Below are 72,089 nucleotides of genomic sequence, written 5' to 3' on the forward strand. Positions count from 1 at the left end.
AGATCAGGCGTGGAACAAAGATTGCAAGATTACATTCGAGTCATTACTACTAAATTCATAAGATTATTTATATAGGCCTCTACTATGAATTGATTGCCACATTCGAAAAATCGGGAAATATTATACTTGAAAACTAATAACCTAGTTTTGCAACACTCCTACTATCAGTACTAGTAACATCAATGCGAATCAATTGCAGTAACAATAACATTGATCAAAACGGAACACACTGAAAAGAAACACAGGATGCACTATCACTCTAACGAACATTTCGTGCGAATATAGCTTAACACATGTTTTACCTAAAAAGATACTGTTGTCGTCATTCGATTTCGATTGGTATAGTCCTCACCTTCCCGATTAAACGGCTACGAAAGGACCCTTCACCTAACCCACTGAACATAGAAACCCTCATCTCTCATAAACAAAAATCCGACACGGACCTCCGGGTCATCTCTCGCTGCGAAACCCCAAAACACTCACCAGAGGAGTATTATACCTTCTGAAACCTTTCCACAAGTAATTCCAGAAGACCCTTCGGGAATGTCACGCATGCAACAGATAAGGTTCAAGCACAGAAGCTTGGGACGAATACGGTTAGTCTATCACTACTAAGTGTATACGCGAGGATAATATATAATTAAGATTCTACGGACATTGGATGTGTGTTTCTGTCACACCCCAAAACCGGAACGGCGGAAACGTTCGGGGGTGGAGGACGTCATGTACTGTATCACAACAATGCAAAGTAGTAAACAAGCAAAAACATCATCCATTGCATTAATAATATAATGTCATACAAGTGTGTTCTGTCAAGTTAACTAGACACCAAAAATATACATCAAAATAAAAGATGAGTCTTGAACGAGCTCCATCTTCTCAAAACCTGTCACCGGTACCTGTCTACTGGTGACCTGAGAATACAAGTTATTTTGAAAGAGTTTATCAGCTTTAAAGCTGGTGAGATCATAAGTATATTAGTGTCTGTATTTGTATGAAAGTGTTTGTAAGTCTGTAATTGTATAAGTTTGTAAAATTTTGTAATTGTTTTGAACTCTCCTAGAAAACCCTATGTTTCCTACTAAAAGTAGCCTTCTACCAAGGCATCTAGTATCTGTGTGTGAGTCTCTTGTAAGAGTGTGCATTTTCCCAAATCTGACTATCATTAACCAAAAATATAGTTTTTACATTATTGTTTATTGTGTGAAGATCACAAAGTAAATGTAATGGGATAATGAAATAGTATTGTAGTGTTGTATTAAGTAACTACTGCTGTACTAACTACTTTAAACTAGTTGTTATTTAAAGTACCATGTGATCGGCCTGTATCCTGCTACCGACTCTAGAAAAACGACGATGTAAGACGTCGTAAGAAATGACGTTTGGCACCCGTAGACTTTCAAGTCCCACTGTAGCGAGCAGCAGGGTGTAGGATAGTCAATCAAGTATAGATCTATACACAAACTCATACGCTCCCCAATTAAGGAGATTTTGGATACAAAACGGTCATGGCAGGTGGTTCCATGCCTCGTTACGTGGCTCACATAACTGTAATAATGTATATGTAGTGTATGTGCTAGCTGTATTGTGTGTTCTTCCTCTGTCTAGCCTGTATGTATGTTCTCTCTGTATGGTATTGTTTGTTTCTCTTCACTATGTATTATGTTTGTTTCTCATCACTATAAGTTATGTTTGTTTCTCATCACTATAAGCTATGTTTGTTTCTCATCACTATAAGTTATGACACATGTATGAACTGACTCATTGTATGTTTCATTGGTCTAGTAATAGATTTGTAACTTCCTAAACTATACCTATTATAGTTTACTAGTAATGTTGTTTGTACGTATGAACATGTTTGTATACCCTTGCTACCCAAAGGTATTGAACTGGAAAGAAATAACCTTTTATATCTATATACATATACATAATATATAACTAGGATTCAAACGACCTTCGGACAAATAACCCTGATACCCTAAGTCCACAACCAAACAAGGAACAGGAAGTAAGGTGAGTTATCAGTCCTAAGTCCTTTCAATCCTACTTATATAACTATATCTATATAGATACACTTTTAACAGAATATAAGTTTAAAAGAGTTTAAGTAACAATATTTGACATGTAAAAGGGTTTGACAAAAGCATTTGGTATGAAAAAGAGTTTGTAAAACAGTTTGAAGTAAAACAGTTTGCTAACACAGTTTGAAAAGTAAGAAATCCACTTGTTTGGTAGTTATTAATCACATGTGATTGATATAATAACTATAATTGTTCAACTTTTATCCCCCCCATAAAAGCATTTAAAACATTTAAAAGGTTAATTAAGGGGTATGAACTCACCTGTAGTGAGTACCTCGAATGAAAGATCGATATAAGATTGTTGGGTGTCAATTGGAGTCTTGAGCACAAACGAATCCTATTTAACATATAAATACACATATATGAATATATTCAATGTATATAACCACCCAAAAGTGATAGGAACACACCTTAGGGACATAAAAACACTTAGAATTAAGTGTTACCAACACCTATGGTTGTATATAAGGGGTATATGGCTATACAAGGAAGTGTATGGTCAAAATGCACAACATTTGAGTGTGTGCAGCCACGGTGTGCGGCCAGGGTGTGTGTGCGGCCGCACACTCCCTATGGAATGTGCCAAAACGTATTTTAAGGCTTTAGGACTCATCTAGGAAGGTTTCTTACTTCATGCTTTAGCCTTATAAGAAGTTTATTGCCTTTTTTAGACCTAAAAAGGGTGTGTACGGCCATCATGATGTGTGCGGCCGCACACCCTTTATAAAGATGATAAAATCGTGTTTTTCTAGTATATCATCAAGTGTTCTTAGCATATAACAAGTTATGATAAGTGTATACACGTTATAGAGGCTTGAAAGGGTGATTAAGGTCCAAAACTAGTGTGTGTTCTTGGTGTTCTTGACTAAAAATGGATGTTTTCATGGATCAAACCAAAGGGTTTTGCTAGTTAGGGTCGTGCATCAACAAATGAAAAGGAAGGATTACTACCTTTTTTTTGAAGATCAAGATGAAGATTTGGATGATACTTGAGAGGATTTCGAGTTCTAGCTTTGAAGAAGTGGAAAAGTGTTCAAAAATGACTAAGTCTTGAATATATAGGGGAGAGTGTGTGGCTGGGATGGGTGTGCGGTCGGCTGTGTGCGGCTGGCTGGCCGCACACTCGGGTGTGCGGCCGCACACACCTTATGTTGGTGTGTTTGGCTCATTTGCAAGGTGTTACACTCACAAAACTCATCCCACGACTCCTACCCTGATTATACTATATTTTAAACACTCTAATTGACTCTAAACAGTGCTAGAAAATAGCAAAAATGAGTCTAACCTTCATTGATTTGAATAAGTGTATAAGATAAAAATTTCGGATTGTCACAGTTTCCGCCCTATTTCCTGTTCCTTGTCTGGTTGTGGACTTGGGGCAGAGTCACCCATCCAACTGTCTTACCAACCTTAATTACATACGCCCTATATGCGCAAGTTAATGATAGATGGACCAGGTACGAGTCCTACCATGAACTTCGGGACAAGGCTACCCAGGAGTGCGAGTGAACGTTCTACCATCCGAATAAGTCTTATCTCCTATATAAAAACACAGGGTTTTTACTAGTAAATCTATGATGGCTAGTGTAAACTTTATGGTCATATATCATTAAGATTCTATGGACTTAGAATGTGTAATTCCGCCTTATTTCCTGTTCCTTGTTTGGTTGTGGGCTTAAGGCGGGGTTACTCATCCGAATGCCCTTGAAATCTTAATGATATACGACTAGTTTACACCAAGCGATTATAAAAGATCTGGTAGGACTTATATTGCAAATTTCATCACAAATTGTTGAAGCACTCGTAATATTAGTACTCGCTAATTACATTATAAAATATTCGGAGTAGTAATACCAAGAATAAAGCGGAGAGCATAAAGGCATATACATAGAATACACCACCATTCCAAAATAATCACAGGTGGTTTTAAATCGACTTAACACCGGTTACAATAAGATGTCCAAACGTCGTCAATTAACATAAGATGGCTTGGTCCTTACCATATCAATTCCATGTGCTACGAAAAGTACCCACATCTTTTCCCCAAACTCTCGTAGTCCCAGTCAAAACGCTAATTTCGGGACGAAATTCCTTCTAACGGGGGGATGATGTGACAACCGTCAATTTCCGGTCAAGTCAAAGTCAAATAAAGTCACCAAGTCAAACCGGTCAACTCTGTTAACCCTTGTATATTAGGGTTTCCGTTATGTTTCCTATTGTACAACTCGCGATCTTAATACAAAGTATCACTTAGATTTTTCACGTGTTCGGAAATTCAAAAACCTAATCAGGGTAAGTGATGAAACTACTCGACAAAACATTATTCCATACCCCTCGAAGGCGTATAACATTCATAACGAGGCTTAACGGGATTTACGAACCTTGCGTTACGAAGCCAAACACTCAAAAAGGTCGCAAAAGAAATCTCTCTCAATCTCTTTCACTTTATCTCTCTCTATCAAAAATCTCTCCCAAATCTCTCTCAAAACTTCTTTCAACTTTTTATAATCATTCGGGTCATCCCGACACTTAACTTGGTGAAAAACCGCTCGAAACGGGAAGATACCTTGAAAAATAGCCATATATTGTTGAAGCCTCTCTAGAACCGAAACTCTCTATTAGGGCCGAAGCCTCTCTATAGGGGCCGAACCCGAAGCTGCTGAACCGAACCTGCCATGTACCGAACCCGAACCTCGGAGGACCGAACCCAAAGGTCCCTTCAGACCGAACCTCCTTTTGCTTCCTTTCACCTTCGGTCCATGACAGCAGGGACCGAACCTCCGGCCCACATCCGAGAAGCTTCGCTGTAAGCCCCATTTCACCCGGTTTTCGACCACGACTTCGTTTTAGGCCTGTTTTTCATGATTTTAACGTGGGATTTTCACCCAAAACTATATTTCAACATATAAGACCCCATATTTCATAATTTAATCACGTTTTGAGTGCAATCTTTATCCAAAATTAGTAGGTGAGATATTTAGGTGGAGTGTTGACTTATCCTTTGGGCAAGGACACAAGTTACCTCCCATACCCACTCCATGACCAACCTTAGTCACTATTCCACCTTACCTGGTCATTCCATCGTCCTTTTCCCACTCTTTTCCAGCCATAATCTTGATCAAAGGCTGGAGAAATCCTTATCTCTCCTCCCATTTCACTCACTCTCCACCAAGAAGCAAAACTCCATTCTCTCTCATTTTCCCTCTCTAATCTCGAAAATTCAAAGGCTGATCACAAGTTCTTCATCTACCTTTGGTAAGTAATACTATCCCACACATGATTATTCCACTTCTTTCTACTCAAATCATAGGTTTCTTACACAAACATCCTCATATTTGTGTTAGATCTTCGAATCTTCAAGCACCTCCTAAGTGTTCTTGAGTTGAACACTTTCTTTCTTCATCCTCCATCCACTGGAATCACACAAGGTGAGTTCATACCCCCACATTTTCATGTTTTCTTCAAGTTTTAGGGGGGGGGGGAATACAAGTTAAAATACCAAAACTTAACTAATCTCAAACATCAGCTTCCAACAGGAAAGTTTAGTTCCATTCACGGACTGTTTTGACCATCTTAAACTTAATATCTTTCAAAACTGTTTAATATGCAAATAGTTCAGGTTCATACCTTTAAAATGACTAGTTGAACATCTCCATACAATTTTTCTACGATTTATGGTGATTTTTACAAAACTGCCTATCATTTTAGAAACGAATTCGGACCAGTCTGTGAATATGAACGTTTTCACACAAGTTAAAGACTTCTAAAAATTATAATAAAAATTATGAATAAACTAGACACATTTTATGAACTCTCAGTTTACGGATTTAGTTTTCAACTTCGTATGATTTTTCTATGATTTTTCTAAAAGAGTGCAGAAAGGTTAAAAACTAGTTAACAGCTTACAACTTTCATAACACTTTGTAAGATGTTGAGCAAAGTGCATAACAATAAGTTTCTAAATTTTGAATGTATTTCTTGTTAGTTTATTATCATAAATAGAAATTAGCCATTCATGATAAGTGTAACATCGTAAATTCCAAAACAATTTTTCACTTTTAAAAATATAATTTCATTCATAAATATTATCAATCTCCATGTATCACCTATCAAATCCATAAAATTCATTCCAAGATCACAATACATAAAAACTCCACAAGTGTGTACTGATCATGCTGGCGCCTTCCCGCGATCCTCACTGGTATCTGAAACACATAACACAAAACACTGTAAGCATAAATGTTTAGTGAGTTCCCCAAAATACCACATATAACACATGTTAGCCACTCGAGGCTATAACTCTGTGGGCCCACTGGCCCTAACTCTGTGGACCCTCTGGTCCTAACTCTGTGGACCTTCCGGTCCTAACTCTGTAAACTCTGGAATACACACAGCATAAATCACATAGAAATAATGCAGTGCAACACATCACATACATATCATACAAGATAATCTGTCACATAACCCTACTTACCACTCAAGGTAAAGTATAGTGAGAAGACTCACCTCGGATAGCTCGGTAAACCTCGAACTCGGAAATACTGATCTAGCCTTCGCCTAATCACATAAAATAATTACTCTAATTAATATGATTTTCAAAGACTAGGCTAATCCCTCTCTAAGTTCTCTAAGAAGGGTAAAAGACCATTCTACCCCTCCAATGGCTCACAAGTCCAAACATTGACTCAACCCTAAAAGTCATCGAAGTCAACTCTAGTCAACGGTCAAACTTTGACCAGACTCGTCGAGTTCATCCGGGCGACTCGGCGAGTCCACGCGGGTCCTCTGAATCCTTCTAAGCCTCACTTGGCATGTCGAGTCCCTCCTCCACTCGCCGGGTTTCTCTGCAACGAATCGCGGGGCAACCCCGAATCGACTCGTCGAGTCCACTTATGAACTCAGCGAGTTGCTCCCATGACAACCCTCAAATGACCTTCTGAGGTCAGATCTGCTTCTCTAAACTATAGATCTGACCTTCCCACAACCAATAACCACGTAAAGGTCGAATCTTGACTCACATCCAACGCACCCAAGGCTTCTTTTGGTGAAATAACTACTAAAATGGCCACCTAGGCTCATAACTTCAAAGGAATGGCATAAAGTAGAGTGATAGGGGCTCTCTGGACCTCTTAAGGTCCAGATCTAAGAATCATTTCACCTTGGGACCTCACACACTCCATATTCAAGGTAAAATAATGCATAAAGAAACCCTAGATTCAACTAAATCATCAAAAATACAAGAATAAGCACAGATTGATACCTCCAACAGCTTCCTCTGATCAAATGGAAGTAGATCCAAGCTCCCCAACTCGCCTAGCTTGTCCTTCCTCCTTCCTTCTTGCTAAAACACACAAGAAATGGTGAACAATGGCCTCCTTTCTCACTCACAAGACTCACAGATGCTCTGGTACTCTCAAGGACGAAGGTAGCCGCAAATAAGGGCCATAAGGTCCTTTAAATAGGGCGCAGGCCCGGGGATTTAGGGTTTCCACTTACAGCGCCTACTCGGTGAGTCTACTCTTGGACTCGTCGAGTAGTTCATTAAACTCACGTGGCTACCCCGCTTCTACTCGACGAGTTATAGCACCAACTCATCGAGTAGACCAATGATCCTCAAAATAAATAATTCAAAATAATATACCCGAAAATCCGGATGTTACAATAAGGTTTTTCATTCGTTTCGAACACATATAATAAACTACGATAAGTATAGTTTATGGATTTTACGATAAAAACACACTACATGAAAAAGGTCTTACTCTCAAAACAAATGGGTTTTTCATATACTACATGATAAACTATAATAGTAATAGTTTATGGATTTCATATCACTAATTTATTTCATAAAAGGTGATTTCACTTCCACCACGGAAGGGGTTTAATACTCAAACTATATGTAAACTAGTTGACGTAAATTGTGAGACACGTCTTCATTGTACTCTTTGAGTACTGGTTAAAAATCCTGAATTAGTTATAACCAGAGTCCCTTGTAGGGAGAGCGTGATAATTGTGTATAGATCTATATTGGGTCTGACAAACCCACACCTTAGCTGCATGCAACAGCTAGACCGACAGGTCTGGGGTGACAAATGTCATTAACATTCCGACGTCTGAAGAACGTCGCAGCAGGTCATCCGGTCGTAGTATGGTTATAACGACTCACATAGGGAGTTAACAATCCTTCAAGTTTACAGGGAACATTCTACTTTAAAAGGGGTTTTATCTATTTAAAACTACAAACACGTTATAAGTATAAAACACACTCATACTCTCGGTCCTGGGATTTAGGACTACATGACTTTTATAAGGAAAATATTGGATTTTCTTTGGAATCACATTTCTATTAACACTACATTTCATCTAGAATTGTTAGACTTCAGCTATAATTTCTAAGTGTATATGCTAGAGTTATATAAGAATCTAGTCACAATCGACTTAGAATTGGTGGGCCCGCCTTACTTCATGTTCCTTGTTTGGTTGTGGACCTAGGACAGACCCATTATATTCGACGGTTTATTTAACTTGAATTTTATATAACTTATATACACTGGGTGATTATAGAAGGAATCTACGGGTCTTTCTAGGGTACATTATTGCATAACATAGGAGCTTTCATTTCACACGTAATAAAGAAAATATTGGATTTTCTGGAATCATACTCTATCGCTTTTACAAGGAAAACGACTTCTTTCTCAAAGAAAACTCTTATGAACTCACCAACTTAATTTTTGACACTTTTTCAAAACTACTTGTATTCTCAGGAAATCAGTGAAACAGGAAATCAACAACATCTTGAGGATGGGACGTTAAATCGACAAACAGTTCATTTTGTCATCATAATGTAATTGATTTTGAAACATGTAAACATATACTATGGTGTAACCTTTTCAATTATATTTATGATGATTGTATTTACTTTGAGCACTATTATACTCGTTGTTGTGATACTATACATGAAGTCCTCCACCCAGGACGTTTCCGCCATCCTTGGTTTGGGGGTGTGACAATTGAGGATATGGAAATCGACGGATTGGATTTCGGATTTACCCAAAAGGATTAGATCAGATTGAGCCAGTGATACGATTGTAGGAGTGCCACTACAGTTATGGGATCAGGGAAGCAATGGATCGTATAAGATTGCTTGTGATATAGGGCTACCATCGGTTAGGTGGCAATCACTTTTAACCTTGGATTTGATGATGACAGGATTCGACGCGTGGAACCGATCGGTTAGATCAGAAAGTTTTTAGAGTCACGGTGGCATGATAACTAGTTGCTACTAATTCCAGAGAAGGATTTCGTTCAGAAGTCGTGTGAGGCGACTAAGTGGGAGTCCTTTGGCTCCGCAGCCGGGCCGGAACCCGGTAAATTCAGATAAACGACGGATGAATTGAGACCAGGAAGGTCTCGATAGATTTTGGAAAGCAGCCATGTGGCAACATACTGCTTCAGGTAGTTCAGTGTTCGGGCAGTCAGCGTCTGGGCAGTATTAGGATTTGTGTTTTGGGTTGCAAGTTCGGACGGATTAACAGATTGTTTGGGTTATACTAAGTCAATCACAACGGGATTATCCGAGCTTTAGCCGAGTATAAGTGACCTGCAGAGATAATTGGGTCTGTGATTTCCGTTTTCTAGTGGGTGCCTCAGGTTATCAGTAGTTGAGTAGTCAGTTGAGGGATAAACAGACTGGATTCAACGATAATGATTCAGTATGAGTGGTATGTTAGTGATGGGTTTTAGGTAAAACAAATAAACTAGAAAACAATTCCTAAGTTCACATGCAACCTACTTTGGATCTATGTTTTAACTATTGAACATACAACTTTGAATTGCAAAACAAGAACCCTAGAGGAGAGAGGCTAATTTCGAAATTAACAAACTAGGGTTTAGAGTTTACATACCTTTCAATTGTTATAGCAAACAATTGATGTTTCCTTGATCTTGATCTTGATCTTCTTGGAAGCTTTAGCACCACAAGTGTAATGTCTCTAATGAAATCACACCCAATGACTAGCAAGAAGGAAAGTAGAAGAAGAGAGGGGAGAGGGAGTATGCAAATTCGGCCAAGGTATTCTTCCAAAGAATCAGTACACAAAATGTGAGCCAGGAGGCTCCTTAAATAGTTGAGGGAACTAGGGTTTAGGGAAAACCCTAGTTATCCTTTGCTTAGGGTTTAAGGAGCCTCCTGGCTCACATTTTGTGTACTGATTCTTTGGAAGAATACCTTGGCCGAATTTGCATACTCCCTCTCCCCTCTCTTCTTCTACTTTCCTTCTTGCTAGTCATTGGGTGTGATTTCATTAGAGGCATTACACTTGTGGTGCTAAAGCTTCCAAGAAGATCAAGATCAAGATCAAGGAAACATCAATTGTTTGCTATAACAATTGAAAGGTATGTAAACTCTAAACCCTAGTTTGTTAATTTCGAAATTAGCCTCTCTCCTCTAGGGTTCTTGTTTTGCAATTCAAAGTTGTATGTTCAATAGTTAAAACATAGATCCAAAGTAGGTTGCATGTGAACTTAGGAATTGTTTTCTAGTTTATTTGTTTTACCTAAAACCCATCAGTGGTATCAGAGACATTGTTGTTTTAAATTGAATTGCTACAATTGTTGAATTGCAAATTAGGGTTTATAGCTATTAAACCCTAAAGGCCAATTTTTCGATTTCTAGGGTTTTGGATCAAAGGGTTTTTTCGAAAACCCTAGCCTCAAAAGAACCCTAATCGAAATTAGGGTTAGGGTTTTGAAAACCCTAGCCTCCTCCCTTGTAAATTTCGAAATTTGCTTAGAAGTTTTAGGGTTTCTTGTTTTGGATAATTGTTACTTAATTAGATTAATTGGATAATTATCCTTACCCTATTTTTCGAAATTTAGAGGGATAAGGATTAGGATTAAATTAATGGATTAATTTAATTAGATAATCCTTATAAGATTTAATAATTTGATTAATAGTTAATTAAAAGATAAATATTAAATCTAGTTAATTGGTTTATTTAAATTTAAATTTAATAGCTTAAATTTCGAAATTTATAAACCCTTGAAGTTTTAAAATGTTTTAAAACACACCTTATATATATATTATAATTAAAAGTTTAATATTATATATGTATAAGAATATGGTCAGTCAAATCGCTAGTATGCCTCATTCACGAAGCTAATCTATAAGGGGGTATAAGGAAACTGCCTATAAAATGGTAGTTGAATGGGTGTCCACTCTCACCCACCGCTTCCTTGATTAGTGGAGGGTCGTTAGCAGAACGGATTTGATAGGACGACTACTTCTCATTAAAAGTATAATGATATTAAAGAAAGTACTAGAACATTATTTTCAAAATCCCAACTCTAGTTACTTTAGGAAAAATGTGAAAAGTATGCTAATCCATGAAATTGCACATTATGCTTTATTGGTCGTTAGTGGAGCGTGTGTGGTTAACCAGCACACTAAAAGGCACTAATAAAGAGTAGTAATCGGTATCTCATAATTGTCATTTTGATGGAGCGTGTGTGGTTTACCAGCACATCAATAGTTAATGATAAAGACAATGAGGTTACCAAGCACATTTGCATGGTTATTCACATCTTGTTTGTGATCCTCGGCATCCCAGTCACAAATAGAAGAGCATAATCTGAGATTAAAACATGCCATTGAATAGTTTCAATGTATCTCAAAAGAATTAGGAATTTCACTTCGTTTGTTTCGTCTAATGGTGGAATTGGTGAATCGTCATTCACCTACCTTTATGAAATTTGCACTTGGATCTCGGCATCCCATTTCTGAGTTGTGAATCTTCATAGTTGGATCCTAACCTTGATATTATATCTTTGGGTTATTTTATTAAGGTATCTTGAAATCCAACAGTTAGGGATTCAGATCATCTCGAGACAGCAGACTTCAGACGGAGTAGACGAGATCTTGTTGCAAGGAATTCGTTCACCTGTGGATTTTAGGGCTTTACGAGGATTGGTCATGGCTACCCTGGGGAGGCTAGGGTGTGCCCAGGTTGGTGACCATGCTACTAGAGTGGTTGGGCGAGCAAGGAATGGTAAGAAATGATTTCGAGGACGAATTCTAATTTAAGTGGGGGAGAGTTGTAACACCCTGTTTATTTATTAAATAAATAAACAAATTAATGAACGAATAGTAGCCCTAAAATAAATAATTATATATCAAAAGATGGTCTCGAAGGGCTAATTGTCATAATTATAGAAGTTGGGGGTTAAAATGTAATTTTCGGATTAAATTGTATAGAAGTTTGAAGGTTGAGGTCCGTTTGGTAATTATTAGGACGTAATATGTAAGGGATTTAGAAGTTAGGGACTTAATGGTAAATATTGGATTAAAATGGTAACTTATGGACTGATTGTGAAAGAATTTGTGATGCTGGGGGGATGCTTTGTAAATTATGGCCTAATATTGAAAGGAAATCGGATGGGAGGGACGTATCCTGCCATTATGAAAATATGTTTGTGTGTGTCGGGTATATATATGCGCTATGAAACCCTAGGCCTAACCCATAGTGCAGCCGCCATCGTCGGGGCTCTTCAGCCTTCACCCTCTCATTGACACCTCCAGCCACCGCCTTCGGGAGTTTATCGCCACCTGGTTGCTGCTACTTCGCCGCCGAAGCCCCCACAACCACAATCACCACCGACGACGATGAAGTCGGAGGAGCTGAACTTCGCTGCTTCCGTTCACTGCTTCTACGCCGCCAAGGACCACCAAACCTCCTCCGTCCTTCTCCTTCCTTCTCTCTCGACGTCGTCTTCTGCCACTGCTGCCGACGTGAACTGAAGCCGACGAGCCAAACGTCATGGCAGCGAGAAGTCGGAGGAGCGTCTGCGGACGTCGTTGCTGCTGTTCCGGTGGGTGTCGCCACCTCTTTCCTCCTCCGCCCTGTCGTCCATACACCCCATCAGTACCGCCAAGCATGTGCGCCACCACTGATGTGGGTTGCTGCCAAGCGCGATGACCACCAGTGGTGCCACCGCTGTTGTCGTGGTTTTGTACTTCCGCCGTCGCCAACCACCACCAGGAGGGTGGCCGGATTCTCTTACAAGAAGTTATCGTGGGTGTGTGCATTTCTGTTGCGTATGAGTGGTGTGTGTGTAGCTTGGTTGGAAAACGAGAACATCCACCGCCACCACCGTGAGGTGGTGGCTGCCACCATGCAAGCATGCACCACCGTGTTTATGTGTGTGTGTTAGTAGGTGTGTGTGTTTATTTGAGATTTAGCATTGTAAAATGTAAATTACAGCTTGGAATAATAAAAGAAATTGAAAACCACCACCTTAGGGTGGTGGCTGCCGCCACCGGCCGCCGTGTCGGGTGGCGGTGTGCCTTGTTTGGATTGTGACTCGTTTGGAGTGTTTGGACAAAGGGACTAAAACCCTAATGGGCCTGATAAACCCTAATGGGCCCAATAAAGCCCTAAATGACCTAAAAGCCCAAACATGTAACTAATGGGCTTAATGGACCCTAATGGATCTAAGGACTTAGCTAATGGGCCTATTGGGCTAAGATGGGTTGGAACCCTAATTAGGGTTTGGAAAACCCTAATGCCATGAAACCCTAATTTGGGGAATTAACCGGGACACACGGGAATTATTTAATAACTTTAGATATTAAATAATAATCATTGGCAAAGATTAACCTAAGCAATATTGGACTTAATGGATTAAGTCCTTAGTGGATTAAGTCCTTAATGGGTTAAGTAGGAAACTTAACCCTAATCATCATGTTATGTGAAACCCTAAGTTGGGCCATGTGTTGGGTTATTAATGGGCCATCCAAGAACAAGCAAATGGGCTAAAATAATTTAATGGGCCTAGGGTAAGGCCCATGTAAGGGGCTTGGGCCCAATTTGGAAAATTAGGCCATAGATGGGCCATAGTTTGGGCCTTAATGATTATATGATGTTGGGCCTTAGAATAAGACCATGTATAGGCCTGGGCCCAATTTGGAAAATTGGGCCATGTGTTGGGCTTTGATTCCTAATTGACTTTGGGCCTATGGATTGGGCCTTGGGCTTGAATAAGCCAAACTTGGGGTAATGTAGTAATTATCCAAAGAATGTACTTATGGTTATGTAGTGGAACCTAATTATTAATTGGGTGTTATTTTTGTGATTGACAGTTCGGGAATCTGTCATCCAACAGCTAGGGTTGAGTCTGCGGGACTACAGCAGTGTGGGATTGTGTCTACGGGACTTCAGCAGTGTGAGGTGAGTTACCTTCCAGTAGGAGTGGGTCTACGGCCACAATGCCGGCCCACTAGTAGGAATCGTTTGTTAGATGATTGTCTTTGTGATAATTATCTGGTGTGTTGTTATCTGATATGCTTTATGTGCTAGGATGCTATGACATATGTGTTAGTAGTGGTAGGGGTGATATAGCCCCTAGTTACCAATTGAAAGATACAGAAGGGGTAGATAGTACCCATGCATGCCTAGCAGTATGATCATGATATGGTATTATGTGGTAGTAGTAGGGGTGAAATAGTCCCCGGGTACCGGTTGAAAGATACCGAAGGGGTTGGTCGGGCACCCAGATATGCCTGACAATATATTCATGTATGTTATACTATGTTATTATGTGATAGTGGTAGGGGTGAAATAGTCCCCGGTTACCGGTTGAAAGATACCGAAGGGGAGGCCAGCACCCAGATATGCTAGGCAGTTACCGGTTGAAAGATACCGAAGGGGAGGCTAGCACCCAGATATGCTAGGCAGCTACCGGTTGAAAGATACCGAAGGGGAGGCCAGCACCCAAATATGCTAGGCAGTTACTGGTTGAAAGATACCGAAGGGGAGGCCAGCACCCAGATATGCTAGGCAGTTACCGGTTGAAAGATACCGAAGGGGAGGCCAACACCCAGATATGCTAGGCATTATGTGTTTATATGGTATGTGGTATGATGGGGGAACTCACTAAGCTTCGTGCTTACGGTTTACAGTTTTGGTTTCAGGTACTCGTTTTCAAAGGAAAGGAGCCGGCTTGATCGCAGCGCATCACACTATGGTTTTTCGCACATGAGATCTTTGGGATTACACTCTGATATTGTTTTATGATAACATGTTCTGATTATTTCTACTTTGGTTTTTGACACGACATGATGTTATGGATGTTTTATTATACTGTTGGTTTATAATAACTTATCTAAAAATGAAATTTTTTGGTCTTGAATTTTGGGATGTTACATTCGCTCTTAAGCCTCACCGTCATCGGCCATGAGAGTGACGATGTGCCGGTTGACAGATCGCATCGGCGACAAAGCATTGGTGGCTAACGGCAGTCGACGGCGTCCCCGAGTTGATCGGAAAAAACGAGTGATACGAATGGTGGCGGCTGGAGGTTGAAGGTGGAGAGGGTGGCGGCTGATATATCCCTCCTAGGGTTAGGGTTTCTAATGCAATATATATGGGGGCTGCATGAGGGGGAGTGATGGGCGTCACCCGTGTTTCACCAATCTTATACCCATTTTTATCAATATTGGCCCCTCCCCACTAGATCTTTTCCAATTTAAACTCAAATCTTACCTTTTAGCCCCTGCCTTCATAAAATCTTCTCAACTTTAATCCAATACTTACCATTCAGCCCTTAACTTCCAACATCTCTTCAAATTAAGTCTGAATAATACCAAACACCCCTGGCCTTTAAAATCCTTTGCAAAACAAGTCTTGAAATTACACTTTAACCCCCGAATAATCCAAATTATAACATTCAGCTCTCCAAAACCAACACTCCACTAAATAATATAGATTTAGGGCGATTATTCGTTCATCAATTTTATCTATTTATTTATTTAATAAACAGGATGTTACACAAAGCAATTAGGGTTGCATGATCACATAGGATTGTAGTTATGCTCAAAACCCATCAATACTATCATACAGTTCCTGAAAGAATCCTTAACTTATCCACTAGCATGCATTTCTAACAATTCTCATATCCGCAAGTTCAAGTTCAACATATATAACAAGTATGGGTATTTTGGGAATCACTTTCCTGTTCGGGTTCTGGCTGACTGTACACATCGCATCTTTTGTAAAACCAATATTAATTCAGAGGTCCACGTTCCCAATCCCAAGCCAACAATCAAACAAGTACATGACAAGAGACCGAGCTGATGACCCTAACCAAACCGTTTTGTTAAAAATTTCTTTTTCAAAAACGTTTTGTGAAAATTCTCGGATCCTATTTTGAGTCTGGATTCACACAAGTGTTCCTCCAAATCTCTCAAACCATAGATCTGATACCAACTTGTAAAATCTCATTTTCACAACCAAAATTTTCATTTTTAATTAAGGTAAAGCTTCACGTATAAAGAATCCAAGTTAAGAAAACCAGGTGTTCCAAAGTACATTGTTTAAAAATGAGAGTGATATAGAAAACATGGAATCTCCGTTGCTGCTAATGAATGTGTACAATCATGCCTTCGCCTTCCCACGATCACCAATGGTACCTGAAAAATTATAAATAACTGGATAAGCACGAAGCTTAGTGGTTTTCCCCAAAATACCACACGCCACAAAAAACATACAATGTATGTACATTGGGCCCACACTCACAAAGACTGGATTGCCCCGTGCCTACAACTACAAAGATTAGATTTCCTTGGGTATGTTGGCATGCTGCCTCAACACAACCACTCCCCTGAGCCTCAAACCCATAATTGGCTTCCCCTCATGCTACAGCTTACGGCTGGCTTGAACCTGATATCTTAGCCTACATCACAAAGCATGACCGCCTCAACCTGACCCACCACAATACGTCGACATATATATAATCAAACAAGCAATCAAGTAACACATAAACACATACAACTATCTACATAAGTCTACCTATCTAACAACTCACTATCACATTCTAGGCCTCTTCCAATACACTATGCCACTACCGAAAAATCTCCAAGGAATGTGTAACTATATGTAACCAGAGGTGAGATAGACATCCAAATAGATGATCCTACTTTAGAGCCACAACCAAACGAGGGACATGAAAGAAAGCCTAGATCAAGAGTTCTCAGGCTATCCTACGCGACTACATACAACCCCTAGGGCACTCCACTAGACGATAACCAACCTACTGGTACTCTAACCAGCATACCACTACTCCTACATCCTAACACACAAGGATATATATACTGTAACACGCACGGATACATAATAAAATCTAGTGGGCCGACATTAGTGCCTTCAACCCACGAGTATAGTGAGGAAACTGACCTGAATCGAAAACCCGTAACGACACAACAACGCTTCAACTCCTCTCGTTGATCCAACTTGCGAACCGACTAGCACCAGGAAAAGATGGAACCTCAGTCAACAACTTAATTCCTCCAAGTTTGACCAAAAGTCAAACTGGTCAAAAGTCAGCGGTCAGCAAAAGTTAATGGTTAACAAAACACTCTTGCCACGACGTGGAGCTCTTTCTGCCATGTCGTGGGATTCTTGGGACAAAATAGTCGACTCACAGATCCTTGCCACACCGTAGCCATCCCTTGGCCACGTCGTGGACACACCGGGACAAAATAGTCACGACTCAGACAAACGCCACGTCATAGAAATCCCTTTGCCAGGTTGTGGGAACCATCAGAAGGCCAAAAACTTCATTAAGTGCTTAATCCTTATAGATCTGAACCCAAAATCTCATATCTACTTCTTTTCAATGACTTAATGGATAAAGTTTCCAACTTTATCCATTAGGACTCCATTCGAAGGCTAAATCTACAATTTAAAGTCCATTAAGTCCTTAATGAGGCCATAAATTTGGCATGAACACAAAATACACCAAACATGGTCCTTTTTCTCAATCAACAGAAGTCTAAAAACCTAAGAAAGCCACCACAATTTCTTGAGTTCCTCAAACTCCAAAAACACTCAAGGAGGGGACCAAAACCACCCAAATATGACCTAAAACTTGAATCCAAAAGAAGAGATGTCAAGGTATGAACTTTATATCTCCAATAGTTCAGAAAACTAAAGAGAATATTGGATCCAAACTTGCTCCTTTCTTCTTGTAATCTTCCTTCTTCTCAAACTCAATCAAAAATCCAAGAACAAAGCTCCAAATCAAGGAAATTGAGTCTCAATCATTCATGGATGCTAGGGTTTCATATGGAAGTGTTGGAGGCTGAAGAGAATGCCCTAAACCTAAAGTTCAGGGGCATAAATATGGGAGAAACCCTAAAAGATCATAGGAGCCATTGAAAAGTGCGTTGACTGAGCTGGAAAAGCTCAAAATTGTGATGGAAAGCACCAAAAAGGCTATAGTCCTTGATTGAAGGAATCCATGGGAAAAAAAAACTGATGCTTGTTTTTCTGTTCTGTTTTTAGTGTATAGATTTCAATGCTTCTGTTGCTAATCAACATCTATCTAAATTCTAACATTTTAATCTATCTCTCGTTTCCATTTCTTTCCTATTGCTTTTGGTTTGCTGGCGAATTAGACGGAATTGGAAAATGAGATTCCATTCAATTCCGTTGGAATCCTTTTGTTAACTAAAAAAAATGTTTAATGGAAGGAATTCAAGTCCACTATTCTTTTTTTGTTAAAACACCAAAATAATACCTACTTACGCTGATAGGTCTAAATGCAAGAAATAGCAAACATACGTCCATTTATATGCTTATTGTAGCATTTCTTTGTATCACAACATTGTATTTATATTTTTTTTATCAAAACATTGTACTTTATAAAATCTATCCACTTATAGTATTATTCTTCCATATTTAGGACATCATACTACTTCAGAAAAATCATCTGTGTTTTGTATTTGCATTACATCGCTATCATTGGATATGTTTTTCAAAATACCATACCATGAATGCTATAACACAAAGAAGTAAAAGTACCTACTTTTTTTGTATTTAACTTTATATATTGAAATAAAAAAAATTCAATTATATACGATTACAATAAAGAAAAACTATTTAAATACAAATAAAAGTATAAAATTATTTAGATTTGAGCATTGAATTCCATCCATTTCTAACCAAACAACCAGTGATAGGGACATAAAAGATAATAATTCAGTGATTCCATCTTTGAATTCCATTGATTCGAAAATCTTGTGAAGAAAAGTGAGTCTATGTTGTGAACTGAAAATCAGGCTGAGCTGTGATGGATCGAACCCAAGCCCATTTATGGTCTTTGGTCCCAACCGGACTCTTGGCCTGAGCCACGTCCTCCATCGGAATATAAGCGTAGTTCCCGTTGATCGGACCGGTGACAAATCCCGTATATCCGGCCATAATCCCATGAATGGCGGAATGTGCCAAAAGCGTACAATACAAGTTATCAATTGCATTCGCAGTAACAGCTCGTATCATATAAGTCGGATCTATGTACTTCACTGTAAACAACTCCCCTTTATAATCTCTTTCCCACCATCTCTTCAATTCCGAATTCAACCACACTCCAACATCTAAGAACACCGGATTCCCCGATTCATCCGTCTTTTGCTTCTCCGAATCACTCCTCGGAATAATATCCTGCCCCGCCCCTTCCGCCACCACCACCACTGCATGTCGTGGACACACCGGGACAAAATAGTCACGACTCAGACAAACGCCACGTCATAGAAATCCCTTTGCCAGGTTGTGGGAACCATCAGAAGGCCAAAAACTTCATTAAGTGCTTAATCCTTACAGATCTGAACCCAAAATCTCATATCTACTTCTTTTCAATGACTTAATGGATAAAGTTTCCAACTTTATCCATTAGGACTCAATTCGAAGGCTAAATCTACAATTTAAAGTCCATTAAGTCCTTAATGAGGCCATAAATTTAGCATGAACACAAAATACACCAAACATGGTCCTTTTTCTCAATCAACAGAAGTATAAAAACCTAAGAAAGCCACCACAATTTCTTGAGTTCCTCAAACTCCAAAAACACTCAAGGAGGGGACTAAAACCACCCAAATATGACCTAAAACTTGAATCCAAAAGAAGAGATGTCAAGGTATGAACTTTATATCTCCAATAGTTCAGAAAACTAAAGAGAATATTGGATCCAAACTTGCTCCTTTCTTCTTGTAATCTTCCTTCTTCTCAAACTCAATCAAAAATCCAAGAACAAAGCTCCAAATCAAGGAAATTGAGTCTCAATCATTCATGGATGCTAGGGTTTCATATGGAAGTGTTGGAGGCTGAAGAGAATGCCCTAAACCTAAAGTTCAGGGGCTTAAATATGGGAGAAACCCTAAAAGATCATAGGATTGGGCTGCAGTTGTTGCCACGTCGTGACCTTCTTCTTGCCACGCTGTGGCGGCCATCCAAAACACGCGTTTTGTATCTTCCATGCCACGTCGTGGCAGTCTATCCTCCACGTCGTGGCACCCAATTTTCCTAAAAACCTTCCTTTTGATTCTTTCAAGTTCTTAGTTGGCCTATACATGAAAACGAGTGTTACAACTCTATTTAGTCTCAAATTCAAAGACTACTCGATAAAGGATTTACTATATAAATGATTCACTATATAAGGTAAGTGACATGACACACACCTGTAATTGGAGTGGTCATGATAACAAACTTGAATTACATTTAAAAATTGTCAATATAACTCACATAAAAGACAACGAGTAGAAGTTGTATGATATATGTAAAGTCTTTGGTTTACTCTCCAAAGTAGTTCTTATAGAGAGAGAAGAAAAACACCTATATAAATAGACACTTATAAAACCATGTCCATATCATTCACCAATGAGGGTGGTGGATTAGTGACCAATCGGCATGTATCGCCGCTAGAATGAAGACACATAGGACATTGTGTAAAGCAAGACAATGATACAACCCGATATCATTTGGAGAAATGTTTGATGCTGATTACCGGAAAACTATAACTGATATGGAATAAGGGACTTTCGTCCAGTGGTACAAGCTGTAGACGTTACAAGCTTTTATGAAGAAAAGTCAGTTAATTACTAAACGTCTTGGTCAACTAAAAAAATGATCGACCGTTTTAAAAAAATACTTAACACATTGTTAAACTACTTTTAGAGTTACAGACATGCATAGCACAGTGCCATGAGTTTATTTGTTTATTTAATTTAATTTTTGTGTAATTAAGATAGGATCGAACAAAGTTGCTGAATACATAAGGAAGTATATTTTAATTTGCACGTCATAACCAATTAGATTTTCGTTTAAGGGCAAATGTATTTATTAAAAAATATATAAATAAAGGAAAAATACCTAATCTGGTGAACTAATAATGAACAAAACTAAAAGATGGGAGAAAGTTTCCAATAAGTCAAATGGTTCCAAAGAGAGACGCGCAATCCGTATTTGAATAACATAGATTGAAAAAGGAAATGAAAAAAAAAAAAGATAATTGCCTAATTGGTAATAAACAAAAGAAATGAAGTATGAACTACATGCCAATTGCCACATGGTAGTTATTAATGTTATTATTATTTTATATTTTTATTCTCAGGAAAAATAAAAATAGATCAAAGTCTCTTCCCGTCGTCTGCTACAAAAATTGAATTGAATTCAACAATCTCCTTCTTCTTCTTCTTCTTCTTCCTCGATCAATCAATCTTTTCCTTGCTCTTCAAATCGTCACGGGTGTATCAACCAACTATACGTTTTTCTTGTCATTTCTTTTCTGCTGTTTTCTCCAAATTCATCCACTTCGTTTGTCCCAATTTCTTGATTGATCCCCTCGATCATTTCATCGATTTTCTGGGTTTTTGGTTTGTTTATTCCATTGCCCCTTTTCAGACTTGAAGAATCTCCAAGACCCTTTTCCAGTTTCGTAATATTCCGCTTTATAAATCATTTTATCAATTTTCTGGGTTTTTGGTTGACCTTCCCCCCTATGCTGAATTCACCGAGTTCATTGATCTCTACTACAATGTGCCCCTTTTCGGCAAACGTCAATCCACTTCCGTGATCTCTACCGATTGCAATTTACTTCACATTAACATTACTCCGAAGTTTGTATTCTGCTGATTGGATATGAAGCTGTTAGTTCGTGTGATTGAAGCCAAGAATCTACCTGCAATAGATCCAAATGGTTCCATTGATCCATATGTGAAATTAAAACTAGGGAGCCAGAGGTTCAAGACTAAAGTGGTGAAAAAGTGCTTGAACCCTTCTTGGTGCGATGAGTTTAGCTTCAAGGTGGAGGATTTGAAGGAGCAGCTTGTTGTTACTGTGTTGAATGAAGATAAGTACTTCAATGATGATTTTGTTGGCAGTATTAAAATCCCCATTTCTCAGGTTTTCGATACTGTTGACAAATCCCTTGGTACTATATGGTATCGTTTGCAGCCCAAGAAGAAATCCAAGTTCAAAGAATGCGGTAATCTTCTTACTTACTTACTTACTTACTTACTTACTCTCTGTTATTTTATGTATGTGATACATACAGATCTTGTTTTGAAATGTATGAATTGAATGGTTTTACCAGGCGAAATTCTTCTGACGGTATGTTTTTCCCAAAATAACCCTCAATCGGACTTGCAAGCACAAGCTGAGAATGGAGCATTGTCGCCTGCAAGGTCTTCCACTAGTTCAAGAATGTCATCTCCAATGAGGTCAGAAGAAGCTGCTGCACCCATGAAAGAGGAAAAAACAAACAAAGAGAAGATTTCAAGTCTGCTTTCTCAGATTTTCAACAGAAACAACGAACCAATCCTACAATCCGTGACTACTAAACTGACCGAGCTACCCGAGGTGCCCGAAACCGACGACTCAGAGGTATCCGAGGACAAAACTGAAGAACAAATCTCATCTGCAAACTTTGGAGAACTAATGAAAAACATGGAAGAGAAAGATGAAGGCAGGGAGATGCCTGCTAATTTACCTGGAGGTGTAATGTTGGATCAGATGTATGCGATTTCACCATCTGAATTGAATTCTTTCATCTTCTCATCCGAATCAAACTATCTGAAACAATTAGCAGAGATTCAAGGAAGTACAGATCTTCAAGTGGGACCATGGAAATTCGACACAGAAAGCAGTAGTCTAAAAAGAGTGGTTACATACGTGAAAGCAGCATCTAGGTTAATAAAAGCAATAAAAGCAATCGAAGATCAAACATATTTGAAAGCAGATGGTAAATGTTTTGCAGTTTTAGCAAGTGTGAACACTCCAGAAGCTCCATATGCAAGCAATTACAGGGTTGAGGTTATGACCTCCATTTCTCCAGGACCCGAGCTTCCATCAGGGGAAGAGTGTTCTCATTTGGTGGTTTCATGGCGGATGAATTTCTTGCATAACACAATGATGAAGGGTATGATAGAAGGTGGGGCCCGCCAAGGTGTGAAGGATAGTTTTGAGCAGGTTGGGGGTTTGTTGGGTGAAAAGCTGAAGGTGGTTGATTTGAAAGATTTTGGATCAGAAAAAGAACAAGCTTTGGCATCTTTACAGGTGGAACCACAGTCAGATTGGAAGCTTGCTGTTCAATATTTTGCTAATTTCACTGTCATTTCGACTTTTTTCATGGGATTGTATGTGCTTGTGCATCTCTTTTTAGCCATGCCTAGTACCATTCAAGGCCTTGAATTTGGTGGCTTGGATTTACCAGATTCAATTGGTGAAGTTGTTGTCTGTGGAGTTTTGGTTCTTCAAGGTGAAAGAGTTATGTATCTCATATCACGCTTTATGCAAGCTAGAGTGCAAAAAGGTATAATTATTTTTATTGCTTCTTTTTCACTTAACCACTTAATCTGGGCAGATATACATGTTGCTTTCTTTTTCACTCAATTTGGAGTTTTTTTTGTATTAAGACACGAACCCTTTACCTTATTTGTCATTTTGTCTTTCTCTTTTTCCTTCCAACTCCTCTCATGCTAAAATTGACGAATATTGTGAAATTTGTTAGTATTTAGTATGTAAGGGTAAAATGGTAATTTTAATAATACCCTTTTTGAAAATTGTAAATTGTAATTTGCAGGTGGTGATCATGGAATAAAAGCACAAGGGGATGGATGGTTGCTGACTGTGGCATTGGTTGAAGGAAGCAATTTAGCAGCTGTTGATTCAAGTTGCTTATCTGATCCATACGTTGTCTTCACATGCAATGGGAAAACAAGAACCAGCTCAATAAAATTCCAAAAATCCGATCCTCGCTGGAATGGTGAGTCAGTGTGATTTTTGAAAAAGACAGAAACGCCCTCGTCATCCTCATTTGAAATGCAATTTTTTTTTTTTTGGATGCAGAAATATTTGAATTTGATGCAATGGATGACCCTCCATCTACTTTGGATGTTGAGGTTTATGATTTTGATGGACCTTTTGATGAAGCTGTGTCTTTGGGGCGTACTCAAATAAATTTTGTAAAAACAAATATTTCTGATTTGGGTGATGTGTGGATTCCTCTTCAAGGGAAGTTAGCACAGGCCTGTCAATCTAAATTGCATTTGAGGATTTTTTTGAATAATACAAGAGGTAGCAATATTATCAAAGAATATTTGACCAAGATGGAAAAAGAGGTTGGAAAGAAGGTAATTTCTTTTCTTTTTCTTGTTTGATTCGCTCACTTTCTGTGATTTAACTTTTCTTTTTTAAAAAAATTATCCAGATAAAATTGCGTTCTCCTCAAACAAACTCGGCATTTCAGAAGCTCTTTAAGCTTCCACCAGAGGAGTTTTTGATAAATGATTTTACATGTCATTTGAAGCGTAAAATGCCCCTCCAGGTACGTTTTGACACAAGGTTTCCAAATATACCCTTATATGGTCATTTTCCTGCTAATGCCCTTTTATGTGATTTTACATTTATTGTTTTTTGGTGCAGGGTCGTTTGTTTTTGTCAGCAAGAATAATAGGGTTCCATGGGGACATATTTGGACACAAGACAAACTTTTATTTTCTATGGGAAGACATAGAAGATATTCAAGTGGTCCCACCTACTTTGTCATCAATGGGTAGTCCGATTGTGGTCATAACATTACTTCCAGGCAAAGGCTTGGATGCAAAGCATGGTGCAAAGACACAAGATCCACAAGGCAGGCTCAAATTTCATTTCCAGTCTTTTGTGTCTTTCAATGTTGCACACAGGTAGGTATTTTTTTTTTTTTTTCTTTAAAAAGAAATGAAAGTAGATTGATTGGTATTTAAGAAAGAGTATGGATTGTTGTGATTTTGGGTGATAGGACGATAATGGCTTTGTGGAGGGCGAGAGCGTTGAGTCCTGAGCAGAAGGCACTAATTGCTGAAGAGGAATCTGATGATAAGATGGTTGAAGAGGAATCGACATCATCCATTAGAAGTGATGATGACTCTGATAACAAAACCCTTCAGAGTGAAGAGAGCGGATCCTTTTTAGGCATTCAAGATGTCAGCCTGTCTGTTGTCTACTCCTCTGTTCTTTCGGTCCCTGTGAGTCCTTATACTTGGAGTTGGATGCATATTTTATTTTAGGAAAACATTTGTGATTGATTTCCAATTGTGTCACAGTCGAATTTTGTCATGGAGCTGTTTAGTGGGAGTGAGTTGGAGCGGAGAGCAATGGACAGGGCGCACTGTGTGAATTATTCAACGAGCCCATGGGAGTTTGAAAAGCCGGATGTTTATCAGAGACAGACTTATTACAAATTTGACATCAGCGTCTCTCGTTATGGAGGAGAAGTCACCACCACTCAGCAAAAATCCAGAGACCGAAACGGTTGGCTTGTCGAAGAGGTCACCACTCTCCATGGGGTCCCACTTGGCGACTATTTCACCGTAAATACCATTTCCTTCCTCTTCCTCTTCCTCTTATTAATTACATTATTATTATTATTATTTATAAAAAAAAAAAAAAATACACACCCATCTATCCGGTTACAGCGTAAGTACAATCCGATAATTGGGTAGATTTTTCAGAGCTCAATGCGGTACCGTAATAGAAACAAATCAAAGTATGATACACAAATCAATCAAACTACATTGACATTTCTTAATATAGCAATGCGCTTTCGTTTTATAGCATCATACTTTCATTTCTTCTTATTACAACTTTGTAACGAAAAAAATCTACCCAATTATATTTGTAGCAATGATATCCACATACAAATTGATTTATAATATTTGAAGTATACTGCTTATTATTGGGTTGATTTTTCAAAGCACAGTGCCTTGATAAAATGATGTAAGAGAGAAATGAAAGTAGGATGCTATAGTACACAAATATATGAAAGTACTTTGCTCTTTCTTAATAAAATAACATGTTGGGGTAAATGCAAGAAATATCGATGTAGTTTCATTGATTTGCTTATTATACCATCCTAGGCTTATATCTTCTTATTACAACATTGTACTCAAAACATCAACCTAATAATAGTGATATGAATTCAATTACAAAGTAATTTCCATTGGTATAATAAGATATATTTTCATTATTTTTATTTTGAAGTACAATGCTATAATCGGGTGGAATTTTCAAAGTACAATGTTTTAATAAGAAAAAGAAAATGAAAGAAGGATGCAATAATACACAATTTTATGAAAGTACATTGCTATTTCTTAATATATTAATGTGTTGGGTTAAAATGAAAGAAATAGCAGTCTGCTTTCATTGATTTGTTTACTATATATAACATCTACTTCCATTTTATCTTATTACAACATTATACTTAAAAATCTACCCGATTGTAGAAATATGCTCCCAATACAATGTAACTTTCACTGCTATGATAAGAAAAAAAAATTGGAAGTATAGTGTTATAATTTGATAATTTTTTCAAAGTAGAATACTGTAATAAAAATAAAGGTAAGCAGGATGCCATTATAGAGAATTATATGAAAGTGGCCCTAACGTGTTTTGGAAGTAATTATTTTGACAGCTTCATACCAAGTACCAAATAGAGGATCAAGCTTCAAGATCCATTGGATGTAAAGTGGTGGTGTATTTTGGGATTGCATGGTTAAAAAGCACAAAACATAAGAAAAAGATCACAAAAAACATACACGCCAATCTCCAAGATCGTATGATGATCATGTTTAGTACAATTGAGAAGGAGTTTGTAGCAGGAAAACAACAGATGCAGGGCTCAACTTAGACTCAAATCAAATCATTCAATATACTAAATAGACAGACATTTTGTAAGCCAAATTTCTAGCGTATCATAGATAGCGCTTTGTATTTTGTATAGTTGTCAATTGTAATAACCCCCCATTTCATTTGGAATCAATTTTGGAAAGCCAATGTAGTTGTTGTGTACAAGTGTAGGAAAGTAGCCTAGACTCAAGGTTTATACACACATTTCTCAAGGTTTATACACTCTATTACTTACTACCACGGATTTAAATATTAAGACTTTTATAGTATACTAATACTACTACACATGCTATCATCTCCTTTTAAAGCTCCTTTATTGTCATTTGTTGTCCGTGTATGCTTATTCTAGTAGTAAGATGATCGATCAAGGATAAACTCTGAATAAAATCATTCATAGGTCACCTTGAATATGAATCTGAACGTGAACGTGAACGTAAAAAGCCTTTGAACGGTTAAAGAATCTTAGTTTTTTTGAACCATTAAGAGATTAGAATCATCAAGCTCATAAGGGGTTTTCTTGAAGATGCATAATATGGCCATTATAATATCACCACACCAGAACATTTTAGGAATGCTTGTCCACCGAGCATGTCACAAAAATAGGTTCTTGTAAAATTCTTTGTTTCTTCTCAACAATCCCACTTGATAGAGGTGCGTGAAATGCCGGAAAGAGCGACTTATATCATGTTTATCACAAGGGTTTGTATAAATGGAAACAATCTTACACATTTGTTGGTAATGCATTATTTGTTCCAAGAATCACTTTTTGTGTTAAAAACAAAAACTTTGTAGACTTTGAAATTTTGAATAGAAGATGGTCCAGATAGATCTATTTGAAGATGTTACTAAACTTTTTTTTTTTTTTTTTTAAGTTACATTTTTTGGACTTATGAAACAAACAAACTTGTTTGCTAACTTTATATATACATCTTAAAGGTGACTTTGGGCAAGTCATTCACATGCTCCTTATTTCTCAACTTCCAGATGAATATGAAATTAGCATATTTCATCAGATTCTAAATTGATATAAAGATTAAAACTGATATAACTTTGTGAGGGTTTATTATGAATATGTTTATCATTTAAAAAAGACAAAATTACATAAATGGTCCTAATGGTTGGCAATACTACCACCATAAGTCATTTTGAGGAATTTTGAATCTTAGATGATCCTTGAGATTTTATAACATTTCAATATCAAATATATATAAAAGTGTGTAGAAACGTAAATAATATATCCCTTAAAATATGCATAATTTATGACATATCAATAGCTCCAAACATATGAATTCTACTGATCCTTAGTTTGTTATCAATCAACATCTTAAAAGTAGCTATCAATGTAGACATCAGATTTTGGTTGATGGCAATTTTATGTCAGATTTTGAATAGAAGATCCAAACTCTATTTGGTCTCTGAATATTATTAGGCGAGTTCATGAATGATATATTGACCCTAACTTATCGATCAGATACATTTATATTTCTATCGATTTGGGAGAAAGATAATATTATAAGGTGATAATTTAATTAGTTTTTTGATAATTAAAAATTAATTTAAAGATAATATTTTTAATTTTAAAATAGATTAGTTATGATTAACTTAAATATTTTTGTATATATATAAGTTTATATATTTTATAAAAATATTAAAGCTTTATAAAAATATAAATATAATTATTAAATTATGAACGTAAGTTGAAGTTTTATAAAATATAAACATAATTACCAGTTTAGAAAAATATTAAAAGAAATTCTCACAAAAAAAAAAAAAAAAAGGTTTTGTGAACGTTTAAAGTGTTGTACCAGACTGAGAGTGCAACGCTTCTCTCTAGGCAAAGGCCGATATCCGGAAAGGGGGAGCTCGACGGCACTGCTGTCAGCTTAAACATTTTTTTCTTCGTCTTCCTGACTCCCAAGGTAAAATCATTTCTTTTCAACTTCGATCTTCATTTCTTTAATGCATCTTTCATATCGTACATGATGAAAAAAAAAAAAAAAAAATCTTTTATTTTAGTCTTGGTGAAGAAAAATTTGGTTAACAGCGATGTCTAAAATCTTGGTTTCTCTGACTGCGTATATGTTTTTGTAGCTAAAATGTCTGAGAAAGGAGAAAAGGGAGGGAAATCTGCTTTAAAATCTCCAGGTAAAAGAAAAAAAAACCCTAATGCAATGCGAAACTTTTCCGACGCCATATTCTCTCCATTTTCTGCTTCAATTTGGGTTTTTTCTTTCATATCATATCTCTTTTTATGGGTTTGAATTCTTACATTGGGATGACGAGAAAACAACCCTTGTATTGTTCTTGTACACAACATAGTTGGATGCTCTTCACTTTGGAATCTGCCTTTTTTTAGTCCTTTTTGTTGAATGAATTTCTTGCCTCTTATGAAGGTAGGTATTTATTTGGGGTTGAATTACTTATCACTTGTTTCTGTGTTTTTAAATTCTTTTGTGTATAGCTTCTAAAGGAAAGGACAAGGGAAGAAAAGTTCAGTTTGATTCCGAAGGTTTTAACCCCATTTCATACTACTAGTATTTTCTACAATAATCTAATCAAGATGGTGTTGACTTGAATCATGAAACATTAACTTATAATATTTCATTTCATAGACATGTTCGATGAAAAATTTGAGACAAATGGAAATGGCAAGTCTAATGGGAAGGCTGATGGCTATTCTGGTAAAGGTATATACGATTGTTCTCACCTGCTTTTCTTTTCCTTCAAATCTTTCAATAAAAAAGTAGACATTGCTAATATAGTAAGTACTACTTATTCTCTAGGCAAAGGGGGAAAGGGAGATAAGGGAGGCTCTGGAAAAAAAGAACCTCGTGCACTTTTGCTCAATGTTGAACAGGGTTAGTATTCTTTTTCACTTTATCTGAAATAAAAATAACAATACATTTATTTATCTAGTTTGAAACTGGAATGATTTCTATTTGTATTGTGCAGAGATTCCTGAGAATGTGACATGTTTGATGGATTGTGAAGCTGCACAAATCTTGCAAGGAATCCAAGAACACATGGTGTTACTGTCAAAGGATCCATCAATTAAAATCCCAATTTCATTTGATAGGGCATTGCAGTATGCATCCAGAGGCAATCATTACACTGATCCTCACTCTGTTAGAAAAGTATTGGAGTATCCTTTACATTTCCTTTATTTGTTTTTTTTTTTTTTTTATTACAGCATCCTAATAAGCAAATAATTGAAAGTGCAATGCTATAACTAGGTACATTTTTTAAATTACAATGCCTTAATAACAAAAAAAATTGAAAAGTCAACAAACTAATAGAAAGATATGAGAGTATGATGCTACAATAAACAAATAAGTGTTACTTCGTGCATTTAGCACTTTTCATTCAAGCTTCTTTTTGGCTTGCCATTTTTCATGCATGTGCCATGAATCTTTTGTGTATATAAATCGTTGCTTGTTATTTGTTTTGATCCTTTAACTCAAATAAATCTAGACCTCTCAAGAACCAAGGTGTTTCTGATGCCGAGGTACAAATCTAAACCTCAAAAACTTGTTTTTTGATATAGTTGTATTTTTCTTATGAAAATTTTATATTATTCCCAGATGTGTCTCATTGCAAATACTGCAGTTGAATCTGTTGGCGAAGCTTTTGGTCTCATGCCATCATTAAAGGTATAATGCTATAAATAGCAACATGCTTTCATTGATTTGTTTATTATTTTCTAATACTAATACAATTACAACATCATACTTTGAAAAATCTATTCAAATATAGCCGCCATGTCATCCAAATAGAAAAACAATAATAGACATAAATGTAAGTAGGATGCTACAATAATTTAAAACTTGTGTTGTTTTTCAGGCGAAAAAAAGCAAAGTCAAGGAGCCATTGAAAAGTGCGTTGACTGAGCTGGAAAAGCTCAAAATTGTGATGGAAAGCACCAAAAAGGCTATAGTCCTTGATTGAAGGAATCCATGGGAAAAAAAAACCGATGCTTGTTTTTCTGTTCTGTTTTTTAGTGTATAGATTTCAATGCTTCTGTTGCTAATCAACATCTATCTAAATTCTAACATTTTAATCTATCTCTCGTTTCCATTTCTTTCCTATTGCTTTTGGTTTGCTGGCGAATTAGACGGAATCGGAAAATGAGATTCCATTCAATTCCGTTGGAATCCTTTTATTAACTAAAAAAAATGTTTAATGGAAGGAATTCAAGTCCACTATTCTTTTTTTGTTAAAACACCAAAATAATACCTACTTACGCTGATAGGTCTAAATGCAAGAAATAGCAAACATACGTCCATTTATATGCTTATTGTAGCATTTCTTTGTATCACAACATTGTATTTATATTTTTTTTATCAAAACATCGTACTTTATAAAATCTGTCCAGTTATAGTATTATTCTTCCATAATTAGGACATCATACTACTTCAGAAAAATCATCTGTGTTTTGTATTTGCATTACATCGCTATCATTGGATATGTTTTTCAAAATACCATACCATGAATGCTATAACACAAAGAAGTAAAAGTACCTACTTTTTTTGTATTTAACTTTATATATTGAAATAAATAAAAAAATTCAATTATATACGATTACAATAAAGAAAAACTATTTAAATACAAATAAAAGTATAAAATTATTTAGATTTGAGCATTGAATTCCATCCATTTCTAACCAAACAACCAGTGATAGGGACAGAAAAGATAATAATTCAGTGATTCCATCTTTGAATTCCATTGATTCGAAAATCTTGTGAAGAAAAGTGAGTCTATGTAGTGAACTGAAAATCAGGCTGAGCTGTGATGGATCGAACCCAAGCCCATTTATGGTCTTTGGTCCCAACCGGACTCTTGGCCTGAGCCACGTCCTCCATCGGAATATAAGCGTAGTTCCCGTTGATCGGACCGGTGACAAATCCCGTATATCCGGCCATAATCCCATGAATGGCGGAATGTGCCAAAAGCGTACAATACAAGTTATCAGTTGCATTCGCAGTAACAGCTCGTATCATATAAGTCGGATCTATGTACTTCACTGTAAACAACTCCCCTTTATGATCTCTTTCCCACCATCTCTTCAATTCCGAATTCAACCACACTCCAACATCTAAGAACACCGGATTCCCCGATTCATCCGTCTTTTGCTTCTCTGAATCACTCCTCGGAATAATATCCTGCCCCGCCCCTTCCGCCACCACCACCACTGCATGTCCGTGTTCTTTCAAGCGAATACCAAGAAACTCAAATAAACCCCCTTTCCCTTCCAGATAAAACTTGTTTTCGGGGATCAAACAACAATCAACATCGCAACTGCTTAGGGTTGCATCAAGGGCGATGTGCCCGGAGTGACGCCCCATCAGTTTCACTAGCCCGATCCCATTCGGTGCACTCTCCGCCTCCACGTGGGCCGCGCTTATGGCTTCTTGGGCCATCTCCACGGCGGTTTGGAACCCGAATGACCTGTCAATGATTCCGACGTCGTTGTCTACTGTTTTTGGGATTCCGACGACTGCTACGTTTAGTTTCCGCCGTTGGATTTCGTTGAATATCTTCACCGCCCCTCGTAGAGTTCCGTCTCCTCCAGTTATGTATACCTACAATTACAAATACAATCAATTCTACTACATGAGGTTAATAATTTATTTTTATTTATTTGTTTAATAGGTGTGAGACCCATCTATTACATGTCTTAATTAAAAAAAATTAAATATAGAAATATAAATATTAAGTATTTTATAAAATTAAATTTTAAAATAAAGAAAGAAAAAACATATTTATTGCAATTTAAGATCAAATTTATTACATTTAATACTTATTTATATATCTTATTTATTATGTGGTTTTTTTATTTTAAAAATTAAAAAAACTTAGAAATTGACATGTGGATATTATTTATTTCAAAAATACCACAAAATGACAAGTGTCAAAACTTATAAAAATTTGACATGTGGCAAAATGGATTTTCATTTATTAGAGTAGATTCTAACATTTTCATTTTTTATGAAAAAAATTATAGATTATTATTAAAAAAATCTTATTATTTTATTATAGTTTATGAAAAATGTTTTAATTTTATTTTTTAAACAAAAATATCCCTAAATTAACGGAAAAGTTGTTTTTTATACAGAAAATGACAAATTATCAAATAAAATTATGTTGAAAAAGTAAAAAGTTAAAGACTTTTCCATAAACTAATATGTAGTAAAAAATAATAGGACTTTTCATACAAATTATTTTTCAATCATAATAAATTCAATGGAATTTCAAAAATATAATACTATAATAATTTTTTTTAAAGTATAATGATATAATAGATAAAATCTTATAATACAATGATAAATTGTAATGAAACACAATATTACATTCGATAAAATAAAAACTTGGGGAAGTACATTGGTATTTTTTTTTCTTCCGTTAGCCCCCATTAATTTCAAGGAAAATGGAAAGGAATAACAATGTAATTCAATTTTGCTACCCGATTTAGCATTATATCTTTTTTCCTACCATTACAAATTTATAATTTATTTATGTGTTTTGACGATAATAACAATATACTCTAATTATTGCCCATGATGGTATCATACTAACATTTCCCTAACAATGTGCGCTATACACTTTATTTGTTGCATCATCGGTAAAAAAAAATGTTAGTATGTTGTTATCATGTGTAATAAATCATAATCATGTTCTTATTAAACAATGTATGTACTGATTTTATAAGTAAGAAAATCAATGTTTCTACGACTATGTTTATTAGTATACGTCTGACTTGCTTCATCAGTCCAAGAATTGACGGATAGTACATAATCTTGATGTAAAATCAATGTTTCTAAGAGTATGTATATCAACAACAGGTCACAACCTATTATTTCATTTAAATATGTTCTCTCACATCCATATATACTATAACCATTTTTTTTCTCAATTATCAACACCTTAAAACAATCAACAACACATTTTATTAAGACCTTAAAATATGTACAAAACATATACTAATAAGATACTTCATTTATAGAGACTTAAAATCATGATTTTTGATAGATTTTTTTGTAAACTTTCAATAAATATATTATTCAATAAATATATATTAAAAAAAAGTAAAAAAAAATAAAAATAAAAATATCTAATTCTAAATTATACCTAAACTTGGAAACCGAGCATTCACAAGATTGTAGGAGCATCTAAGAGCATACACAATGGAGAGTTGAATGGGTTAGCAAGTTTGGTTGTTATTAAATGAATGAAACTCTACTATTGTGAGATGACACATTCAATAAATTTGAAGTTTAATGACCATTGAATTCTTCAGTGAGAAAAAGTAAGGTTTTCTAATTCTAAAATAAATATTATAAATTAGTTATTGTAATGTTCTATTGAACTTTGTAGAGTTCAATGCATTGCAGGAAAAAAATGATAAAATTATATAGAATGTAGAATGATGATGTGACAATCCAATGGACTCTATAAAGTTCAATGCACTGTGGATGCCTAAAGGTTGCAACCAAATGCTTAAATGCAAATGTTTCTTATTTGTTTTTTTACCTCCTAGGATAAGTATGTAACAAGCAATTGCGATTATGAGACTAATAAATATGGTCTAAATGGAAAGTTGGAAGAAAATGTATACGCAACTCAGTTGGAGGGTTTTGTGAAGATTGACCAACTAAGAAAAGTATGCAATTTGCCAAAAGAACTTTTCGGGATCCGTCAAAGTCATAGAGATTGGATTTCATGTTTAGATAAATGTATAAAAATCCTGGAGTTTTGGAGATACCCACACGAGTATGAAGTTTACATAAGAAATAAAGATCGAAAACTCATAATCGATAGGGTATACGTTGATGATGATCTTTTTGTAATAGGAATTTGTAGTGTTGAAATGAAGTTTTTAAAGCAACAAATAAACAATGAACTTGAGATGAGTGACCTTGGGTCACCGTCATACTATATATGTGGGTTAATGTGAAGGCGAAATCAGTTGAAGCAAACAACCTATGATAAATACATACTTGAGAAGGAAGGTATGGATGAGTGAAATTCATTTAAATACTCGGTGGAACCTAAGTTAGAGCTAAACAAGGATGAGCAAGGAAACCCTAGCCTCTTTCTTTGAAATCTTAAGAAATGTTGAGCTTTAAGCCATATTTAAAGGCACTAACTTCGAGGGTTTGCTTTCATCGCCAACCTCCAACCTCCAGAAACCCTAAGCAAGAAAACACTAGCCTCCTGTGAGATCTTGAAGATTTGGTGCATATGGTATAACTTGAAGAAGAAACTAGTCATTTGGTGCCAAGAGAAGCTAGATCCAGTGAAGTTTCAGCCTTCTAGACAGGTCATTAAACTCTATAAGATATAAAGTTCCGACCTTTATGAATTTAGCATCTAGATTTATGAGTTTTATGCATTGTTTGGTCTCTTTTTCTAAGGTTTCTTGGAGCTTGGAAGACTCTAGGATTAAAAGTTGTTCGGGGATGATATTTGGATTCATTTGAGTGAAAGGAATGCATGCTGCAGGCCCTCCTTAAGCCATGCAACAAGAAAATTGCCCCAATAACAAGTTTAAGTTCTCTTTCCTCAACTCATAACAAGCTCACGAATCACGATGTTAAGCCCAGGACAAAGACCGCCACATGTCACGATGGCAACAAACACTTGTTTGGGATCGAAGAAGATCTTTTTCCGGGGACCAGCACGGTGGTAGGCCAAGTGAGGGGAAGAGGAAGGGAAGTTACCAGAAAAGTCAAACACGATTTGACGAAGGATGGCGCCGAAATGGGAGATGTAGAATCTGTCGTCGCAGGGGTGGTAGAAGTTGTTGTTTTGTAAAGGGTTGGTCTTAGTCAGGAGGTTCGGGAGGTCATCGGTGAGGTGGGGGAGGCGTTTTAGGGTGACAGTTAGAGGAGAAATTATGACGGTTTGAAGTTGATCTTGGACCGGAGGGTTCATGGCGGAGGACGACATGGTCAGGTTGAGACACCGACTGAGGACGACGGAGGGAAGGAAGATGTGTGCAATTCACGTTATAAGATCATCCAACATGTGGTACGTTGTTAGTTTTTGCATGTACATCGACCAAAAATTTCTCCACTTTAATAGACATGCTTATGAAGTTATTGAAGTTTACGGGGAACATAAGAGAAAAATTCTATAAAAAAAGGTTTTGTGAACATTTAAAGTGCTTGAACCAGACAGTGAGAATCGAGCGCTTCGATAACCGGAAAGAACTTAAACTATTTTTTCTTCTTCGTCCTCCTTCCTGACTCCTAAGCACAACAAAAATCGGCACCAATTGGGACGGCAAAAAGCGTCGCAAATACTCAAAAATGTCGTCCCGTAAAGCCTTTAGGGATGACATGTCGTCCCAATTGAGTCGCCGCAAATACCTCGTAGATAATACACAAGGTTTATTGGAGCTTGGAAGACTCTAGGATTAAAAATTGTTTTGGGATGATTTTTGGACTCATTTGAGTGAAAGGAATGCATGTTGTAAGCCCTCGAGCCATGCAACAAGAAAATTACCCCATGCACAAGTCTAAGTTCTCTCTCCTCAGCTCATAGCAAACTTTGGTTTGTTGCCGGAAGAAGATATTCTCTCTTACACGCACATGGTTTTTTGTATCCTTCTATTGTCTGTACTAATATTAATGCTTATATAACTCTGCATAAAACTTACTTTCGACCCTAATATATAACATATACTATTAAAATAGACATTTAGCAACGAATTCATTATTTTAGCACTAATTTGGCTTGTCACTATCTAACCAAAAATTAATATTGGATTCAAGCCCACGCTAAATATGAATAATACTAGTTAACAAATAGCCACAGAGAGAGATGATTTTGGTTTAAGAAAAAAAAAGACCTGATTAAAGCGACGATTTTGAATGGCATCAACGATCTTTTGAAGATCAAAACCACCTCTAGACGTCTCGAGTACGGTACCTCCTCTCTTGTGCCAGTTATGAACCAGTTTTGGGTCAAGCCGAATGGGGTCACCGGAATAAAACCCACGATAGCCGGCTTTGATCCCAAAAATATCCCGGACACCATAAAGCTCCCACAAACCCACCACAAGCTCACGAATCACGGTGTTAAGCCCAGGACAAAGGCCGCCACATGTCACGATAGCAGCACACACTTGTTTGGGATCGAAGAATATCTCTTTTCGGGGACCAGCACGGTGGTAGGCCAAGTGAGGGGAAGAGGAAGGGAAGTTACCGGAAAAGTCAAACACGATTTGACGAAGGATGACGTCGGAATGGGAGATGTAAAATCCGTCGTCGCAGGGGTGGTAGAAGCTGTTGTTTTGTAAAGGGTTGGTCTGAGTCTGGAGGTTCGGGAGGTCGTCGGTGATGTGGGGGAGGCGTTTCAGGGTGACAGTTAGGGGAGAAATTGTGAGGGTTTGAAGCTGATCTTGGATCGGAGGGTTCATGGCGGAGGACGACATGGTCAGGAGAGACACCGACTGAGGACGACGGAGGGAAGGAAGATGTGTGCAATTAGCCTTATAAGATCATCCAACACGTGGTACGTTGTTTTTAGTTTTTGCATGTACATCGACCAAAAATTTCTCCACTTTAATAGACATGCTTATGAAATTATTGAAATTTACGGGGACCATCAGAGAAAAATTCTATAAAAAAAGGTTTGGTGAACGTTTAATGTGCTTGAACCAAACAGTGAGGGTCAAATGCTTCGATAACCAGAAAAGGCCGATAACTGGAAAGAACTTAAACCCTTTTTTTCTTCTTCGTCCTCCTTCCTGACTCCTAAGCACAACAAAAATCGGCACCAATTAGGACGACAAAAAGCGTCGCAAATACTAAAAAATTTCGTCCCTACAACCTTTAGGGACGACATTGTTGGATTAGGTGTCTAAGCCCATAACTATAATTGGTATGTACTTGAATTGATAGCAACACAGTCCTTTTGGGTTGCCCTCAACCTAGCAACTGGACAAGGAAATTATGAAAGGAGAGATATTAATTTATAAGATCAATAAATTAATATAAATGATTTATTAATATGTTAAAAGATTAATATATTAATTAGAAATCATTATGTTTAATTAATAGTTAGCCAGAAATTAATCAGAATTAATTTTGGGGTTAAAAATATTAATTATAAAGTGCAGGGACTAGTTTGTAATTATCTAATAGTTGAGTGGAAGGATCCAGAACCTCCTTGGAAGGAGGTGGACGAAATCTATAGGGGAAACCTTGGGGATTTCGTCCAGGGGGCTTTGGATAAGTCCTTTGGGTTAGCTTAGGCCCTAAGCAAAGGAGCATTAGGGTTTTCCCTAAACCCTAGATCCCTCAGCTATATAAGGAGCCTCCCAGCTCACAATTTCGGCCACTCCTACCTTGGAAGAAACCCTAGGCCGAAAATTGCATGCCTTCCCTCTCTCTCTCCTTCAAGTTTCCTTCTTGCTAGTTCTTGGGTGTGATTCCATTAGAGGCATTACATTTGTGGTGCTAAGCTTCCAAGAAGATCAAGATCAAGATCAAGAGGATTGTCAATTGTTTGCTATAACAATTGAAAGGTATGTAACATTTAAACCCTAGTTTCTTAATTTCGAAATTAGCCTCTCTCATCTAGGGTTCTTGTTTGCAATTCAAAGTTGTATGTTCAATAGTTAAAACATAGATCCAAAGTAGGTTGCATGTGAACTTAGGAATTGTTTTTCTAGTTTATTTGTTTTACCTAAAACCCATCAGACATGTCGTCCCAATTGAGTCTCCTCAAATACCTCGTAGCTAATACACAAGGTTTCTTGGAGCTTGGAAGACTCTATGATTAAAACTTGTGTTGGGATGATTTTTGGACTCATTTGAGTGAAAGGAACGCATACTGCAAGCCCTCCTTGAGCCATGCAACAAGAAAATTTCCCCAAGCACAAGTCTAAGTTCTCTTTCCTCAGCTCATAGCAAAATTTGGTTTGTTGCCGGAAGAAGAGGTTCTCTTTTACACGTACGTGGTTTTTGTATCCTTATATTGTCTATACTAATATTAATGCTTATATAACCTCCGCATAAAAAATAGTTTCGGCCCTAATATATAACTTATACTATTAAAATAGACATTTAGCAACAGATTCATTATTTTAGCATTAATTTGGGTTGTCACTATCTAACTCATAATCGATATTGGATTCAAGCCCACGCTAAATATGAATAATACTAGTTAACAAATAGCCACAAAGAGAGAGATGATTTTGGTTTAAGAAAAAAAAGACATGATTAAAGCGACGATTTTTGAATGACATCAACGATCTTTTGAAGATCAAAACCACCTCCAGAGGTCTCGAGTACGATACCTCCTCTCTTGTGCCAGTTATGAACCAATTTTGGGTCAAGCCGAATGGGGTCACCAGAAGGTTTTAACCCCATTTCATATTACTAGTGTTTTCCATGAGAATTTAATCAAACGTGGTGTTGACTTGAATCATGTCACATTAACTCGTGTAATTTCATAGATATGTTTGACGAAAGGTTTGAGACAAATGGAAGTGGCAAGTCTAATGGGAATGTTGATGGCTATTCTAGTAAAGGTATGATTGTTTTACTGCTTTTCTTTTCCTTCAAAATTTTCAATAAAAGTGGATTGCTAGTCTAATAAGTACTACCTATTATTCTCAAGGCAAAGGGGAAAATGGAGATAAAGGGAGGCTCTAAAAAAAAGAACCTCCTAAACTTTTGCTCAAGGTTGAAGAGGGTTAGTATTCTTTTTCACTTTATCTGAAATACAATAAATTTATTTATCTAATTTGAAACTTGAATGATTTGTATTTGTATATTGCAGGGATTCCTGAGAATGTGACATGTTTGATGGATTGTGAACATGTACAATTCTTGCAAGTAATCCAAGAACACATGGTGTTACTGTCAAAGGACCCATCAATTAAAATCCCAATTTCATTTAATAAGACACTGCAGTATGAATCCAGAGGCAATCATTACACTGATCCTCATTCTGTTAGAAAACTATTGGAGTATCCTTTACATTTTTATTAATTCCCTTTATTTGTTTTTCCAAGTACAAGTGTCCTAATAAGACAGTAACTGAAAATGCAACGCTATAACTAGGTTCCTTTTCTAAAGTACAATGTCTTAATAAGAAAAAATTGAAAAGACAACACTCTAATAGAAAGAAATGAGACTATGATGCTACAATAAACAAATAAGTGGAAGAACATTGTTATTTCTTGCATTTAGCTCTTTTCATTCAAGCTTCTTTTTGGCTTGTTGGTTTTTCTCATCCCATTTTTCATGCATGCGATGCCATGAATCTTTTGTGTATATAAATCGTTGCTTGTTATTTGTATTGATCCTTTAACTGAAATCTAGACCTCTCAAGAACCAAGGTGTTTCTGATGTCGAGGTACAAATCTAAACCTCACAAACATGTTTTGTTTTATAAGTTTCTTTTCTTATGAAAATTTTTATATTATTCCCAAATTTGTGTCATTGCAAATATTGCAATTGAATCTGTCAGTGAAGCTTTTGGTCTCATGCCATCATTAAAGGTATATGATAATATTTTTTTACAGTTTAATGCTATAAATAGCAACATACTTTCATTGATTTGTTTATTATGGTGCATCCTAATCCTACTTTTATTTTATGATACTAATACAACATCATACTTTGAAAAATCTATCCAAATATAGCCATGCCATCCAAATAGAAAAACAATTTTCAAGTCTATAAATGGGTAGATTTTTCAAAGTACAATGTCTTATTAAGAAAGAGATAATAGACAGAAATGTAAGTAGGATGCCACAATAATTTAAAACTTGTGTTGTTTTTCAGGCGAAAAAAAAGCAAAGTGAAGGAACCGTTGAGAAGTGCGTTGACTGAGCTGGAAAAGCTCAACATTGTGATGGAAAGCACCAAAAAGGCTATAGTCCTTGATTGAAGGAATCCATGGGATAAAAAACCGATGCTTGTTTTTCATTTCTAGTTTTATCATATAGATTTCAGTACTTTTGTTGCTAATTCACACCCATCTAAATTCTAACATTCTAATCTATCTATGCTAAGCATTGTTTCCATTTCTTTTCTATTGCTTTACAAACATGTTTGGTTTGCTGGCGATTAGACGCAAATTGGAAAATGAGATTCCATTGCGTGGTGTGTTTGGTTTACAATCGGGAGGAACTCAATTTCATTGGAATCCTTTAGGGATGTTATTCGGGTCAGAAACAGACTGAACCGACCCGAACCCGAATAACCCGAGAACCGAATAAGGGTAATTGCATGAACCGAAAATCGAACCGATTAACCAATATGGGTTCGGTTCGGGTATTAATCAGTTTGGTTCAGTTATTACCCGATAACTCGAATAACATGTACAAGATGATTAAGGATCTGATATAACCGAAAAAACCGAATAAATCGTATTAGGATTCTATAACCCGAATAACCTATATAATAGAATAAAAAAGTATTTTTATACATCAACGTAAAACATTCAAAGACTAACATAACACAATAACACATTGAAAGAATAACATCTACATAGTAGTTTAACATAAAGATAATTAATTTATTACTTGAGTTTTTTGAGTTGGAGCCTAGTTTTCCATGACTAGACAAAGTAAGAATTTGTGAATCCTTAGAGACAATAGGAATCGTCGATTTTTGAAATTCTGAAACAAGAGGAAGGATCGACAGAAGTGATTTCAAGTTTGGAAATAGTTGAGAAGACTGGTTAATTTTGAAACGAGGAGAACGAGCGTAGGGTTTTTTTTGCTGTTATGAACGACGAGGACATAAGTGTGAATCGTGATTTGGATTTCTGTCGATAAGAGAAAGGGGACGAGGAATTCTTATTCGGGTCGGGTATTTAGAACCGAATAAGCTCTTATTTGGGTAACCCAAACCGAATAACCAGAGAACGGAATAAGCATAATATAGATACCCGAAATCCGAATCGAATTGCTTATTCGATCCTAATTCAGTTCGGGTTTCGGTTCGGTTCGGGTTTCCAGGCCAAATTCTCATCCTTATAACCCTTTTATGAACTAAATTTGTTAAATTATAGCATTATGCTTTCGTTTTTATTTCTCTATAATTAGGACATTATACTTCAGAAAATCCATCCATGCTTTGCATTTAGATGGCATTGGATATGTTTTTCAAAATACAATACCATGACATGTTATAACACAAAGAAGTAAAATTATGTTGCTATTTATTGGTAATTTACATTTATATATTGAAATAAATAATAAAAAAGTATATTATATACGTTTTATGAAAACGAAAAACTATTTAAATACGAATAAAAGTTTAAAAATCATTTAGTTTTAAGCATTGAATTCCATCCATTTCATACCAACAAGTAATAGACAAGGTTATAATTCTGCAATTCCATCTTTGAGTTCCATTTCCAATTCTATTCCAATTGAAGTGAGTCTACGTAGTGAACTGAAAATTAGGATGAGCTGTGATGGATCGAACACAAGCCCATTTATGGTCTTTGGTCCCAACCGGACTCTTGGCCTGAGCGACATCCTCCATCGGAATATAAGCGTAGTTACCATTGATAGGCCCGATGACAAATCCCGTATACCCGACCATAATCCCATTAATGGTGGAATGTGCCAAAAGCGTACAATGCAAGTTATCAGTTGCATTCACAGTAAGAGCTCGTATCATATAAGTCGGATCTATGTACTTCACTGTAAACAACTCCCCTTTATGATCTCTCTCCCACCATCTCTTCAATTCCGAATTCAACCACACCCCAACATCTAAGAACACAAGATTCCCCGATTCATCCGTCTTTTGCTTCTCCGAATCACTCCTCAGAATAATATCCTACCTCGCCCCTTCCGCCAGCACCACCACTACATGTCCATGTTCTTTCAAACGAATAACAAGAAACTCAAACAAACCCCCTTTCCCTTCTAGATAAAGCTTGTTTTTGAGGATCAAATAACAATCAACATCACAACTTCTTAGGGTTGCATCCATGACAATGTGCCCGGAGTGACGCCCCATCAGTTTCACTAGCCCGATCCTATTCGGTGCACTCTCCGTCTCCACATTGGACACACTTATGGATTATTGGGACATTTTTACAGCGGTTTGGAATCCGAATGACCTATCAATGATTCCAACGTCATTGTCTACTGTTTTCGGGATTTCGATGACTGCTACTTTTAGTTTCCGCCATTGTATTTCGTTGAATATCTTCACCTCCCCTCGTAGAGTTCCGTCTCCTCCAATTATGTATATGTAACACCCAATATCCAAAAGGCTAAATACAGGAAGAAAACCCCAAGTAAAGAAGGTCTACTCTCCGAGTCCAAGGGGGGTGACTCGACGAGTAGAAGCAAGATCAGGACGAGGGTAGGAAGTGATGGGTTTTGAGCATTCTAACACTTCTTAAGTGTACATGCAACCCTAATAACCTTGGATCTATGTTTGTCTAATAATCATGCAAAGTTGAATTCCAAGGTTATATTCCTATCTAGCATACATGGGGAACATTTTTAAGTTGAATGAAAGATAGAATAACTTACCTTGTTGTTGATTATGATCCTTGAAACCTTGTGAGCCTAGCACCCCAAGTGTGATGCCTCAAATGCTTCACACAACACCAAATGCAAAGGAGTAAACTTTGAGAGAATATTACACTTGCAAAATCGGCTCTAACCCTCTTGTTTCTTAGTTGTCCTGATTTTGGTGGAGAATATGTTGCTTATATAGTGTGTCACATCTAGGGTTACACCATGTAAACCCTAATGTGGCATGACTCTTCATTTCCATGACCCATGGGTTTGTAACTCCCATGGAGCCTCCATGGAGCATTCAATGGGTTTAACCCAACTTGATTATCCATGGAGCCTTTTAGCCCACTATACAAGTTATGGATGATTTACATAATCTACCCATATATTTAATTAGTTATCTTTTGATCACTTAATTAATTCTAAATTAATTCTTGATCAAACTAATTAAATAATATTATTAATATATTAGAACTTATAATATATTAATAAACCATAAGTGTTATTTCTCTCATTTTAGTTTATCCAATTGCATGGTGCCATGCAACCCAAATGGACCATGCCGGGTCGGGTCAAGTGTTGGATTAGGTGTCTAAGCCCATAACTATAATTGGTATGTACTTGAATTGATAGCAGCACAGTCCTTTTGGGTTGCCCTCAACCTAGCAACTGGACAAGGAAATTATGAAAGGAGAGATATTAATTTATAAGATTAATAAATTAATATAAATGATTTATTAATATGTTAATGAATTAATATATTAATTAGAAATCATTATGTTTAATTAATTGTTAGCCAGAAATTAATCAGAATTAATTTTGGGGTTAAAAAGAATTAATTATAAAGTGCAGGGACTAGTTTGCAATTAACTAATAGTTGAGTGGAAGGTTCCAGAACCCCCTTGGAAGGGGGTGGACGAAAACCCTAGGGGAAACCCTAGAGAATTCGTCCAAGGGCTCCAAGATAAGGCCTTGGGTCTTGCTTAGGCCTTAAGCAAAGGATAACTAGGGTTTTCCCTAAACCCTAGTTCCCTCAACTATTTAAGGAGCCTCCTGGCTCACATTTTGGGTACTGAATTCTTTGGAAGAAACCCTAGTGGTCGAAATTGCATACTCCCTCCCCTCTCTCTTCTTCTACTTTCCTTCTTGCTAGTTCTTGGGTGTGACTCCATTAGAGGCATTACACTTGTGGTGCTAAAGCTTTCAAGAAGATCAAGATCAAGATCAAGGGAATATCAATTGTTTGCTATAACAATTGAAAGGTATGTAAATCCTAAACCCTAGTTTACTATTTTCGAAAATAGCCCCTCTCCTCTAAGGTTCTTGTTTTGCAATTCAAAGTTGTATGTTCAATAGTTAAAACATAGATCCAAAGTAGGTTGCATGTGAACTTAGGAATTGTTTTCTAGTTTATTTGTTTTACCTAAAACCCATCAGTGGTATCAGAGCCATTGTTGTTTTAAATTGAATTGCTACAATTGTTGAATTGCAAATTAGGGTTTATAGCTATTAAACCCTAAAGGCCAAATTTTCGATTTCTAGGGTTTTGGATCAAAGGGTTTTTTCGAAAACCCTAGCCTCCAAAGAACCCTAATCGAAATTAGGGTTAGGGTTTTGAAAACCCTAGCCTCCTCCCTTGTAAATTTCGAAATTTGCTTAGAAGTTTTAGGGTTTCTTGTTTTGGATAATTGTTACTTAATTAGATTAATTGGATAATTATCCTTACCCTATTTTTCGAAATTTAGAGGGATAAGGATTAGGATTAATTTAATTAGATAATCCTTACAAGATTTAATAATTTGATTAATAGTTAATTAAAAGATAAATATTAAATCTAGTTAATTGGTTTATTTAAATTTAAATTTAATAGCTTAAATTTCGAAATTTATAAACCCTTGAAGTTTTAAAATGTTTTAAAACACACCTTATATATATATATATATTATAATTAAAAGTTTAATATTATATATGTATAAGAATATGGTCAGTCAAATCGCTAGTATGCCTCATTCACGAAGCTAATCTATAAGGGGGGTATAAGGAAACTGCCTATAAAATGGTAGTTGAATGGGTGTCCACTCTCACCCACCGCTTCCTTGATTAGTGGAGGGTCGTTAGCAGAACGGATTTGATAGGACAACTACTTCTCATTAAAAGTATAATGATATTAAAGAAAGTACTAGAACATTATTTTCAAAATCCCAACTCTAGTTACTTTAGGAAAAATGTGAAAAGTATGCTAATCCATGAAACTGCACATTATGCTTTATTGGTCGTTAGTGGAGCGTGTGTGGTTAACCAGCACACTAAAAGGCACCAATAAAGAGTAGTAATGGGTATCTCATAATTGTCATTTTGATGGAGCGTGTGTGGTTTACCAGCACATCAATAGTTAATGATAAAGACAATGAGGTTACCAAGCACATTTGCATGGTTATTCACATCTTGTTTGTGATCCTCGGCATCCCAGTCACAAATAGAAGAGCATAATCTGAGATCAAAACATGCCATTGAATAGTTTCAATGTATCTCAAAAGAATTAGGAATTTCACTTCGTTTGTTTCGTCTAATGGTGGAATTGGTGAATCGTCATTCACCTACCTTTATGAAATTTGCACTTGGATCTCGGCATCCCATTTCTAAGTTGTGAATCTTCATAGTTGGATCCTAACCTTGATATTTTATCTTTGGGTTATTATATTCAGGTATCTTGAAATCTAACTAAAACTTTCTTTCTTTTCAGATGTCTGCTCCTGGAAACACCTCTGCTTCGTCCTCCTCCAACCAAAACTTCTCTTTGCTCAATATATGCTCCAAAGTCGTTATGGATGGCTCAAACTATAACGATTGGATGCGCAACATCAAGATGGCTCTTCGTTTCGAGAACAAAGAATATGTTCTTGAAAAGGAGCTCAAAGAGCTTGATGAGAATGAAGCTACTCCTGAAGATCTTGCTGCCTACAAGAAACATTACGATGATGCTACCAAAGTGGCATGCATCATGGTGGCAACTATGTCCCCAGAACTGCAGAGGTACTATGAGGACTACTGGCCTTTCGAGATGAACAAGGACCTTATGGAAAAGTACCATAAGCGAGCTCGTCAAGAAAAGTTCGAAGTAGTCAAGTCACTCATGGCTTACAAGATGAAAGATGGGGAGTCGGTAGTGTCACATGTGCAAAGAATGCAACGCTACATAGAGCGTTTGGTCAAGCTCAATATTCACTTTGATGAGGAATTGGCCATTGACATGGTCTTGAACTCACTTCCTAAATGTTATGGTCAGTTTATTCTAACTTACCATTTGAACAATACTGAGCAGACCTTGGCCCAATTGCACAACTTGTTGCAGACAGCTGAGGCAGGGATGAAGGGTAAAAGTATACCCTCCACACCTGCGAGTGCCCCTGTTTTGGCTATTGGACAGGGAAAGGGGAAAAAGAGGAAAGGTCCTCCCAAACAAAACTGGAAGAGCAAGGCTCAAGCTGGGTCATCTAGTAATGGCCCAAAGGCTAAGCCCAATGGTTCCACTCCCCATGTTTCTGATCCAAAAGAGGCAGTTTGCTTTTACTGCAACCAAAAGGGGCATTGGAAGAGATCTTGCCCACAATATCTGCAAGATATCAAGGATGGCAAAGTGAAGCCATCTTCGGCAGGTATTTACACTATTTCTGCTAATAACTCATTATCTTCTCGTTCATGGGTCCTTGATACAGGATGTGGTTTTCATATCTGTTCTGATTTGCAGGGTCTAAAGGAAAGTGAGGAGATAGAGCGAGGAAGGATAAACCTGATCATGGGAAACAGAAAGTCTTCACCAGTAACCAAGATCGGAGTTTATCAGCTTCTGCTTAGTAATGATGTTAGATTAGATTTAATAAATTGTTGCTATTCGTCTGAGATGACGAGAAACATTATTTCATTTCATGCATTGTTCAGACAAGGTTTTACATATTCTTTTAATGATTTGAATGGTTCAATTTCTGTTTATAAGAATGGTGTTTTTATGTTTGAAGCTTTGCCTTGTAATGGTGTGTATGAAACAGTGACTTGTGTTGATAGCCTAGGAAATAGTGTGCTTAATATTGACTTGTCTAATAGTGTAGACAAGGCATGCTTGTGGCATTGTCGTCTTGGACACATTAACAAGAAACGCATAGCCCAACTCCAAAAGGATGGAGTGTTGGAATCATTTGACCTAAAGTCAGATGATATGTGTGAATCTTGTCTTTTGGGAAAGATGACAAAATCACCATTCACAGGGTCTTGTGAAAGAGGTGAAGGTCTGTTGGATCTTATACACACAGATGTGTGTGGGCCCTTCAGATCAACTACAAGAGATGCTAATCGATTCTATGTGACTTTCACTGACGATTATAGTAGATATGGATATATCTACTTGATCAAGCATAAGTCAGAAACTTTTGAAAAGTTCAAAGAGTTTAAGCATGAAGTCGAAAATCAATTGGGCAGAAAGATAAAGATACTTAGATCCGATAGAGGCGGGGAGTATCTTAGTATCGAGTTTAACGACTATCTGAAAGAGTGTGGGATAGTCTCACAATTGACTCCTCCTAGGACACCACAGTTAAATGGTGTAGCTGAGAGGCGCAATCGAACCTTGTTAGACATGGTTCGTTCTATGATGAGTCGGGCTTCGCTTCCTATTCACTTCTGGGGGTATGCCTTAGAGACAGCCGCCCACATCCTCAATCTTGTCCCTACAAAGAAGGTTGCCAAAACACCTCACGAAATGTGGACAGGGAAAGTTCCCTCGTTAGCACATATTAAAGTCTGGGGTTGTGAAGCTTTCGTAAGACGAGAGACTCACGACAAGCTAGCAGCTAGAAGTGAGAAATGTGTTTTCATTGGTTACCCAAAGCAGTCTTTTGGATATTTGTTCTACAGGCCTAGTGAGAACGTGGTCTTTGTAGCACGAAGAGGAGTCTTTCTTGAAAGAGAGCTCATATTCAAAGAGGACAGTGGGAGCACTATTGACCTTGAAGAAATTCAAGAGTCAGCCAATGAAGGAACCTTAGATGACACTAGCACTCAACCAGAGGAAACAGTTCTTGTTGAACCAATTGATGACTCATTACCTCTTAGAAGATCCACTAGGGTGAGTGTGCCACCTGAGTTGTATGGTTTTCATATTACTTCAGATGGTGACACATTCATAAGTGACAGAACACTGGTAAACTTAGATGAACCAGTCACTTATAAGGAAGCAATGGCAGGCCCAGAGGCTTCCAAGTGGAAAGAGGCAATGGACAGCGAGATTAAGTCCATGTATGACAACCAAGTTTGGAATTTGGTTGATAGTGCACCAGGTCGCAAGACAGTTGGGTGCAAATGGATCTTCAAGAAGAAGACAGACATGGATGGAAATGTGCACACATTCAAGGCTCGACTGGTTGCAAAAGGTTTCACTCAAACCCCAGGGGTTGACTATGATGAGACCTTCTCACCAGTAGCTAAGATTAAATCTATTAGGATATTGCTCGCCATAGCTGCCTTTCATGATTATGAAATCTGGCAGATGGATGTCAAAACTGCTTTCCTTAATGGGAAGTTGGCTGAAGATGTTTACATGAGTCAGCCAGAGGGTTTTGTTGATGCAAAGTTCCCCAATAGAGTGTGCAAGCTTGAGAAATCCATTTATGGATTGAAACAAGCATCTCGTAGTTGGAATCTTTGCTTCCATGAGAAAGTCAAAGAGTTTGGTTTCTCTAGAAGTGAAGATGAGTTTTGTGTGTATATCAAGGCTAGTGGGAGTATAGTAACTTTTCTGGTGTTATATGTCGATGGCATATTACTCATTGGTAACGACGTTCCAACCTTGAAAGAAGTTAAGTCTTGGCTTGGAAAGTGTTTTGCCATGAAAGACCTTGGAGAAGCTGCCTATATTCTTGGGATTAGAATATTGAGAGATAGAAAGAAGAGACTAATTGGACTTAGTCAGAGCACATACTTGGATAAGGTACTAAAGAGGTTTAGTATGGAAAATTCCAAGAAGGGAGAGCTACCTATCCAGAGCAATACCAAATTGAGTAAGACTCAATGCCCGAGTACAGATGTTGAAATAGATGACATGAGTCGTGTACCTTATGCTTCCGCTGTCGGATCAATCATGTACGCTATGACATGTACTCGCCCTGATGTGGCATTTGCTTTGAGCATGGTCAGTCGCTATCAGGGAAACCCAGGTAGAGCTCATTGGATAGCAGTTAAGAATATACACAAGTATTTGCGAAGGACAAAGGACTGGGTTCTTGTGCTTGGTGGCAGTGATACTTTGAGAGTAGACGGTTACAGTGATGCCAGCTTTCGGACGGATAGAGATAACTTCCGTTCTCAGTCGGGCTGGGTATTTTTACTGAATGGAGGAGCAGTTACTTGGAAAAGTTCCAAGCAAGATACGGTGGCTGATTCTACTTGTGAATCAGAGTACATAGCAGCAAGTGAAGCGTCAAAAGAAGCAGCTTGGTTGAGGAACTTCATCGGAGATCTCGGAGTTGTTCCAACCATCCAGGAGCCTATGGAACTGTTCTGCGATAATGAAGGAGCGGTTGCCTTGACAAAGGAACCGAGAGATCATGGTAAGACCAGACATATCGACAGAAAGTACCATTTCATCAGACATAGAGTAGAAGAAGGCCATCTTATATTAAAGAGGGTGTCATCTGAAGATAACCCAGCAGATCCTCTCACAAAGGGTCTGAGTAGGGCTAAGCATATTCAGCATGCTCGGAGCATAGGACTGAAAGATGATATTAGTTTTAGTAGTTAGATTAGTTTTTGAAACTTGTAACAAAGTAAATGTAATTGACTTTTGGTGATTAAATAATAAAGTATTATTTATAAGTTTGGCTACTACCTTTTGTCAATTGTTTATTATTGTGTTTCATTTTTGCATGTTTTACTTCCTGAATAATGAGATTATTCAAACTCCACAGTCGCTCGTACTCTTGGAAGTAAGTAGTGAATTAAGACTGTCATGAATTGGATTGCAGATTGTCTAAGGATAGACATGGCAATAGAATTGCTGCAACATTCATGAGTACTCAGAAATTGAGATTTGAGTATTGGATAAACCCTCGCTCAGAGTATTACTTCATGGAATTCATCACGAGTAATACTGAGACGATAATATCTTGTAATCTTGAAACGAAGATATATGAGTTGTGATTTACAAATCGGTCATACATTGGTGATACGAAAACGCATCAGTAACTTGGTGTTATAAAACGTATTGTCATGCATAATTTGATGAGTAAAAGATACAAGCATATGAGTCAACGTTTATTCGTTCCATTTTGCCCTAACAGGAAAAGCGATATCTGTGGGCCCCTCGATGATTTGGTGTTGACTTATGTGCTGGGCCCAGCCAGGACTAAATTGATGTGTTCGATTAGAAGTCCTACATCATCACAATTCAGGAATCGGGAAACATAGATTCTGGACAAATAGATTGATTACATTCCATGTATTTTGTCTGGGGATATCAAGCAGAACGAAGGGTTATATGATCACTTATCTTAGGACACGTAACTGACTGGGTCAGAGTTCGGCAGCAGCTTTTTGGAAGCTACAATTTGCTGGTCAAATTTAGAAGGCATACTAGCAATTATAGTTACAAACTTATCCAAGTGGGAGACTGTTGGATTAGGTGTCTAAGCCCATAACTATAATTGGTATGTACTTGAATTGATAGCAGCACAGTCCTTTTGGGTTGCCCTCAACCTAGCAACTGGACAAGGAAATTATGAAAGGAGAGATATTAATTTATAAGATTAATAAATTAATATAAATGATTTATTAATATGTTAATGAATTAATATATTAATTAGAAATCATTATGTTTAATTAATTGTTAGCCAGAAATTAATCAGAATTAATTTTGGGGTTAAAAAGAATTAATTATAAAGTGCAGGGACTAGTTTGCAATTAACTAATAGTTGAGTGGAAGGTTCCAGAACCCCCTTGGAAGGGGGTGGACGAAAACCCTAGGGGAAACCCTAGAGAATTCGTCCAAGGGCTCCAAGATAAGGCCTTGGGTCTTGCTTAGGCCTTAAGCAAAGGATAACTAGGGTTTTCCCTAAACCCTAGTTCCCTCAACTATTTAAGGAGCCTCATGGCTCACATTTTGGGTACTGAATTCTTTGGAAGAAACCCTAGTGGCCGAAATTGCATACTCCCTCCCCTTTCTCTTCTTCTACTTTCCTTCTTGCTAGTTCTTGGGTGTGACTCCATTAGAGGCATTACACTTGTGGTGCTAAAGCTTTCAAGAAGATCAAGATCAAGATCAAGGGAATATCAATTGTTTGCTATAACAATTGAAAGGTATGTAAATCCTAAACCCTAGTTTACTATTTTCGAAAATAGCCCCTCTCCTCTAAGGTTCTTGTTTTGCAATTCAAAGTTGTATGTTCAATAGTTAAAACATAGATCCAAAGTAGGTTGCATGTGAACTTAGGAATTGTTTTCTAGTTTATTTGTTTTACCTAAAACCCATCATCAAGTACATACTAGAAATAGTTATGGACTTAGACACCTTATCCAATAGTCTCCCACTTGGATAAGTCTAATAACTATAACTGCAATACTTCAGGAACCGATCGGCAATCGTAGCTCTTTCAAGGTCTCTCGGAACTGAGAAGATGATGATACGCCATTTAAGATAAGTGATCATATAATCCTCTGTTCTAGATATCAGCCGGACAAATACATGGAACAATGTCTTACTTATTGTCCAGCAGTTTGTTTCCCGATTTCCGATTTGTTTGACAAAGAACTTAATTGAACACATCAACTTAGTTCTGACCGGGCCCGGTACATAGGTCAAAACAAAATCATCGAGGGGCCCAGATATCAGCTTCTAATCCAAGAAGGAACAGATAAACTTCGACTCATATGTTTGTTCTACTACTCATTGAATTATACACAAGAGCACGTTTTATAACATCGAGTTACCAATGCGTTTTCGTACAATCAATGCATAACCAACTCATAAGTAACAAATCATATATCTAGGTTTGAAGACTTATATGATATTACCGTCTCACAATCACTCGAGATAAATTCCATGAAGTGATTCCAGTGAGCGTGGGTTGAGTCCAATGCTCAGAACTTATGAGCACTCATGAGTGTTGTAGCCATGTCCAACAACTTAGACCTCTGCAACCAATCATGACAGTCTTGATTCATACCTACTTCCGACATATGACCGACTGTGGAGGTTCGAATAATATGATATACCAAACATAATTATTCTGGAAGTCAAAACATGCAAAAGAAATATAGTAAACGATCGACAAGAGATAGCAACACTTTACTCATAAATAAAACTCCTTTTATTCATCATCTAATGTCAATTACACTTTACAAATTTCAAGGTTATCTAACTACTAAATCTAATATCGACCTTCAGCCCTATGCTCCGAGCATGCTGGAGATGCTTAACCCGAGTCAGTCCCTTCGTGAGGGGATCTGCTGGATTCTCATTCGATGATACCCTCTTTGCCACGAGGAGTCCTTCTTCTATTCGATGTCTGATGAAATGGTATTTTCTATCGATGTGTCTGGATCTCCCGTGATCCCTTGGTTCCTTGGCTAAGGCAACTGCACTTTCACTATCACAGAAAATTTCCATTGGCTCTTTAATAGCTAGTACAACTCCAAGGTCTCCAATGAAGTTCTTCAGCCATATCGCCTCCTTTGCTGCCTCGCTAGCTGCTATATACTCTGATTCGCAAGTTGAATCAGCCACTGTCTCTTGCTTGGAACTCTTCCAAGAAATTGCTCCTCCATTTAAGGTAAAGACCCAGCCTGACTGAGAGCGGAAATTATCCCTATCAGTCTGAAAGCTAACATCACTATACCCTACAACTCTCAAGTCTTCACTCCCACCGAGGGTAAGGACCCAGTCCTTAGTCCTCCGTAGGTACTTGAGGATATTCTTTACCGCAGTCCAGTGTGCCTTGCCAGGGTTCCCCTGATACCTGCTAACCATGCTCAAAGCAAAGGCTACATCAGGTCGAGTACACGTCATAGCATACATGATCGATCCTACAGCCGAAGCATAAGGTATTCGACTCATTTCTGCTATCTCAGCCTCAGTACTAGGGCTTTGTGTCTTACTCAATCTGGCATTACTCTGGATGGGTAACTCTCCTTTCTTGGAGTCCTGCATGCCGAATCTCTTCAACACCTTATCCAAGTAAGTACTCTGACTAAGTCCAATTAGTCTTTTACTCCGGTCTCTCAAGATCCTTATCCCTAGAATATAGGCAGCTTCTCCTAGGTACTTCATAGAGAAACACTTCCCAAGCCAGGACTTAACTTCCTGCAGAGTTGGGATGTCATTTCCTATGAGTAGTATGTCATCCACATACAATACCAAAAAGCTAACTATACTCCCACTAGCCTTGACTTATACACAAGATTCATCTTCACTCCTAGAGAAGCCAAATTCTTTGACTTTCTTATCAAATCAAAGATTCCATCTGCGAGGTGCTTGCTTTAACCCATAAATGGATTTCTCAAGCTTACACACTCTATTAGGGTACTCTGTATTGACAAAACCCTCTGGCTGACTCATGTAAACATCCTCAGCCAACTTTCCATTAAGGAAAGCGGTTTTGACATCCATTTGCCATATTTCATAGTCATGAAATGCAGCTATGGCTAACAGAACCCTAATAGACTTAATCTTGGCCACTGGAGAAAAGGTCTCATCATAATCAACTCCCGGAGTTTGTGAGAAACCCTTTGCAACCAGTCGTGCCTTATAAGTGTGTACATTACCATCCATGTCGGTCTTCTTCTTGAAGATCCATTTGCACCCTACAGTCTTACGACCTGGTACATTCTCAACCAAGTTCCAAACTTGATTGTCATACATGGACTGTATCTCGCTGTCCATTGCCTCTTTCCACTTGGCTGACTCAGGGCCTGCCATGGCTTCCGCGTAACTGTTAGGTTCATCCAGACCTATCAGTGTCTCATCACTGATAAGTGTATCATCTTCCGCAGTAATATGGAATCCATAGTAATGCTCAGGTGCATTCCTAACCCTTGTGGAACGCCTCAGAGGTACAAACTTGTCAATTGGCTCAACAGAAGTTTCCTCCTCAAGTTGAGTGCTAGGGTTTGAAGTTCCTTCACCACTTGACTCTTGAATTTCTTCAAGGTCAACTTGCCTCCCACTGTCTCCTTGGCTTATGAACTCTCTCTCTCTCGAAAGAAAGCCCTCCTAGCTACAAAGACCACATTCTCACTAGGTCTGTAGAAGAGGTAACCAAAGGATTTCTGTGGGTAGCCGATGAAAATACACCTCTCACTTCGAGGTTCGAGCTTATCATGAGTCTCGTGTCTCACGAAAGCCTCGCAACCCCAAATCTTAATGTGGTCTAGTTTGGGTACTTTACCAGTCCACATCTCATGAGGAGTTTTGGCAACTTTCTTTGTGGGAACTAGATTAAGGATATGGGCGGCAGTCTCTAAGGCATACCCCCAAAATGAGATTGGTGGCGAAGCTCGACTCATCATGGAACGAACCATATCCAACAAGGTTCGATTACGCCTCTCAGCTACACCATTCAACTGCGGTGTCCTGGGAGGTGTCAATTGTGAGACAATCCCACATTCCCTAAGATAGTCGAGGAACTCTGAACTAAGATACTCACCACCTCGATCGGATCGAAGCATCTTAATGTTCCTGCCCAATTGATTCTCGACTTCCTGTTTAAACTCTTTAAACCTCTCAAAAGTCTCTGACTTATGCTTGATTAGGTAGACATATTCATATCTACTGTAATCATCAGTAAAAGTCAAATAATAACGATTAGCATCCCTTGTGGCATGTTTGAAGGGCCCACACACATCCGTGTGTATAAGATCCAACAAACCTTCACCCCTCTCACAAGAACCTGTGAAGAATGACTTTGTCATTTTTCCAAGTAAGCATGATTCGCAACTATCATCTGAATTTAGGTCAAATGACTCCAATACTCCATCCTTTTGGAGTTGGCCTATGCGTTTCTTGCTTATATGTCCAAGACGACAATGCCATAATGATGCTTTATCCAAGTTATTATCATTAACAGAATCAATACACAATACATTATTTCCTAAGTTATCAACCACATATACAGTTTCATACACACCATCACAAGGTAATGCTTTAAAATAAGGAACATTATTAAAGAAAGCATTAATCGAACCAACTTCATTATCAAATGAAAAGGTGAAACCTTGTTTATACAATGCATGAAAGGAAATAATATTTCTTGCCATTTCTGGCGAATAACAACATTTATTCAAATCTAAACTAAACCCACCACTTAGCGATAAAGTATAAACTCTAATCTTGGTGACAGGTAAAGCTTTCCTATTCCCCATGATTAAGTTTATTCTTCCATGCTCCACATTCTCACTTCTTCTTAGTCCCTGCAAATCAGAACAGATATGAATACCACAACCGGTATCAAGGACCCAAGAGTTAGAATGGGGTGAGTTATTAGATAAGATAGTGTAAATACCTGCATGGTTGGGTTTAACTTTCCCATCCTTCACATCTTGCTGGTACTTTGGGCAGTTCCGCTTCCAATGTGACTTTTCATGGCAATAGAAGCATTCAGCCTCTTTAGGGTCAGAAGAAGGAGTGACAAAACCTTTCTTGGTTCCACTTGAAGAAGAGCCATCAAGGGTCCTAGCCTTGGTACCCTTCGAAGAGCTCTTCCTCTTCTTCCCTCTACCTTTCCCGATTGCCAAAACCGGGGCAGAGTTTGGAGTAGGAGTGTTAACAACCGACTTACCCTAAGACCTGTTTCTGCGGTCTTGAGGAGTCCCTGAAGTTTGCTGAGTGTGACCTCTTCCTTATTCATGTGATATGTCATGCGGAATTGATCATAGCACGATGGTAAGGAGTGCAAAATGATATCTATTGCAAGCTCCTCAGGGAAGTTCACATTAAGCTTCAGCAACCGATCCACATACCTTTGCATTTTCTGCATGTGGCTCGTGACGGATTCCCCGTCCTTCATCATGGTTGTTATGATAGAGCATATGATTTCATACCTCTCTTGTCGTGCACTTTGATGGTATCTTTCCATCAGATCTTGGTGCATTTCAAAAGGGTAGAAGTCCTCATATGACTTTTGGAGTTCCGCTGTCTTGGTGGCCAACATGATGCATGCCACTTTTGTAGCATCCCTTTCATGTGCCCGAAAGTCAGCGATCTCCTGGGGAGTTGCAGTGGTCTCATCAATCTCCTTAAGCTCCTTGTCAAGGACATATTCTTTGTCCTCGTAGCGGGTAATCATCCTGATGTTTCTGATCCATTCATTGAAGTTGGATCCATCAAAAGTGACTTTCCCACACAAGTTCATAAGGGTAAAGGAGCCATTAGGATTAGAGCCAGAAGCAGCAATGTTTGAAGACATCTGAAAGAAGAGAACAAGATTAGTTTAGATATTAAGAGAGTCCTTAATAAAACACCCAAATGTAATATTAAGGCTAGGATCCAATCACAATATATTATAACTTAGAAGAGGTATGTCGTAATCCAAGCTATAACATATTTGAAAGGTAGGTGAATGACGATTCACCAATTTCCACCATGAAAAACGAAATATAGAAATTAGGTTTTTAATTGGTTCTTAGAAATTCCTAGATTCTTTTGAGATTCAATGAACTTTTCAAAGGCATGTTTCAATCTCGAATGTGCCCTCCAAGTTTTGTGACTGGGATACCAAGGATCACAAAACGAGGTGTGAAGTAACCATGCAAATCACTTGGTACACTTAATGTTTATTACTCAATCGATGTGCCGGTTAACCACACGAGCTCTACCGACCTATAATAAACTTTAAGTCACCCTTTGCCTTCCTTGTTAAGTCCAAGTTAGTGTGCCGGTTAACCACACGAGCTCCACTAACGACTTAAACAAAGTGTAAGGTGTAATTTCATGGATTAACACCTTATTCACATTTTCCTAAAGTAACTAAGATTGGGAATTTAATAAAAGCATTTAGTTACTTTATAATATTCATCATACTTTTAATGAGAATTTATAAGTCCTTGTCCTACCCGTTCGGCTAACGACCCTCCACCGATCAAGGAAGCGGTGGGTGAGAGTGGACACCCATTAAGTTGCCATTTTATAGGCAACAACCTTATACCCCCCTTATAGACCGGCTTCGCGAATGAGGCGTACTAGCGGTAAGACGACTTGACGTTATACATATATATATATATATATATTAGTAACTTATAATATTATAAAGTATAAGGGTTGAATTTTAACTTTTAAAATTCTAAGGGTGGGAACTAAAGTTTTAATCAAGACTTTACATGTTCCAAAACTTGAGGGCAAGTTTTGTAAACTTCCAAAACTTTTCATTTCTTATAACTTATGAATTAATTGAGTAATAAAAATGAAGACTCTTCATTTTTAGAACTCTTGTGTTCTTTTAATGGCTTTAATAAAAGTGAGACTTTTGGTTTTCCATAACTTGAGGACAAGTTATGGACTCCATTAAAACACATTATGATCATGAATTAAACTACCATGAAGGTTACAAACAATTCCTATGATCATCTAATCTTCATAAGTTCAAGAACATGAATATGAACACTTTCAAGAATTAAAAATTACACTTAAAAAAAACTTGTAATTTTAATAATTGCCATTGTAAATGGATTAGCATAAACATTACACCATCTAAAACAAGCTTTAAAACATCAAAACAGTTTAGGGTAATGTTTCTAGTCCATTTCCAGCAACAAATGTGCAAACTTTCATACGAGCAGAAAACAGAAAAAAACGATTTTTTTTCCAAGTTGTTTGCACACAACAAAAAAAAAACAACAAACGAACCTGACTCTGATACCACTGATGGGTTTTGAGCATTCTAACACTTCCTAAGTGTACATGCAACCCTAATAACCTTGGATCTATGTTTGTCTAATAATCATGCAAAGTTGAATTCCAAGGTTATATTCCTATCTAGTATACATGGGGAACATTTTTAAGTTGAATGAAAGATAAAATAACTTACCTTGTTGTTGATTATGATCTTTGAAACCTTGTGAGCCTAGCACCCCAAGTGTGATGCCTCAAATGCTTCACACAACACCAAATGCAAAGGAGTAAACTTTGAGAGAATCTTACACTTGCAAAATCGGCTCTAACCCTCTTGTTTCTTAGTTGTCCCGATTTTGGTGGAGAACATGTTGCTTATATAGTGTGTCACATCTAGGGTTACACCATGTAAACCCTAATGTGGCATGACTCTTCATTTCCATGACCCATGGGTTTGTAACTCCCATGGAGCATTCAATGGGTTTAACCCAACTTGATTATCCATGGAGCCTTTTAGCCCACTATACGAGTTATGGATGATTTACATAATCTACCCATATATTTAATTAGTTATCTTTTGATCACTTAATTAATTCTAAATTAATTCTTGATCAAACTAATTAAATAATATTATTAATATATTAGAACTTATAATATATTAATAAACCATAAGTGTTATTTCTCTCATTTTAGTTTATCCAATTGCATGGTGCCATGCAACCCAAATGGACCATGCCGGGTCGGGTCAAGTACATACTAGAAATAGTTATGGACTTAGACACCTTATCCAACAGGAAGGACCTGCTCGACGAGTTGGTCAGGGTTTGAGAAACCCTAAATCCGGGTTTGTGTCTCCTATTTAAGCATCTTATTCTCCACCTTCCAGCCCCATTCTCAGCCCCCACTGTCCAAACCCTAGATCTCGAACCCTAATACTACATTGAGCCATTATTGAGTGTTCTTAAGTGCTTTGAAGCATTAAGGAAGAAGGAAGAGCTTGGGGAAAACAAGAAGAAGCTAGTAGATCCAGCAACACCATCTCATTTCCATCATTTTCTGGTAATCAAGTCTTCAACTTGGCTTATAGTTTCCTAGATCTCTTTATGTCTATTTTATGAGGGTTTTGATCCATGAAGCTTGATCTATGGGACATGGACGTCCCAAGCAAAGATCCTTTCAGATCTGGAAGCACTAAGGGTGTTTAAGGCATAAAGGTGCAAACTTTGTGCCGTTGGAACTCCCATGCAAGCTCTATGATGATATTTTAAGCCTTTTAGCCCCAAAAGGCCATGCATGGAAGAAAAGGCAGAGACTTTACGTGTTCTTCTGTTATCTAAGGCCTAGATCTGTGTTGATATGCTTTAGTTTGGAAAACTATGCCCTTTAGACAAGAATCTATGTCTTAAGGAGATGGGGTTTGAGCTAAATCCATTAAGAAGGACTAGGAGTGGGTAAAGTTGGAAAATTTACCCTTAAGAAGGCTTTCCCAGAGTGTATACGAAGTTTGGAACTTAGATCTGAAGTGTAGGGGATTAATCCATTAAGATAGCCCAAACAGACTGAGGGACTCGGCGAGTCCAGGGAGGGACTCAACGAGTCGAAGTGAGTTGTCCCGTTTTCTGTTATGGTAGAACTCGACGAGTCTGAGGAATTACTCGACGAGTTGATGTGATAAGTCGCGACCATGAGTAGTCAGGGAACTCGACGAGTAAGAGGTTGACTCGACGAGTTGGATTGCGAATTCAGGAATCTGAGTTTTAGAACTCGACGAGTTGATGGAGCAACTCGGCGAGTTGAGTCAACTCGGAGCGTTGACTTTGACCAAGGTTGACCTAGTTTGACTTTTGAGGGTATTTTGGTATGAGTGTTATTTTGGTACTGATAGCTCGGGGAGCCGAAGGAGTAGTAGTTCAGGGAATTGCCAATTAGCAGCCAGAAGAGCATCAGTAGTGCAAGGTGAGTCTCCTCACTGTGTGCATGGGTCTACAGCCACAATGTCGACCCATTTAGTTTATGTATGGTAGGAAGACACATGGGTTATCCCTAGGCATTGTATGTTAGTATGTAATTCCAGACCAAGGTCCGATGTCGGGCGGTGCCCGAGGAAGGTTTATATGTATGTTATTCCGGACCAACGTCTGATGTCGGGTGGTACCCGAGGAATGTTTGCATGATAGATTATACTTGTTGTCTGTGTGATAGTTGTATGTGCCTGGTAAGGGAGGTGAGTGTGGGCGAGGTCCCGTATCTCATCACTAGCTGAGTATGGACGGGGTTCCATATCTCATCATTAGTAGAGCAGGGGCAGGGCCCGTGATAGGAGAGAAGTGAGTGTGGGCGGGAGCTCGTATTTGTTGGATAAGGTGTCTAAGTCCATAACTTATTTGGTATATACTTGACCCAACTCGGCATGGTCCATTTGGGTTGCACTTCACCCAAACTGTTTATGGATAATTTTATGAGAATTGTATACTTACGATTTATTAATATATTATAAGTTATAATATATTAATATAAAGTCATGTTATTTAATTAGTTTTAATCTTGAATTAATTATGAATTGATTTAGTGATTAAAAGGAAGACTAATTAAATCATGGGCTATTATATTTATATGGTGTGGGCTAATACTCATTTGTTAATGGGCTAAGCTTATATGGAAGTCCATGGATGATCCATGGAGCTTTTAACCCATGGATCCTTGGAAGAGGAAAAGACATGGGTTATTAGGGTTTCACCCTAACCATGCACACTATATAAACAAGCTTATGTTGCATGAAAAAGACACTAAGTGTGTGTGTAAGTGTGGTGGCCAAAATCAAGAGTTAGTATACTCTCTCATACATTTTCCAAGTTTGTGGTGATTTGTGATTTCCATTTGAGGCATTCACATTATTGGTGCTTGGCTCTCAAACTCCAAGGAATCAACAATCAACAAAAGGTATGTAACTCATCTAGTTCTTTTATGTTTAAAAGTACCCCATGCCATGCTAGATAGGTTATAAACCTTGGAAAATAATATTTTGCATGTATCTTAGACAAACATAGATCCAAGGTTTAATAGGGTTGCATGTACACTTAGGAAGTGTTAGAATGCTCAAAACCCAACAGTGGTATCAGAGACTAGGCTTGTTTGTTTGATACTTGATGCAAAATAGTGATAAAAAGTTGATTTTTTGCTGTCTGACTGATGAACTCGCCGAGTCCATGGGGGGACTCGCCGAGTTCATGTGTAAACTCATCCTACTCGCCGAGTAGGTTCGTGCACTCTGCGAGTAGGAGCCTCAGAATGCAGATTTTCGACTTTTGCTGCTGGAAATGGACTAGAAACATTACCCTAAACTGTTTTGGTGTTTTAAAACTTGTTTTAGTTGGTGTAATGGTAGTTCTAATCCATTTACAATAGCTTATATCAAAATTTCATGCTTTGTATGTGTTCATATAATTCTTGAAACTTTGATGATCATGTTCATGTTCTTATGAATTTAGAAGATGATAGGAATTATTTGCTGAATTGTTTAGGATTAATTCTTGATCATTTATGTGTTTTAATGGAGTCCATAATTTGTCCTCAAGTTATGGATATCCAAAGGTCACTTCTTTTAAACATACATTTAAAACACATAAGTTACATAAAATGAAGAGTCTTCATTTTTATGAACCTTTAATTCATAAGTTATGAAATGAAAAGTTTTTGATAGTTACAAAACTTGCCCTCAAGTTTTGGAATTTGTAAAGTTTCACACACTTTAATAAACTTTAATTCCAAACCCTTAGAGTTTTAAAAGTTAAAATTCAACCCTTATACTATTTATAACATTAATGGTTAATTATTATATATATGTATAAGATCAAAGTCGTCTTACCGCTAGTACGCCTCATTCACGAAGCCAGTCTATAAGGTGGGTATAAGGTTGTTGCCTATAAAATGGCAACTTAATGGGTGTCCACTTTCACCCACCGCTTGCTTGACTGGTGGAGGGTCGTTAGCCGAACGGGTAGGACAAGGACTTATAAATTCTCATTAAAAGTATAATGAATATTATAAAGTAACTAAACCTTTTATAAATTCCCAATCTTAGTTACTTTAGGAAAATGTGAATATGGTGCTAACCCATGAAATTCACACTTTGTACCTTACCAAGTCGTTGGTGGAGCGTGTGTGGTTAACCGGCACACTAACTTGGACTAGTAAGGATCACGAAGGGTGACTTAATGTTTATCATAGATCGGTGGAGCGTGTGTGGTTAACCGGCACATCGATTAGGTGATAATATTAAGGGTACCAAGTGAGTTTGCATGGTTATTCACACCTTGTTTTGTGATCCTCGGCATCCCAGTCACAAAACCTGAAGGGCACAATCGAGATTGAAACATGCCATTGAAAAGTTTAATGAATCTCAAAGGATCTAGGAGTTTCAAATCCAATTAAAACCTAATAAATTATTTCGTTTTTCATGGTGGAAATTGGTGAATCGTCATTCACCTACCTTCAAATATTTTATAGCTTGGATTACGGCATCCCTCTTCCAAGTTATAAAATATTGTGTTGGGTCCTAGCCTTAATAATTCATATTGGGTGTTATATTAAGGACTTGAATCAACTAACTTGATTTTCTCCCATTGTAGATGTCTGGTTCAGACAACTATGATCTTCCCAAATCGCTTGAAACAAGCTTTCCTCCTGAAGATGATGTCCCTCAACATCATGCTTCACTCCCCCCACCTCCTCCATTTATTCTCCCTGACCCACAAGCCCGAAGACTTGAAAGGTTCAAGATCACTCAAGCTCTACTAGAAATGAAACATAAAGATGGAAGACCTGTGTGCACTCATGTCTTAGGAATGAAGTCACACATAGACAGGTTGAGAATGTTGGGTGCTGTTATTTCAAGGAAGTTCGCTGTTGACTGGGTTCTTCAGTCACTTCCTGAGTCATATAGTGAGTTTATTAAAGACTACCACATGACAGATCCTGACATAACCCTAATAGATCTTTCTTATTTGCTTGTTGTTGCTGAATCAGCAATGATTTGGCGCAATGGTCAAGCAAATATTGATGGAAAATCTATTTCTCAAACTTCCATGGACATGGACAATGGTAACATTGGAAGTCCAGAAAAGCTTTCTCGTCCCAATGGAAGGGGATCGGCCTTGGTCAACCCGGTTGACCAAAAGGTAAAGGGAAAGGCTAAGTCTGTGATTGTCTCGTGTACCATTCCCAAAGAGTCTATATGTTTTTATTGTCATGAGAAGGGACATTGGAAGCGAAGCTGCCCTGAATACCTGAAATATTTGAAAGCAAGTAGAGACAAAATGTTTGACTCGGCTTCACGTAAGTCCACTATCTAACTTTGTTAAAGTTCCTAATTGTTGATTCTTATTACATGATGTGACTAGGTTGCATCTTGATGTTTAGCAGGATCGAGCAAAAGGAAGGTTAAAATAAGAGTGTGCTGAATCTGATCACGAAGATGGATTTCTATCGTATGGTTCGAGGATCGGATTTTTGAGCTACTACTTAAAAGTTATGATAGATTGCTAGGAAATATGTAATATCATAGTTTTCATTTGAAGATGCATTGTAAGGAATATTTTTCCGCATTTTAATAAAGAAATAAAAGTTTTGTTTAGTTTATTTTATATTATATCCCCTTACAATGGCATTTATGGAAAATTGATGTTTGTATATTTCTAGCAATATTGGAAATATGAGTTTGATTCTCTCATATGTGGTAGTGTCTGAATTTACCAACTTGGAATCATACAAGTTGTATTGTATGATGAATGAGAATTTTCATCTTTGTAAAATTGAGACTAATTCATTGATCACATGCATATGTGAGTCAATTGAAGGACTAAGGAATTAGGTACACTGGGTGTGTGCTGGTCAAGGTCCACCACAAAAATCAATTCGTCATGATTTACTAAAGATTAGTAAATATGGTTATACTTATAAGGTTAAGTATAATTCTGTAACATTGGAAAAGTTTCAATGTATGGCAGAACGGATGAGAAGAATCAAATTTGGCAGAAAGATAAAAGTTTCTCAAATCTGAAAAGATGGGAGAGTACTTTAGTATCATGTTTTTATGATCATCTTAATGATTATGAAACCATATCACAAATTCATACTCTAAGGACATCTTAGTGCATTGTTATGACTAAGATGAGGGGTCATGAATTGTTGGAATGGTTAAAATCAAGAAGATGGATCATACATGTTTTTTATGATCATCTTAATGATTATGAAACCATATCACAAATTCATACTCTAAGGACATCTTAGTGTATTGTTATGACTAATATGAGGGGTCATGAATTGTTGGAATGGTTAAAATCAAGAAGATGGATCATACTTCGTTCCAAAACAACTCTTAGAGTCATAATCCAAGATTATAACATTGAGTGACATAAAGTAAGGTTTAAAACACTTATCAAATGTAGTGTAAAATGTTTTCCACTCCTGTACATTTGAAATTGGTAAGTTGTGATGTCTTGGATAAGAAAAAGACCAACTAAGACCAATTGTGTGAAGTGTTTATCTTGATAATAATCTGCACTATCCCTTGAATATTTGTTTTGTCAAGGAATGGTTCTTGACTAGGGAAACTTATATGTCAAGAGGACAGTGGGAGTCTTAAAGATCCTGAAAGGATTTCAAGATTTAATCAAGAGTAAAACCTGAGTTTTATCACTAGCACACGACTTAAGGTTTGAAACCTATTAAGTTGACATAATTCTTGTTTATGTGTCTGTTCCTATTAAGTTGACTATGCATATGAGTTCTGTTAGTTCTAAACTGTGTGCATAACAGCTTGGAAGCATTGGTGGACCTTATGCTACCAGATGACAAGAAATTAAGATTGAACAAGTTCAATCCATGTAAGGCTGAATTTGTTACTAACCTTGTCTTGTGATTATGGTTTTGACAAATTCACATGGATAGGAACTCATACACCATAAAATCTAAGTGTCATAAGGTTTCTCTCTGATTCATGAAAATGATGGTGAGGAAATGCTTTCACTAAGAAGATTTTAAGTAGATAGCAATTGTGATGTTTGCATTCTCAAAGTCGTTAGTGGAGCGTGTGTGGTTAACCGGCACACTAACATGGACTTGTGAGAAATGGCAAAGGTCTAAACAATTAAGACTATGATTACGGCATCCTTTTTCATAGTTCTGGAAATTGTTTAGACACACATGTGAGCTATCTAAGAAAGGGTGTACGAACCTAATTTCAGAAGTCCAGCTGATTTCTGGAAATATGTCAGAGCTAGTGGGAGCATAAGTGTTATGCTGATAATCATCATGTTAGTGGGAGCATGATTATTATGTTTAGTGTTGCAAGTTAGCAATGTTAATTATAGAAAAACAAAAGTTTCAATTCGTAAAGTTGTAGGGGTTGAAAAAGTTGTTTTGCTATAATTAAGGGAGAGGAAATTATACTTCATTTCAATTCTAAAAGCTTAGATTGAGTTTTAATCATCTTTAGTCAAGGATATATATATGAATTTTATGTTGGACATAAGGAAATTCTATATATATTGCGTTCTCAAATTCGATTATGATCACGACATCCCTCTTCATAGTCGATTTTTGAAAACATGGAAAATAAAAATATATTGTAGCAAAAGACTGATCCAGTATCAGGTCTTTATGTGAGACATCGTGAATCGTGTCCCATATGCTTCGGGTATAGGATCGGTCACATGTGCTATAATATTCATCCTTTCTAAATTTTCCAAATGCTCATAGCATTAAGAAGGGAAAAGTCTAGAATTGGATAAGACTAAAATGATTAAGCAATTGTCGAGGACTATCTAAGGCTCACCAAAGATTGGTTGCTCAGGGACAGTTGGAAGTATAGTGTTAAATTTTGGAAGGACCATATGGATATATTCTGAAAAGAGGTAGCTCTTGTTCAGATATGATAATCAAAATAGGAATATGGAAATTTTCCATATTGGGAGTTGGATATTAAGAATCTATGAGAAAGTTAGAAACTTTTATGCAAGAAGGATGTTCAAAGCAATGTACTTTGAATATGAGAGTTCGTTTCCATAGAGTTGATCTCCTTTGGAATCCTCTGTAATGACTGATGACAAGGTTTTGGTGACCCTGTGCATAACCATTACGAGAGGATCAATGCATATAAGTTTAAAATCTAACAGTTTTTTTGGTAAATGGTAGGAATTAGGAATTCTTACATTTACAATAAGGATTTGGGATTATGAAATGAGCATCATTGGAATCATGTTCAATTGATCTATTTCACAAAGTAAAGATCATAGACAAACATAGTGTGCATACTTGGAGTATGGCATAACTATTGTTTAGAAAAACAAAGTATACATGCTAGGAGCATGGGACGACTGTTGTTTTTGTTCAAGTATTAAGTTGATTATTTGAAACATTATACAATGAATAATGTGTAATCAATATGGTGATAAATAAAAGGTGGTTTTATTTATATTCAAAAGGGTTCTGAGACCATATTGGATTCGATTATTATTGTGTTTCGCTTTGCATGTTTTGACTTCCATAATAACTAGGTTATTCTTTCCGAATGATTAAGTTATTCAAACCATCCACAGTCGGTCATATGTTGGAAGTAGATATGAATCAAGACTGTCATGAGTTGGTTGTAGAGGTCTAAGATGTTGGACATGGCTACAACACTCATGAGTGCTCATAAGTTATGAGTATTGGATTCAACCCACGCTCACTTGCATCACTTCATGGAATTTATCTCGAGTGATCGTGAGACGGTAATATCATATAAGTCTTCAAACCTAGAGATATGAGTTGTTACCTATGAGTTGGTTGTGCATTGATTGCACGTAAACGCATCAGTAACTTGATGTTATAAAACGTGCCTTTGTGTATAATTCAACAAGTAGTAGAAACAAGTATATGAGTCGAAGTTTATCTGTTCCTTCTAGTCCTTGGAGGATTAGAAGCGATATCTGGGCCCCTCGATGATTTTGTTTTGACCTATGTACCGGGCCCGGTCAGAACCTAATTGATGTGTTCAATTTAGTTCTTTGTCAAACAAATCGGAAATCGGGAAACAAACTGCAGGACAATAAGTACGACGTTGTTCCATGTATTTGTCCGGCTGATATCATGAGAACAGAGGATTATATGATCACTTATCTAAAATGGCGCTTCATAGTTCAACAGAGTTTTCGAGAGCTACGATTGCTGGTTGGTTCCTGAAGTAACATACGCAAATACAGTTATTAGACTTATCCAAGTGGGAGACTGTTGGATAAGGTGTCTAAGTCCATAACTTATTTGGTATATACTTGACCCGACCCGACATGGTCCATTTGGGTTGCACTTCACCCAAACTGTTTATGGATAATTTTATGAGAATTGTATACTTACGATTTATTAATATATTATAAGTTATAATATATTAATATAAAGTCATGTTATTTAATTAGTTTTAATCTTGAATTAATTATGAATTGATTTAGTGATTAAAAGGAAGACTAATTAAATCATGGGCTATTATATTTATATGGTGTGGGCTAATACTCATTTGTTAATGGGCTAAGCTTATATGGAAGTCCATGGATGATCCATGGAGCTTTTAACCCATGGATCCTTGGAAGAGGAAAAGACATGGGTTATTAGGGTTTCACCCTAACCATGCACACTATATAAACAAGCTTATGTTGCATGAAAAAGACACTAAGTGTGTGTGTAAGTGTGGTGGCCAAAATCAAGAGTTAGTATACTCTCTCATACATTTTCCAAGTTTGTGGTGATTTGTGATTTCCATTTGAGGCATTCACATTATTGGTGCTTGGCTCTCAAACTCCAAGGAATCAACAATCAACAAAAGGTATGTAACTCATCTAGTTCTTTTATGTTTAAAAGTACCCCATGTCATGCTAGATAGGTTATAAACCTTGGAAAATAATATTTTGCATGTATCTTAGACAAACATAGATCCAAGGTTTAATAGGGTTGCATGTACACTTAGGAAGTGTTAGAATGCTCAAAACCCAACAGTATCTCACTTTCAGCAGGAGCATGGAGGGGGTTCCATGAATCATCAGTAGCAGTACATGGGCGAGGCCAAAGTTAGGCGAGGCCTTAGAACAAGAATACATTAGAGTATATTTCTTTATGTGATAGTATGTTTATGTTATTGTATGTGTATAGCGGGCGAGGCCCAGAGACAGGCGAGGCCTAAGAGAAACATATTTGTATACAGAGCGGGGCTCGATGTCAGGCGGGGCCTGATACCGGGCAGGGCCCGATGCCGGAGCGAGTCCGATGCTGGGCAAGTCTCGATGCAGCGGGCGGGAGCCCAGTATATGGTTATATGTATGGTATGTGGTAGGTTGGGGAACTCACTTAGCTTCGTGCTTACGGTTTTCAGTTTTGGTTTCAGGTACTTCCGGTAGTGGAGGGAAGAGCTCGGGATGACTGCATTGCACACACCAAAAAGTTTTAGCCTGGGATGTTTTACTCTGATATAATGAACATGTGTTTTGAAATGATACTCTAATTTTATATAATTTTGAATGAATGGGTTTATTTAATTATTTTTAAATGAAATTTTTGGTCATGATTTTTGGGGTGTTACAAGTTGGTATCAGAGCCTTGGTTTGAGGGATTCAGGCACACTCTCGGGTCTGTCTGAACTCAAAATGAGGACTTGGTATGAAAATTTCAAAAGAAAATCATTTTATAAAAGAACTTTGAGAAAAAGAAAAAGGGGTTTTGAATAGAGAAAATGACCTTGAAAAGAGAAAAGGGTGTGGTGCATGCAATCAGACGAGCTCAAGTAAGTTCTTCCAAATTACCCATATAAGTTTATGTTATGATGTGTGTATTAGAACTGCATGCTAGATTACGACTATGGATCTAGGAGGATACCTTATGTGTCTGTTATATGTGTATGAGCTTTATGAGTTGCATGCTAGTACAGATTCCTGATTAGAGGATAAAACAGTTTGATTGGATCATGTGGTTAGTTTACCCAATGCCCAAATGTTGCTTGCTATGTGCTTTTAGGAGTTCTAGTTATCTTTAACTAACTAGTAAACGAATATGTTAAATTACATATTACGAGGACTAAATAATTTCAGAAGGCTAGGTCTAGCCCTATTTCGCAGTTCTCGTTTGAGTCTAACCGTTGTAGGGTAGGACCTCTCATTCGAAGAATTATCTAGTCTTAGTAATATGTAATAGTATTCGCGAGCTAGTTAGGGGAGATAGCAGGGACTTCTTATGCAGCTGAAGGCAGAGAGTGAGTTGGAGGATACCCTAGGACAAGCCTAGGATGGGAGTAGTGCTGGGAGAAATAGTAGTAGTGAAAGGGACTTGGTGGAGTCGAGGAAATTCTTGAGGAAAGTAAGGATAGATGTGGAAGGTAGTATGGTCCCGTACTACTGAAAGCAGAGGATCTGTGCTCGATTCAAGAAGGGTTGAGATAAAACCATGGAACTTGTAGTGCATGTGTGATCCCTCAGTAGTGATGAGTATTCTGATGTTTGTTATAATATGTTGCAGAATGGTGACTTTGCGTACTAGACCAGTAGGCGGTTCAGGCGCTGGAGAGGGATCAGGCTCGGGCTCGGGCTCTGGAGCCGGGTATCTGGATGAGCAGATGAGAGAGTTTATTTCAGCCGAGATTACGCATAGTATTTTAGACCAGACTCCTTTGATCTTCGGTACGGTCAAGGAGGGCATCTTGGAGATTCTAGATGAGAGGATGGGAGCCTTCTGTACTGAGATGGTGGCCATGATGGGGGTGCGCACATTGACATTCAGAGAGTTCAGAGCTTGTGGAGCTCCATATTACCATGGGGCTCACAAATCCATTGCTAGCAGCAGGTGGTTGGCTGATGTCGCCAACACATTACGTACGAGCCGGTGTCCCAAGGGGGACAAGTTCTGACTCGCCTCCTGTCTCCTGAAGGATAGAGTGCACGATTGGTGGGAATGATGGATTATGAGCATAACAACATTCCTACGGTGTTCATGCAACCCTAATTGCTTTGATCTAGGTTTTCTAATTAAACATACAACATTGAATACCAAAGCAATAAACCCTAATTGACTAGCATACAAATCTGAAATTGACATATGATTAGGGTTAGAATCATTACCTTGATTGTTATGTAGCAATAACAATCACAAACCTCCTTGATCTTGACTTCTGAAAGCTTAGTGTCACAAGTGTCACACCTCTAATGGTTCACAAACACCAAGAGCAAGAGGATGACTTAGGAGAGGAGAAAGAGGCACCAAAAACGTCCAAGAAACTCCAAGGAATGCTTAGCCATGTTTTTGGGTGCTCTAGGGGTAGTTATATAGTGAGGCTATTAGGGTTTTGAACTAGGAAACCCTAATCTGACTGCTTAGGCCCTAAGCAGCCCATGGACTCCCTCCTTAGAGGCCTTGGACGAATTCTCATGGGTTTCCCCATAGATTTCGTCCACTCAGACCTCTATAGAGTCCATTAGCCCAATATCCAACTATCACACAATTGACAGTTCTAGCCCCATTTATTTAATTAATGTCTTTTAGCCACAAAATTAATTCTTATTAATTCTTGACTAATATTAATTAAACAATATGATTTCTCTTTTAATATATTATTCATATAATATATTAATAAATCATAATTAATCTCTTTCTCCACATATCATCCTATCAAGTTGCTTTGGTGAAGGAAACCCAAAAGGACCATGCTCGCAATCGGGTCAAGTACATACCAAAATAGTTATGAAATTAGACACTAATCCAACAGTCTCCCACTTGGATAAGTCTAACAACTATTCTGCGTATGACTTCAAACCTGATCAGCAATCGTAGCTTCCAAAAGCTGCTGTCGAACTCTGATCATATCAGAAACGTGTCCTTTAGATAAGGGATCATATATTCCTCCATTCTAGATATCGTATGAACTGAGACATGGATTTTAATCATACTCTCTGTTCATGTGTTGTTTCCCGATTTCCGATTTATGACACTGACAACAGACTACAATTGAACACATCAACTTAGTCCCGGCTTGGCCAAGCGCTTAGGGTGTCATCACTGATGGGTTTTGAGCACTACAACATTCCTATGGTGTACATGCAAACCCTAAAGCTTTGGATCAAGTTTGTCTAATGAACATGCAATAATCATCCAAAGCCATAAACCCTAGATCTAGCATGTGATAATCAATATTAACATAAGAATAGGGTTTAGATCTTACCTTTGATTGTTATGTAGTAATAACAATATATTCCTTCTTGTAATTGGCTTCTAAAAGCTTAGAGTCACAAGTGTCACTCCTCTAATGGCTCACAAACACCAAGAGCAAGAGGATGACTTAGGAGAAGAGAAGGAGGCACCAAAATTCGTCCAAGAACCCTAAGGAATACTTAACCACGTTTTTGGTGCCCTAGGGGTCTTTAAATATGTGAGGCTATTAGGGTTTTGAACTAGGAAACCCTAATCTGACTGCTTAGGCCCTAAGCAGCCCATAGACTCCTCCTTTAGAGGCCTTGGACGAATTCTAATGGGTTTCCCCATAGATTTCGTCCACTCCATCCTCTATGGAGTCCATTAGCCCAATATCCAACTATCACACAATTGACAGTTCTAGTCCCTTTTATTTAATTAAT

At 37.5% G+C, this 72,089-nt stretch overlaps 3 protein-coding genes and 3 pseudogenes across 4 annotated transcripts; 3 read left to right on the top strand and 3 right to left on the bottom strand.

Moving 5' to 3' along the window:
• Positions 1–19,168: 19,168 nt before the first annotated feature.
• Positions 19,169–19,661, bottom strand: LOC145131360 (ATP-dependent 6-phosphofructokinase 2 pseudogene; annotated as a pseudogene).
• Positions 19,662–21,540: 1,879 nt separating this feature from the next.
• LOC145168993 (C2 calcium/lipid-binding and GRAM domain containing protein) lies at positions 21,541–27,342 on the top strand. The gene is made up of 9 exons (XM_079087614.1): positions 21,541–22,391; positions 22,500–23,717; positions 23,988–24,170; positions 24,254–24,537; positions 24,615–24,731; positions 24,830–25,092; positions 25,188–25,413; positions 25,492–25,758; positions 26,859–27,342. The coding sequence occupies exons 1-9, from the start codon at positions 22,046–22,048 to the stop codon at positions 27,072–27,074; spliced, it is 3,120 nt and encodes a 1,039-aa protein (XP_078943740.1). The 5' UTR covers positions 21,541–22,045; the 3' UTR covers positions 27,075–27,342.
• Positions 27,343–28,858: 1,516 nt separating this feature from the next.
• Positions 28,859–31,151, top strand: LOC145169007 (DNA-directed RNA polymerases IV and V subunit 4-like). Its single transcript, XM_079087617.1, has 9 exons — positions 28,859–28,992; positions 29,165–29,218; positions 29,535–29,582; positions 29,686–29,760; positions 29,857–29,931; positions 30,026–30,215; positions 30,545–30,578; positions 30,655–30,723; positions 30,914–31,151. The coding sequence occupies exons 2-9, from the start codon at positions 29,170–29,172 to the stop codon at positions 31,016–31,018; spliced, it is 645 nt and encodes a 214-aa protein (XP_078943743.1). The 5' UTR covers positions 28,859–28,992; positions 29,165–29,169; the 3' UTR covers positions 31,019–31,151.
• A 477-nt stretch (positions 31,152–31,628) lies between these two features.
• Positions 31,629–37,538, bottom strand: LOC145169017 (ATP-dependent 6-phosphofructokinase 2-like). The gene is made up of 2 exons (XM_079087620.1): positions 36,924–37,538; positions 31,629–32,652 (listed from the first exon to the last, which is right to left on the bottom strand). The coding sequence occupies exons 1-2, from the start codon at positions 37,506–37,508 to the stop codon at positions 31,828–31,830; spliced, it is 1,410 nt and encodes a 469-aa protein (XP_078943746.1). The 5' UTR covers positions 37,509–37,538; the 3' UTR covers positions 31,629–31,827.
• Positions 37,539–39,421: 1,883 nt separating this feature from the next.
• On the top strand, positions 39,422–40,998 carry LOC145131364 (DNA-directed RNA polymerases IV and V subunit 4-like; annotated as a pseudogene). Its single transcript, XR_013717782.1, has 7 exons — positions 39,422–39,437; positions 39,537–39,611; positions 39,701–39,775; positions 39,863–40,052; positions 40,276–40,304; positions 40,408–40,441; positions 40,873–40,998. The product of XR_013717782.1 is annotated as a DNA-directed RNA polymerases IV and V subunit 4-like (transcript).
• Positions 40,999–42,480: 1,482 nt separating this feature from the next.
• LOC145131368 (ATP-dependent 6-phosphofructokinase 2 pseudogene) lies at positions 42,481–43,444 on the bottom strand (annotated as a pseudogene).
• Positions 43,445–72,089: the final 28,645 nt, after the last annotated feature.

The sequence above is a fragment of the Lactuca virosa genome, chromosome 1 (genome assembly GCF_052849685.1).
Source record: "Lactuca virosa cultivar CGN04683 chromosome 1, Lactuca_virosa_CGN04683_v6, whole genome shotgun sequence".
NCBI classification, from domain to species: domain Eukaryota; kingdom Viridiplantae; phylum Streptophyta; class Magnoliopsida; order Asterales; family Asteraceae; genus Lactuca; species Lactuca virosa.

Coding starts and splice junctions, on each gene's coding strand:
- LOC145169017 (XM_079087620.1), bottom strand. CDS start 37,508: ATGTCGTCCTCCGCCATGAACCCTCCGATCCAAGATCAGCTTCAAACC. Junction 32,653..36,923: donor AAAATCGTCGCTTTAATCAG/GTCTTTTTTTTT, acceptor TTGTAATTGTAG/GTATACATAACTGGAGGAGA.
- LOC145168993 (XM_079087614.1), top strand. CDS start 22,046: ATGAAGCTGTTAGTTCGTGTGATTGAAGCCAAGAATCTACCTGCAATA. Junction 24,538..24,614: donor AAAAAGAGGTTGGAAAGAAG/GTAATTTCTTTT, acceptor AAAATTATCCAG/ATAAAATTGCGTTCTCCTCA. Junction 25,759..26,858: donor CACTTGGCGACTATTTCACC/GTAAATACCATT, acceptor TTATTTTGACAG/CTTCATACCAAGTACCAAAT.
- LOC145169007 (XM_079087617.1), top strand. CDS start 29,170: ATGTCTGAGAAAGGAGAAAAGGGAGGGAAATCTGCTTTAAAATCTCCA. Junction 30,216..30,544: donor TCTGTTAGAAAAGTATTGGA/GTATCCTTTACA, acceptor AAATAAATCTAG/ACCTCTCAAGAACCAAGGTG. Junction 30,724..30,913: donor GTCTCATGCCATCATTAAAG/GTATAATGCTAT, acceptor GTTGTTTTTCAG/GCGAAAAAAAGCAAAGTCAA.